This window comes from Rutidosis leptorrhynchoides, chromosome 10, assembly GCF_046630445.1.
Source record: "Rutidosis leptorrhynchoides isolate AG116_Rl617_1_P2 chromosome 10, CSIRO_AGI_Rlap_v1, whole genome shotgun sequence".
Lineage (NCBI taxonomy): Eukaryota > Viridiplantae > Streptophyta > Magnoliopsida > Asterales > Asteraceae > Rutidosis > Rutidosis leptorrhynchoides.
In genome coordinates, this window is record NC_092342.1 from 125665643 (window position 1) to 125737731 (window position 72089).

General features: G+C 35.1%; 4 protein-coding genes across 5 annotated transcripts; 2 read left to right on the top strand and 2 right to left on the bottom strand.

Moving 5' to 3' along the window:
* Positions 1-19115: 19115 nt before the first annotated feature.
* LOC139871974 (uncharacterized) lies at positions 19116-25933 on the top strand. Its single transcript, XM_071859743.1, has 10 exons — positions 19116-19403; positions 20066-20125; positions 20270-20343; positions 20452-21195; positions 21285-21450; positions 21536-22132; positions 22326-24161; positions 24253-24310; positions 24539-24687; positions 25375-25933. The coding sequence occupies exons 1-10, from the start codon at positions 19349-19351 to the stop codon at positions 25710-25712; spliced, it is 4077 nt and encodes a 1358-aa protein (XP_071715844.1). The 5' UTR covers positions 19116-19348; the 3' UTR covers positions 25713-25933.
* A 1409-nt stretch (positions 25934-27342) lies between these two features.
* Positions 27343-31318, bottom strand: LOC139872288 (uncharacterized). Of its 2 annotated transcripts, XM_071860129.1 has the most exons (10): positions 31068-31318; positions 30403-30575; positions 30077-30235; positions 29721-29870; positions 29493-29636; positions 29269-29425; positions 29005-29177; positions 28501-28556; positions 27787-27889; positions 27343-27671 (listed from the first exon to the last, which is right to left on the bottom strand). In XM_071860129.1, the coding sequence occupies exons 1-10, from the start codon at positions 31264-31266 to the stop codon at positions 27582-27584; spliced, it is 1404 nt and encodes a 467-aa protein (XP_071716230.1). In that variant the 5' UTR covers positions 31267-31318; the 3' UTR covers positions 27343-27581. The 2 variants fall into 2 exon arrangements, with proteins under 2 accessions (XP_071716230.1, XP_071716231.1); XM_071860130.1 differs by lacking the exon at positions 30403-30575 and having other exon boundaries at positions 30077-30219.
* A 782-nt stretch (positions 31319-32100) lies between these two features.
* LOC139870604 (uncharacterized) lies at positions 32101-33061 on the top strand. Its single transcript, XM_071858385.1, has 2 exons — positions 32101-32756; positions 32809-33061. The coding sequence occupies exons 1-2, from the start codon at positions 32101-32103 to the stop codon at positions 33059-33061; spliced, it is 909 nt and encodes a 302-aa protein (XP_071714486.1).
* Positions 33062-66707: 33646 nt separating this feature from the next.
* LOC139870605 (bidirectional sugar transporter SWEET15-like) lies at positions 66708-68810 on the bottom strand. Its single transcript, XM_071858387.1, has 6 exons — positions 68759-68810; positions 68349-68385; positions 68062-68275; positions 67649-67807; positions 67141-67260; positions 66708-67049 (listed from the first exon to the last, which is right to left on the bottom strand). The coding sequence occupies exons 1-6, from the start codon at positions 68808-68810 to the stop codon at positions 66708-66710; spliced, it is 924 nt and encodes a 307-aa protein (XP_071714488.1).
* Between the last annotated feature and the right edge of the window lie 3279 nt (positions 68811-72089).

Sequence of the window (72089 nt, forward strand, 5' to 3'; positions counted from 1 at the left end):
CTAACAGAAATACATATTATCCTTTAAAGACTTGATTTTCCCCACACTTAGTTAGCTGTGGTGTCGAAATTGTGATTAACTTCATTGTCGACTTCCATCGGACCATGTATGTAATGTTTAACTCTGTGAGCATTAACTTTAAATTCAATCCCATTTGAATTTATTAATTCTATCGTTCCGTATGGGAAAACTCTTTTGACTATGAATGGTCCAGACCATCTTGATTTCAATTTTCCAGGAAATAGCTTGAATCGTGAATTGAAAAGAAGAACTCTGTCTCCTTCTTTAAATTCTTTTGAACTTCTGATTCTTTTATCATGCCATTTCTTCGTTCTTTCTTTATAGATTAACGAATTTTCGTATGCTTCATGTCTTAATTCTTCTAATTCGTTTAGTTGACTTAATCGTAGACGTCCGGCTTCATGTAAATCAAGATTACATGTCTTCAAAGCCCAAAATGCTTTGTGTTCAATTTCTACTGGAAGATGACATGCTTTTCCATAAACAAGTCTAAAAGGTGTGGTTCCAATTGGAGTTTTGTAGGCTGTTCTAAAAGCCCAGAGTGCATCCTCCAATTTAATGGACCATTCCTTCGGATTTGATCCTACGATTTTCTCTAGAATACGTTTTAAAGCTCGGTTGGTATTTTCAACTTGTCCACTTGTTTGTGGATGATATGCGGTTGAGATTTTATGAGTTACTCCATAACGTTTGAGAACTTTCTCAAGTTGATTATTACAGAAATGAGTACCCCGATCACTTATTAAAGCTTTCGGTGTTCCAAACCTTGCAAAAAGACGTTTTAAAAAGTTGACTACAACTCGTGCATCGTTAGTTGGGAGAGCTTGTGCTTCCGCCCATTTAGATACATAATCAATGGCTACGAGTATATATAGATTATTATGAGATTTTGGAAATGGACCCATAAAGTCAATACCCCAAATGTCAAATACTTCGCATACTTGGATGACATTTTGTGGCATTTCATCACGTTGACTTATTTTTCCGGCCCTTTGACATGCATCACAGGATTTGCAAAGAAGGTGTGCGTCTTTGTAAATTGTAGGCCAATTGAATCTAGCTTCATAAACTTTTCTTGCTGTTAGTTGAGGCCCATAATGCCCTCCTGTTGGTCCTGTGTGACAATGGTTTAAAATTTTACTAGCTTCATCTCCAAATACACATCGGCGTATTATTCCATCGGGACAACTTTTAAACAGATGTGGATCTTCCCAGAAATAGAGTTTTATATCACTGAAGAATTTCTTTCGTCTTTGGTACGATAATCCTTTTTCAAGGAATCCACAAACTAAGTAGTTTGCATAGTCTGCAAACCATGGGATTTCATTATAATCTATCTTCAATAGATATTCATCAGGAAAGTTGTCTTGTATGGCTGATTCATTTAGAACTTCTAATTCGGGATTTTCAAGACGAGAAAGATGATCAGCGGCGAGATTTTCTGCTCCTCTTTTATCTCGGATTTCAATATCAAACTCTTGTAAGAGTAAGATCCAACGGATTAATCTTGGTTTAGCATCTTGTTTTGAAAATAGGTATCTAAGAGCAGAATGGTCGGTATAGACCACCGTTTTTGCTAGAACGAGATATGATCGAAATTTGTCAAAAGCAAAGACAATAGCAAGGAGTTCTTTTTCAGTAGTTGTATAGTTTGTTTGTGCTCCTTGTAATGTCTTACTAGCATAATATATAGGTTGAAATCGTTTTTCAATCCTTTGTCCTAAAACGGCTCCCATTGCAAAATCACTTGCATCGCACATTAGTTCAAATGGTAGATTCCAATTTGGTGTTATCATGATCGGCGCATTAGTGAGTTTTTCTTTAAGAATATTAAAAGATTTGATACACTCATCTGAAAAGATGAATGGAGCATCCTTTTCTAGGAGTTTATTCATGGGAGTGGCAATTTTAGAAAAATCTTTTATGAAACGTCGGTAAAAACCGGCATGCCCTAGAAAACTCCTAACTCCTCTAACATTGGTGGGATGTGGAAGTTTAGCAATTACATCTACTTTAGCTCTATCCACTTCAATTCCTTCTTTTGAAATTTTATGTCCAAGAACGATGCCTTCTTTAACCATGAAATGGCATTTCTCCCAATTAAGTACTAGATTTGATTGTTCGCATCTAATTAGCATTCGTTCCAGATTAACTAGACATGATTTAAATGTATCACCGAAGACTGAAAAGTCATCCATGAATACTTCCATGCATTATTCTATCATGTCATGAAAAATTGCCATCATGCATCTTTGAAAGGTTGCAGGGGCGTTACAAAGTCCAAATGGCATGCGTTTGTAAGCAAAAGTACCATAAGGGCACGTGAATGTGGTTTTCTCTTGATCTTCGGGTGCTATTGGAATTTGAAAATATCCGGAAAATCCATCTAGAAAACAATAGTAACTATTTCCGGCTAATCTTTCCAACATTTGATCTATGAAAGGTAAGGGAAAGTGATCTTTTCTGGTGGCGTCATTTAATTTTCTATAATCAATACATACACGCCATCCTGTTACAGTCCTAGTAGGAATAAGCTCATTTTTCTCATTTGTAATGACAGTCATGCCACCCTTCTTAGGTACGCATTGAACTGGGCTTACCCATGGACTATCAGAAATTGGATATATCAAACCTGCATCTAGCAGTTTAATAATCTCTTTCTTAACTACATCTTGCATATTAGGATTTAGTCTTCGTTGGCGTTGCACATACGTTTTATGACCTTCTTCCATAAGGATTTTATGTGTGCAATACGAAGGACTTATTCCTTTAATATCATGAATCTTCCATGCAATGGCTGGTTTATGAGCTTTCAACACAGAAATGAGTTGTGATTTCTCATTTTCAGTAAGAGAAGACGATATTATTACAGGTAATTCAGATTCACCATGTAAATAAGCGTATTCCAAATGGTTTGGAAGTGGCTTTAACTCTAATTTCGGAGGTTCTTCTATCGATGATTTATATCGATATCTGTCTTCTTCTTTTAGCATTTGAATTTCTTCTGTTGTTGGTTCATATCCATTAGCTATTAGTGTAGCTAACATTTCAGCTTCATCAATTGGTTCATTACCTTCTCCTAAAGAACATTCTCCTGTTCCTTGTAATTCTGGAAATTCTTCTAATAATTCTGCATGTGCATCTATAGTTTGAATATAATAACATGTATCATCTGCAGATTGTGGTTGTTGCATTGCTCTATCAACTGAAAAGGTAACACTCTCATCCTCTATACTTAGGGTCAGTTTCTTACCGAACACGTCTATCATTGCTTTAGCCGTGTTTAAGAATGGTCTTCCTAATATGAGAGGAACTTGAGAATCTTCTTCCATGTCCAGAACAACAAAATCTACTGGAAATACTAAAGTACCAACTTTAACTAGCATGTTCTCCATTATCCCTCTAGGATATTTTATTGATCTATCGGCTAGTTGTATGCTTATTCTGGTTGGTTTCAATTCTCCAAGGTCAAGTTTAGCGTATAGTGAATACGGCATTAGATTTATACTAGCACCTAAGTCTGCCAATGCTTCTATTGAACTAAGACTACCCAGAAAACATGGAATTGTGAAACTTCCTGGATCAGATAATTTTTCTGGTATCTTATTCAACAGCACTGCTGAACAATTAGCATTCATAGTAACAGCCGAGAGTTCTTCCATTTTCTTTCTATTTGAGATTAGATCTTTCAAGAATTTAGCATATCTTGGCATTCCTGAAATCACATCAATGAAAGGAAGATTTACATTTATCTGTTTAAACATATCCAAAAATTTGGATTGCTCGGCTTCAAGTTTTTCTTTCTTCATTTTACTCGGGTAAGGAAGTGGTGGTTGGTATGGTTTAACATAAGGTTTATCCTTAACTGTGTTATCTTCATTAACTTTTTCAACTACCGGTTCTTTTTCCTTATCTTGATCAGGTTGTGGTTCTTGTGGAGTAGGAATAGTTTCATCAGAAGTTACAGGTATTTCAGGTGGTTTAAGTGTTGTACCACTTCTTGTGGTAATAGCTTTAGCTGTTTCATTCCTGGGGTTAGCATTTGTATCACTAGGTAGACTTCCTGGTTTTCTTTCACCTATTAACCTTGCTAGGTTACTTCTTGTTCCAGATTTTGAATAGAAGCTTGTTGATTTCTAAATGCTTGAGCATTTTGTTCATTGGTTTGTTTCTGAGATGTGAAAAACTGCGTTTGAGTTTCAACTAGCTTCGTCATCATATCTTCTAAATTCGGCTTTTTATCATCGGTTTGTTGTGGTGGTTTGTTTTGAAAATTAGGTCTTTGCTGATTGTAAGTATTATTGGATACTTGTTGATTGCTAGGACCTTGTTGGTTGTTGTATGGAATATTTCGGTTATAATTCTGGTTTTGATTGTAAATCGGTCTTGGCGGTTGATAATTATTCTGATAATTATTTCCAGGCCTTTAGTTTATGTATGAAATATTCTCTCTTTGTTCCATTGTTAATTCAATACTGAGACAATCTTTTGTCAAATGTGGTCCTCCACACTGCTCACAACTAATTCGTATTGAGTGAATATCCTTAGTCATCTTTTCCATTCGTCTCTCCACAGCATCTATCTTTGCGGAAATGGAATCTAAGTCATGGCTAGAATCGGCTCTAGCTGCTTTAGATGATCTAACGATATCTTTTTCTTGGTGCCACTCATGTGAGTGGGAAGCAGTGTTATCAATAATTTTGTAAGCATCAGTTTCGGTTTTCTTCATAATAGAACCACCAGCTGCTATATCTATGTCTTTCCTTGTAGTGATGTCACATCCTTGGTAGAATATTTGTACTATTTGACAGGTGTCTAAACCATGTTGCGGACATCCTCTTAATAACTTTCCATATCTTGTCCACGCCTCATATAGAGTTTCATTTGGTTTCTGTGTGAACGTAACAATTTCTGCTTGAAGTCTTACGGCTTTAGATGCAGGAAAGAATTGTTTAAGAAATTTGTCAACTAAAACGTCCCATGTATCAATCGCCCCTTCAGGTAACGATTCCAACCAATCTTTGGCTTCTCCCTTTAAAGTCCAGGGAAATAACATGAGATATATCTGTTCATCCTCCACTTCTCGGATTTTAAATAGTGTGCAGATCCTATTAAAGGTACGTAGATGTTCATTTGGATCTTCCTTCGGCGCACCACTAAATTGGCATTGATTAGTCACCATGTGTAGAATTTGTCCTTTGATTTCATAATCTGGCGCATTAATGTCTGGATGAGTAATTGCGTGACCTTGGCCAGTGAGTTTAGCTCTCATTCGGTCTTCCATACTTAAAGGTTCCAGATTCTCCATAATTGAATTTGTTGAATCGGTATCACTAGATGATTCTGATTTAATGGTTCGTTCCTCAACAATCTCTGTTTGAATGATTGGTGGCTCCGGAGGAAAGTTTAATGGTTCAGGATCTACGAACCGTTCCTGAATATTTTCCGGATTCTCAATTGTGAGGTTGGGTTCAAAAAACGGATTATCGAAAATTTGAACTGAAGTACTTGGTTGACTGGATGACGATTCTAAAGAAAAATCAACGGCGGTTATATTTGCTAAATGTCTTGATCTAGTTACAGGTGGTGAACGTACAAAAGGTGGTGAACGTCTTGCTCGGTGCATTCACTGAATATCCTATTAGTTTTTAAAAAGGAAAGAAAAATTATAATAAGTTATCCAATTAATAGACTTTTTTGATTTTGCCCACGTTTCGAATAGCCAAAAGATGCAGCAGAGGGGCAGGATTCGTTTGGTCTCAATATAATTGAGGACTGTTTGGCTCCAATAACCCGGTCCACGTACAAATCCAACTATTACTACGAACCAGAAAATTTTGATGTCTATCAATTTAACCACTCAAAATAAATTTTCGTAATTTTAAGAAATTTAGATAAGAAGTAGAATAAAAATCTATGTCCTAAAACTAGAATAGCGAGAAATAAGAGAGAAAAAGAGTTCGTCGAAAAAGGTCGAAAAAGAAAAAAATGGTTGAAAAATAAAAGGTGACGAAAAAATAAAAGAAACTTATAAAAACTTAAAAATACTTGACTAACCTAACCTTATTACTACAACTAACTTAAAATTATAATCGCAAATTGAAATTACTAATTGGAATGATAATTGATACATAGTAAAAGGTGTCTAAAAAATATTAAAGCTTACAGGAAAAACTAAATACCAAATGGAAATAACTTAAAAAGAAACTAAAACTTAAAATGGCGTCGCAAAATTCTAAAGTACCTAAATCTTAGTCTAAAGAAAAAGCACTTAAGGAATTCTACGGCAAAGCCTAAAAATCTAGGAGTAAAAATAACTATAGCAAAAACTAAGTTTAAAATTAAATATGAGCTAAAAATACAAATATTACGCTAAAACGATTAAAAAAAAAAGGGACAAAATATAAAAATATACAAAAAGTTGTAAAAAGTACAATTTTTATAAAAATATTATTTTTATATTTTTTATTTAATAAACCTACTAATTTTACAATTTAATAAAACTAATTTAACTAAAGTATATAAATTAAATAAAACTTAAATAAAGTTAATTATAATAATAATAATAATTAGGGTTAATAATAATAATAATTAATAATAATCCGTAATTAATGCTGAATTAGGGCTTCCTGTTCGCGTGTCAGAAAGTCTCCGCGAGTCGCGGTATTTAATGCTTCAAACCCCGCGAGTCGCGGGGTTCAGAATTTCAGATCTGGAGCAGTTTGAAATTTTTACGCGTTTTTTTTTTTATTTTTTTATTTTCTGTTTTTAAATAAATAAAAGATATTAAAATAAAACTTATATTTTTATAAACTAAAATAAAAATAAAGAAACTTATAAAACTTAAATATTTAACAAAATCTTAAAAATACTTATATTTTTATTTTTCTTTTTATATTTTCGAATATTTAAAACGTATTTTTACAAAAGCGAATTTTAATAAAAGTAAACAAAAAATCCTTTTTTTTTTTTTTATATTAGCGTTGCGCTTCCGGCGTTTAGAAATTTCCCCGGCAGCGGCGCCAAAAATACTTGATGTTATGCGAGGTGTATATAAAATAGTTTATATTTTACTAGGAAAAACTATTAAATACGATACAATTTTACACAAGATATTTATTTATTTATAGAATGGATATACTTAAACCTTGCTACAACACTTATAGGCAGTGTACCTAATCGTACAGTAGTGTAGTTTTTAGTAAGTCCGGTTCGTTCCACAGGGAAATCTTTAAACAAAGCTCAACGCTATATTAGTTTACTTTTATAAAAATACAAACATATATATAAGTAATATTATTATTATAAAGGGGGGTTTTTACCGTTTAATGACCGGTTTGTCGATTTTAAAACTTTAGTCGCAGTTAAAACCTAATGTAAAATATTAAATAAATAAAAGACTTAATTTAAAGCGTAAAGTAAATAACGATAATGAAATTGCGAATAATAAAAGTGCGATAAAATAAACTTGCGATAATTAAAAAGTACGATAATTAAAAATGCAATTAAATATAATAACAATAAAAAATGCGATAATTAGAAGTGCAATTAAATATAAAATAAAGGAAATTAAATACGAAATAAAAGAATTATGCTTATTTAAACTTCCGTAATCATGATGTTTGACGTGTTGATTTTAGTTTTATGCCCATGGGTTAATTGTCCTTTGTCCTGGATTATTTAATATGTCCGTCTGGTTTTTGTCCATAACAGTCCATCAGTCATAAATATAAAGTGCGAGTGTCCTCGTCAAATTATTATTATACCCGAAGTTAAATATTCCAACTAATTGGGGATTCGAATTGTAACAAGGTTTTAATACTTTGTTTAATGAATACACCAGGTTATCGACTGCGTGTAAACCAAGGTTTTACTACTTTGCTAACAATTACACCAATTACCCTTGAATGTAATTTCACCCCTGTTTTAATTATTCTAGTGGCTATTAATCCATTCCCGTGTCCGGTTAAATGAACGATTATTCGTACATATAAATACCCCGCCCATCGTGTCCGATCGAGTGTATATGGTAATTTATAGGGACGCCCAATTGTAAATCTTTATATTAACATTAACAAACTATCATTTAGTTAAACAAATATAAAGCCCATTAATTGCCCATAGTCTAATTTCCACAAGTGTCGTTCTTTTGTCCAAACCCCAATTATGGTACAAAGTCCAATTACCCAATTTTAGTAATTAGCCCAACATCATGATTACTTCATTTTAAATAAGCATAATAATAACTTAGCTACGAGACATTAATATAAAAAGGTTGAACATAACTTACAATGATTAAAAATAGCGTAGCGTTACACGGACAGAATTTCGACTTACACCCTTACAACATTCGCTAACATACCCTTATTATTAGAATTATAATTAAAATTAAAATTAAAATATAAATTATATATATATATATATATATATATATATATATATATATATATATATATATATATATATATATATATATATATATATATATATATATATATATATATATCGTTTACATATGAGAGAAGAGAGAAAAAGATTATCAATTGTGATCAGAATTCGGTTGGCTTTATAGGGATTTTCGATTTTTGGGGCTCCGCGACTCGCGGTGAAATCCTCTTCAAACTCCGCGAGTCGCGGAGAATGAATTTACAGCTCACACCCTTGGAGTCTTTCTCTGCCGACGGTTTTATAATATATATATAATATATATATAATTAATTATATATTATATATTATATTATATTTATATGCCTAGTTAACTTGTAATTTTTAGTCCGTTGCGTCGAGCGTTAAGAGTTGACTCTGGTCCCGGTTCCGGATTTTCGAACGTCCTTGCGTACAATTTAATATCTTGTACTTTGCGTTGTGAATCTTGTACTCTTGTAATTTTGAGACGTTTCTTATCAATAATTGGAACCTTTTTGATTGTCTTTTGTACTTTTGAGCTTTTTGGTCGTTTGCGTCTTCAATTCGTCGAATCTGTCTTTTGTCTTCACCTTTTATTATTTAAACGAATATCACTTGTAAATAGAACAATTGCAACTAAAAGCTTGTCTTTCTTGAGGAATAATGCTATGAAATATATGTTCGTTTTTAGCATTATCAATATGCGTGTATATATATATATATATATATATATATATATATATATATATATATATATATATATATATATATATATATATATATATATATATATATATATATATATATAGAAATAGACTAAATATATACGGTGATTTAGGGATAGGAGAGGTGGCGGTTGAAGTGGTTCGATGGTTGCAGTGAAAAAAGAAAGCAAACAGAAGAATAGATTTGTTACTATGGTGGTTGGTTCATGATGTTTCTAACCAGAAAACGAAGAAGAGAGAAAATCTATGGAAGGTGGTAGCTTGGTTGTTGATCGAGCAGCTTGGGTTAGTGATGGTTTATGGGTCAATATAAGGTGATGATGGTTTAGGTTGGGTTCGTTAATAATGGAAGAACAGAAACTCAACAGAAAATAATACTTGCGAGTAATTTGGTGATGAGGTTGATCATACATTAATTTGTTCAGATGTGATGAAGTCGTGATTGATCATAGTTAGCTAAATAGAAAGAGTAAGCAGTAGTTTGGTATGGTGGTTGTGTTGTATAAGTTATAGGTACACGAATGAAAAGCAAGAACACACGGGTTTCGGTTTGTTGATAGCAAGCATGGCAACCGAGGTGATCAATTGGTGTGGGGCATAGTGTTTAAGGGTGGTGAAAGGTCATAAAGACTGAAGTCCAATTATGTTAATAGAGAAGAAAGATGTTCGATCGTTCCCTTAACAATTAAGATAAGTGATTGTTATATTGATAGGAAGAGTCAACAAGAGGAATCGAGCAGGGAAGAAGACAAGAGAAAAGTTTAAATTAGATAGTGACTTGTAACAAATTCAGATGCATGAAACAAAATAGCTTACAGTGTGATTGGGATGTAAAACTGATCCCGATTCTATATCTGTCATTAACAATTTAGTATTAATAAATGAGTATAGGTATATAAATAATAATAGTATTATTAATAATAATAATTATATAAATAATAATAATAATCTTAATAATAATGATAATAATAATTTATTACTAAATAATGATAAATTGTATTATTTTTATAATACTGTTTATTTTCTTAATAATGATTTTAATGATAATAATAATAAAAATCTTAATAATAACAAATTCATCATTTTTACTACTATATATAATAATACTAATATTAATAATGATAACAATAATAGTAGTAATTAAATGTACCCAATTTTATATATTTAATTCTTAAGTTTAAATTATATTTTTATTATTCCTCATTTATCATATATACTTTCATTTATATATATACACACACATATTTGTTCACAATTAATTGTTCGTGAATCGTCGGGAATGATCAAAGTCAAATGTATACATGAACACAGTTTAAAGTTTTTGAGACTCAACATTATAGACTTTGCTTATCGTGTCGGAAACATATAAAGTTTAAAGTTTAAATTTGGTCAGAAATTCCCGGGTCATCACAGTACCTACCCGTTAAAGAAATTTCGTCCCGAAATTTGATAGAGGTCGTCATGGCTAACTATAAAAATGTTTTCATGACGAATATGAGTTGATAATTAGAGTTTTATCATCATTTAGTAATATAGATAAACAATTTGATTTTGTGACGAGTACGAGTGAAGCTATCACCAAAGAGTGAAATGAGTAAGTATAGATTCGTCACATCTTTTGACGTAGATAGGATTGATTTCCCAAGTTCAAGAGATTTGGAGAAAATCTTCGTAATAAGATTTGATTCTTCGGTAATCAAGGGAATTAGGATTCGCTTTAAATGCGATCATCTGTTTTGATTGCTCTGTCGGATATCTTACTATAATTTCACGCACGTCGTTTCCTTACAACTCACACCTTCTATTCTTTCTCCCTTGATTCATACTTTAAAACATTCGTTAATATGCTCCATCCCATTCTGATCCTTGATATCCTCTTAACTTTCATATCTGTCATTCTTCTCTTTCATCTACCACCAGAGGATTTTATTTATTTTTACTATTACCTTGGGGTTATAGTGTTTTAAATTCTCCCGTGTCTTTATGTTGCGATAAACATTGATATACACGGTTTGTAATTTATGTGTTATTATCGGGCTTTATATCCTCCCTTATATTTCGGAGCTCTTTGCCTTTTTATTCTCTTCTCGACTCTAAGTCAAGCGAGTAATGATCCAGAATTCATAGGTATGAAGTTTTGGATGAACATAGTTAATGTTTTAAGAAGAGAATCGTAATGGCACGATATTGATTTGTCAAATTACCAGAATATCCGGAAAGATAGAACTATCAAGAAGATATGTTCTTAATATGTTTAGAGATTAAGTAGAATGCAAGAGTCGTGTAAATGGCACATGATGACGGTATGTTCTGTGAATCATTATGTTCCATTAGAAACTCAGCATGAATTACTGTAATATAATCACGTTGATCAAGTGTCATTATATTATACTAACTCATGCATCAGTTCCCAACACTACTTCAAAAACATTCATATTCGAATTTTTCAGAATTTAGAAACTAACACAGTTTCTTTTATGTTGCAGATATTACGGCGAGATAAATGATTTCAGATAAGAATAGCTATGAAAATATTTTCAGAAATATCGAAGATATTTATGATGATATTTTGGAATTTCTAAGTTCAGAGGTTGATGAAGAAAAATCTTTCCGCAAGATTTTAACATGACCTCGGAGCAAGATATTCTCTAAAGATTTCATCGGATCCAGAATTACCTGGATTCTTTGAATATAGGGTTTGGTCCTTGTATTTGTCCTTGGCCTCCTTCACGGTTAGCTAAATCCGTTTTTCAATACCAAATTTTCTATCGAGCGTTCTCAACACTCCATCTTTTATCATCAAACTCTTGGCCATTTAGGTCATCTACAATTTTATTGTTTCCTCTGCATTTAATGCAGCCATATTTGAATCGTCGGTTATCAATCCGAGGTGGTTTCAGAAGAATGGTGTTTTTTTTTAGATGATTAAATGCTGATGGTAATATGGTGGAATCTAAAAGGTCATATGGTAACGATAAAAGAGCACACATATATATCAAGGTTATAATAAGGTTGTTTCAAACGAAAAGTCAAAGTTGACTTGTTAGAGCTGTGACAAAATTGGCTAATTTGGAAAGAGATTGAAAAGTTATTTTCGGTAATAATAACGCTAAAGGAAATTAGCACAGCTACGCTTTAAACGTTTACTCAGTTTCCGAGAGTTTTCAGGTGCATAACTATACGCATCAATCTTTTCTTCCGTAGATGAAGTGCGGTTGGTTCATTCTCTCGATTGAGGTGTTTTCAAGAATCATGAAAGGTTTGAACGCAGATTGTAATTGTCAAGATATAAATGAGGTTTAAGATGAAATTAAGAGGCAACTTGAAGAATTATTTAGTTTCATATGTTATAATTAATATTTTAATTCATTTTAATTGTCTACTGTTGGTAGTACTCAGTAAATTAGTCCACAGTTAGCTAGGAACAGTTAGCTAGGAACAGTTAGATAGGATTTTGTTAGCGTGGATTCTTAACAAAATTTCTCATAGTTAATTTGTTTGTTTCTAACAAATTTTATTCCGTCAAATGTTTCTTCATTATGCCACTTGTTGGATTCTGATAGGTCAAAATCCAAATATGAAATTGAACTTGGATGAAAATAGTTGTTCTTTGGTAAACGGGTACGTATATGTGTGAATTTGAGCAGTGTTGTTAATGACTGCTGAATCTGAATTGAAGAATGTACAGTGTGACATATTAATGTGAAATCTAAATATTCCTCGGGTATTACCTACCCGTTAAAATATTTTCATCATTAACAGTTTGTACGAAAGAATTTTTAATCACAATCTTTATGAAAATATATATACATATATATTTTCTTCAGATGTAATTATGGATTTAATGAGTCAATATAATATTAGACTCATTTGATTTTCGATTTGAGCTAGAATAAGTAATCTCTAAAACTATTAGGATCCACATATTCTTCGCAGAATATTAATGAAGTTATGGATCAATACTTCATCGTTAATTGTTGTTGGTACTCCTTGGTATCCATGGTGCGTATGATATTGATGTTCGTGAAACAGATTATGATGTTGAGGTGTGGGATGCGGATGTTATTGTTGGTGGTACTGTTGGTGCCGGTAATGTTGCTGAAGTTGGTACATTTTGCACCATACTTTTCAAGGCTACAACTCGTGCGCGAAGTTCGTTAACTTCTGCTAGTACACCGGGATGATTGGCGGTTGGAGCGAGCGGATGAGTAAGGTCTAGAATATGGGATAGTATATAATAGTGACGAGATACTCTAGAAATGAGAGAGAAAATGGTGTTTCGAATGGGTTCGCTGGTAAATGCTTCATGTTCATTGCCAAGAGGTAAATTCGGCTGGTGGAAGGGATCGCCTTCTTCGCGCCTCCATTGATTAAGTCGATAACGAACCCATCAGATGAATTAGGGATGGCTGATTGGTTGATTCATTCTAGTGACGCTACTTCCGGAGTTTAGGTGAACATCCATGTCGGAATAGCTGTCGGAATAACAATCGGAATAGCTATCGACATCTGAGGGACTCGAACTGGTTGCGGAATTCATCTCGTACGATCAGATGGGGTAATTTCAATAAGAACTAGACTATAGGATGTAGATTAGTACCCTGCAATACATAATTTACATATGCATATAATACTAAAATCCCATAAATTACGGAGGAATCTACGGAAGCTGTCAGGCAAAGATAACAATAACATATATGCTAAGATACGAATTTTTGTCTATACACTATTCATGCAATCATTGCAGTAAGATGTGTCAAGACTAAGAATGATAAGCATGTAATTTTCTAAGGATGATAAACAGATGATTTCCGACAAAAATGATAAGCAAAACTTTTGACATGCAAACACGGTCAAAGTCCAGACTCACTAAAGCATCCTAACGACTTATCAGTTAGACACACTAATGCAGACCTGGTTCGCTAAGATCACCGCTCTGATACCAACTGTAGAGACCCGTCCTAATCCATCTGGATGAAGTCCATATCGATTATAAATGATTCACAACAGTTGATTACATCGCGAGGTACTTGACCTTTATATGATACATTTTACAAACATTGCATTCATTTTTGAAAAGACAATCTTTTATTACATCGAAAGTTGACAACATGCATACCATTTCGTAATATATCTTACTATAATTGACTTAATAATAATCTTGATGAACTCAACGACTCGAATGCAACGTCTTTTGAAATATGTCATGAATGACTCCAAGTAATATCTTTAAGATGAGCAAATGCACAGCGGAAAATTTCTTTCGTACCTGAGAATAAACATGCTTTAAAGTGTCAACCAAAAGGTTGGTGAGTTCATTAGTTTAACATAAATAATCATTTCATAATTTAAATAGACCACAAGATTTCATATTTCCATTTCTCATAACATACGTCCCATGCATAGAGACAAAAATATCAATCATATGGATTGAACACCTGGTAATCGACATTCACAATATGCATATAAGAATATCCCCATCATTCCGGGATCCTCCTTCGGAAATGATATAAATTTCGAAGTACTAAAGCATCCGGTACTTTGGATAGGGCTTGTTGGACCCGATAGATCTATCTTTAGGATTCGCGTCAATTAGGGTGTCTGTTCCCTAATTCTTAGATTACCAGACTAAAAATGGGCATATTCGATTTAATAATCCAGCCATAGAATGTAATTTTAGATACTTGTGTCTATTTCGTAAAACAGTTATAAAAGCAGCGCATGTATTCTCAGCCCAAAAATATAAAGGGTAAAAAGGCAAATGAAACTCACCATATTGTATTTTGTAGTAAAAATACATATTACGACATTGAAGAATTGTAAGGTTGGCCTCGGATTCACGAACCTATATTCAGTTATGTATATTAACACATGTTACGGTAATCAAACAATGTTATATATTATTAGAGATTTAATTGTATTTTAATTAGGTTTTTCATTAATAACCTTATTAATTATACTTATTAATATTTATTATAAAAATATTAATATAGTTATGTTATGTGTAATAAATATAGCTTTATATAACTAATAGTTATTTGATAAAATAATATTGATAATGATAATAAATAAAAGTTGTTTTATTTTACAATAATAATAATAATAGTTATTATGATAATGATATTGATAATATAAAAATAATAATATTGATGTCAAAATAATAATTTTGATAAAAATGATAATTCCTCTAATAATGATAATAATAATAGTAAAAAAATGATACTTTTAATATAAATGATAGTTTTCTAATAAAAATGATACTAATAATAATAATTTTAATAATACTAATAATAATAATAATAATAATAATAATAATAATAATAATAATAATAATAATAATAATAATAATAAATAGATAAGTAACTACCTTAAGGAAGTAGTCCTAAAAATAATGCCCAAGTCCGGGTTTGAACTCGCGACGTCCCGCTAACCCGATAACACTCTTAATCAATCTTCCATTAACATCATTTAATCCCCATAATCATAATCATATCATGATATCCTTAACACCATCATCATCTTAACATCATTCATGCATTTTCATAATCATCTCATATCTTAATCATCTCGTCACTCTTCATTCATCATTAGGTAATATTATCTTCGTACGTATCATTATCAACTATAATATTATCAATCACCCAATCATCAAATCGTGTAACTTAAAGAAATATAACTTCATCTCTTGTCACTCATATGGATCATACATGTAGGTCACAATCTATCATTTGTAAAACTTGTCACTAGCATCATGGACTAGTAAAAAGTTGGCCAATTGGCCCTACATCCAGCACTCCACTACCGAGAAAGAAAAAAAAGACTTCAAGTAGCAATTAGTAACATGCCATTATTTCCACCATAAACTTTATATTGTCCCACAAGCACTTGTATATTCCTAATCCAATTCCAATCCAATACCATAACAAGGAAGATAAACACAGTGTGTCACAACTAATTAATAGTTGGTTGATTTGTTTAATGTGTATGTCGGCCATCCAACATAAGGGGCTCCACAACCCAACTAATAATTCAATAACAAAGTACTAAATGTAAATCAAAGTCATGATGGCATCCCATTTAATAAATAAAAAAAATTTCCGTATCATTCTTCGGCTAGGGACAAAAAAAAAACGAAGCATGCCAACAAATAATCCACTAATGGTGGATTCCAACCTAGCCTTAATTGATTTGTATAAAGGAAAAGTGATAGTGGAAGTTGTCGGCCAATAAAGGAACCAAGAACAAGATATGTAATCGCCTTCATTTCTTATAAACCATTTCGGTTGTACTTGCTTTCACGAACAGAAAAAAATAATCACAACCTATTATACGTTTCGCTTCATCATAATTATCATGTTGTTTCAATATAAACACAAAACAGAAGGAGCACAACAGTTGCAGTCGACATCACTAGCAGAAGCAAGGAAAACGGAGACAGGAAAACATAAAAAAATAATAATAACGGGATCGTAGTAGTAACAAGGGTGATAAGTTGGTGGTGGTTCGTCTAGTTGGTTATGTATGTATATGCGTGTATATATATATATATATATATATATATATATATATATATATATATAGAAATAGACTAAATATATACGGTGATTTAGGGATAGGAGAGGTGGCGGTTGAAGTGGTTCGATGGTTGCAGCGAAAAAAGAAAGCAAACAGAAGAATAGATTTGTTACTATGGTGGTTGGTTCATGATGTTTCTAACCAGAAAACGAAGAAGAGAGAAAATCTATGGAAGATGGTAGCTTGGTTGCTGATTGAGCAGCTTGGGTTAGTGATGGTTTATGGGTCAATATAAGGTGACGATGGTTTAGGTTGGGTTCGTTAATAATGGAAGAACAGAAACTCAACAGAAAATAATACTTGCGAGTAATTTGGTGATGAGGTTGATCATACGTTAATTTGTTCAGATGTGATGAAGTCGTGATTGATCATAGTTAGCTAAATAGAAAGAGTAAGCAGTAGTTTGGTATGGTGGTTGTGTTGTATAAGTTATAGGTACACGAATGAAAAGCAAGAACACACGGGTTTCGGTTTCTTGATAGCAAGCATGGCAACCGAGGTGATCAATTGGTGTGGGGCATAGTGTTTAAGGGTGGTGAAAGGTCATAAAGACTGAAGTCCAATTATGTTAATAGAGAAGAAAGATGTTCGATCGTTCCCTTAACAATTAAGATAAGTGATTGTTATATTGATAGGAAGAGTCAACAAGAGGAATCGAGCAGGGAAGAAGACAATAGAAAAGTTTAAATTAGATAGTGACGTGTAACAAATTCAGATGCATGAAACAAAATAGCTTACAGTGTGATTGGGATGTAAAACTGATCCCGATTCTATATCTGTCATTAACAATTTAGTATTAATAAATGAGTATAGGTATATAAATAATAATAGTATTATTAATAATAATAATTATATAAATAATAATAATAATCTTAATAATAATGATAATAATAATTTATTACTAAATAATGATAAATTGTATTATTTTTATAATACTGTTTATTTTCTTAATAATGATTTTAATTTTAATGATAATAATAATAAAAATCTTAATAATAACAAAATCATCATTTTTACTACTATATATAATAATACTAATATTAATAATGATAACAATAATAGTAGTAATTAAATGTACCCAATTTTATATATTTAATTCTTAAGTTTAAATTATATTTTTATTATTCCTCATTTATCATATATACTTCATTTATATATATACACACACATATTTGTTCACAATTAATTGTTCGTGAATCGTCGGGAATGGTCAAAGTCAAATGTATACATGAACACAGTTTAAAGTTTTCGAGACTCAACATTATAGACTTTGCTTATCGTGTCGGAAACATATAAAGTTTAAAGTTTAAATTTGGTCAGAAATTCCCGGATCATCACATTATTAAGTGTAATTATTAACCCTCATATACTAAAAGTGGTGACACTTTGTGTCGTTCCCCTCATATACTAAAAGTGGTGACACTTTGTGTCGTTCCCCTAGAAAAAACTATGGTCCAACGCTTTTTGCCCAAACTATAAATTTTCAAAAAACACCCCTTAACCATAAAATTTTGTAGGGTTTAGAACTGAAAATTTTAAAGGTATAAAGCGTAACTTCAATATTAAATTCATAAATATCTCACAAAATTCACCACAATTTTTAACCGGCCGTATCTTTTTGGTCGGCGAGTGCTATTGTTCACCGACACCACCATTAAACTCAAAATAATTTTACGAACAAAATGAAACTAGATGCGTTGAAAACAGACACTTTTTAAAAAAAAATCTAACCACAACGACATACAAAACGGAACTTACAACATAACCTGTCTTTTCGTCTGTAAACACATAACGCTACGTTAAATATAAATAGTCAAGCCGAAAAACTCCGCCGCAACGCATGACCTGGTCCGGTACTAGTTTAATCTAATGGTTGAAATTGTTTGTTAGAAAAAGGATTACACAAATTTGAATTTCATGTAGATAACAAGAATACACAGTGTTATAGATTATATTTATATTTATATTCATATTATATTATTATTTAAATTTAATTTTAACTATAATATATATATATATATATATATATATATATATATATATATATATATATATATATATATATATATAAATAATATATATATATATATATATATATATATATATATATATATATATATATATATATATTATATTATATTATATATTTATATAATATACTTTAATATTATAATACTTTATTTATTGAAGGAAAACACACCAGTGACTAGTGTAATAAGTTTTATATTTGTAAATTTATTTAATCAAGAAATAAATAAATAGGAAAAAATGTATTCCAAAATTAAGACCAAACTAACCGAGTCCAATCTCATGAGTCAGGGTTTTGGTTGGGTCTGGTTAGGTTGTATTGCAGGCACATACATGGGTCGTAAACAAACAGATCAAGTCTCTCGCGCTCTTCATTTCTGGCTACCACCAACACACAAACCCTCCTGCTCTTTCAAATCTGCTCCTGCCATACAAAATCATCTATCTAACCCTAATTTCATATCCATCTATCTATCTACCCCCCTAATTTCAGATCTCTACCTCAATTGATTTCCGTTTTATTTAACTTCTCTCTCTATATATATATATCTTCTCATCAATCTCTTTCTGGATATTTTCTTCGACAAACTTCCATGGCTGACGATCTAATTTCTTCTAAACTGACTGATAACTCATGGACTCCTAAAGGTAATATCCAATTGCGTCCTGTATTCACTTTTATCCTTCTAATTGTTATTGTTATGATTTAATGACTTATTGACTATATAGGTTTGTTGTTATAAGTTAGGGTTTACTGATCTACAAATCGTTGATTACATCTGCTGATTCAAATTAGTTGCAACTGTGTTAAGTTTGGATTAATGAATTGATACATTTGAATTAATTGATTATTGATTGATTATAGAGGATGTAATTGTTTGATCTGAATAACAATCAAGTTCATGTAAGCTAATCTCCATATAGTTGCGTTGCCGATTGAGAAATTGATATTCGTGAGACATCGTTCTTCTTTAGTTTTATTGTAGCTCTATATATTATAATGTTTTATGGATTGGATACTTTGATGTGCTAAAGCATGTGATTGGAGGCTGTTTCGGCACTTGAGAAGTTTCTTTTATTTTCATTAACTTTGTGTGTGTGTGTGTGTGTGTTCACTAGAAAGCAATTGAGATTTGTAAAAAAAAAATGACAGGGGATGTAATTACGGGTCCATAGGTTACGTTTAACATTGGCAGTTATACTTTATTTAATTACCGTTTTACGGTAATCTAGTTTGTGTTTTAATGTGCTTTGCAATATCACCGATCGGTTGATCGTAATTTTAATTACATGTATTGGTTTCATGATAGTGGAAACATCAAAAGGTAATGATGAGGATAAGGTGATGGGCTTCTTTGATGATTCTAAAGGTAGGTTTCCTTGGATGGCTTGTAGTTCTATAGTATGTATAGACCTTGTTGAATTGTTAAGAAGTGATGTCTTTCTTTCTTTACTATTTTATTCTGTTAATTATTCGTTTTATGCTCTTATTGTATTTCTTTCGTTTATTAAAGATCATCCAGCTTTGGACAGCAACATTCCCTTGTCTCCTCAATGGCTTTATGCTAAACCAAATGAAAGTAAGATGGTAAGTGATTCGTGATTATTACTGCCTATAAATTTAGCATGGATTCTTTTAATCAAAAAACTAGATGGTCTGAAAGATTGTTTTTTCTTCTTCTTACTACAATGAAAGGACCGTGCACCAAGTTCTCTCTCTCTTGGAAGTTCTGATGCAACTGATGACAAAAAAGACTGGAGGAAAGTTGCAATTGAAACTGAAAGTGGTCGCCGTTGGCGTGAAGAAGAAAGAGAAACAGGCTTACTTGGTAGACGAGACCGTAAGAAAACTGATCGTCGTGCTGATGTCAGTAGAGAGACGACTGATACAAGAGCTCCACCTCCTTCTGACAGGTGGAACGATGCTGGCAACCGTAATAGCAAATGGTCATCTAGATGGGGTCCTGATGAAAAAGACAAGGAAGCCCGAACCGAGAAGAAGACAGATATTGAAAAGGGAGATGTTCATGGAGACACTCAAGCTCATTCAGTTAGCACTAGATCAACTTCTGAAGAGGCTCGTGATAAGTGGAGGCCACGTCACAGGATGGAGACAAGTTCAACCGCACCTGGTTCCTTCCGGGCTGCACCTGGTTCGAACACGGGCTTTACTATTGGGCGTGGCAGGTCTAGTGGGACAGGTGCAAGGCCTTCATCTGCGGGGTCCATTGGGAACAACAATAGTGTTCCTGGCAAGCCTGGTCTTTCTGATGGGATTTTTTTCTATCCAAGGGGAAAGCTTCTTGATATATACCGTACTCAGAAGCTGCTTGACCCGTCTGTTACTAATATGCTTGACAAAATCGTGCAAGTACCTCCTATCACACAAGTAACTTATGTTGAACCACTTGCTTTTATTGTTCCTGACAAAGAAGAAGAGGTATTTTTTTTTTTTTTTAAATATCTTTTGAGTTCGTTATGACACTATCATTGTTATCTTGATTTGAAAAGTTAATTTGTTGGTCATAGGCTATTCTTGATGATATATGGAAGGGAAAAGTTACTGATAGTGTAACGGTAAAAGATGGTAATGTTTCCATGGTGGAAGAGCTGGTTGATCCAAATAAAGAAACGTATCAAGGAGCTGCTGATAGTAATGTACAACATAATGGTCCTGATACTGACTCTACAGCCGGTGAGTTGCATTTATGTTACATCTGAAAAAACATATGTTAGCACTTAAATGATAACAAGATTATTAACTATGTACTTTGCCACAGGGCAATACTTTACTGGAGTTGAAGGCATCAATCATGAGGATACTTCTAATCTGGAAGTTACTGAAGCAACTTATGGGAAGCATCATCTGTTTGATGAAATCAATACCGAGCTTCCTAATGATCCGAACTCGTTTTTTGCCATGCCTTCTTCTGACCAACATTGGACGGATAATATGCACCCCGTAAAGAGTAGTATAAATAAACATTTGGCCAGTGGTATACCTTCTGAGGAGTTAAGTTTGTTCTATTGTGATCCACAAGGGGAGATTCAGGGACCGTTTCTTGGAGTCGACATCATATCTTGGTTTGAACAAGGGTTTTTTGGGGCAGATTTACCAGTACGCGTGGCGGATGCACCTGAAGGAACTCCTTTTGAGGAATTAGGAGATGTTTTGCCTCACTTAAAAGCTCCAAATAGTTACACCAACGTGGACCAAACTGGTAGTTTTGAAGAGAATTTGGATGCTGACATCACGGTGCCTGCTCCTGTTTCTGAAATGGGTGTTTTGACCGATGATTCGCGTTGGCAGTTGGCTGGTAATAATGGTTTGTCTACAAAACGATATTCTGAGGAGGGTCAGGGTTTTCATGATGAAGGTGAAATTTCTTTTTGAATCAAATTTGTTAAAGTTAGTATCGTATTTGATCACATCTATAGGGGGATGCTTAGTTGCAGTAATCTCTTTTCAAATTAAACTATTTAAATTCTGCTCTTGAGTATTGATTATCTTGGGATGTGATAAACTACCTCTGGAATTTATTATTATTTCTTGTTTTCCCTTTTTTACAGAGATTCTGTTCCCAGGTAGGCCTGGTAGCAGTCATGATATTATGGGGAATGCTGTAAGATCCGAAAATTATGTGAATAATCAAATGGTTCCTACCGAGTTGACCAATGCTGGTGCCCCGTGTCAGAATGAGAACAAGATGCACCCGTTTGGGTTGTTGTGGTCTGAGCTTGAGGAGTCTAGTTTAAGAAAAGAACAGCCATCTAAGACAGCTTTTAGCGGTGGTATTCACCAGCAACTTATGAGTCCTGTTGATGAAGTGGCTGACCCGTTTTTACACATGGGTCAAGAAGTTAATCAGTATGATTTAGCAGAGAAACTTAGGGCTCAACACATCCAACAGCAGCTGCTCCAACAGCATAATCTATTATCTGCTTCCCACTTGAATGAACCCATGCTTGATCAACTTTCTGGTCGAAATTTCATAAACCAACAACAATTGGCTGGTCAAAGTGGTCAAGATCTTGACCACTTTTTGGCACTTCAGTTGCAACAGCAACATCAACAGCAACAGCAACAGCAACAGCAACAACAACAACAACAGAGGCAGATTCAGCTTCAACAGCAGATGCATCTCAAGGAGCAGCAAGCTAGACAGCAAATGATGCTTGAACAATTGGTACAAAATCAGATACAAGATGGACGTATGAGGTCACGTAATGATGCTGTGAGATCCAATAACGCCCTCGATCAGCTTCTTTTAAAGCATCAGATTTTAAGTGAAATGCAACAACGTTCTCCGCATCAGCAAAGACATGTTGATCCCTCAATAGAACATTTGATTCGATCAAAGTATGGTCACCAAGAAGAACTCTTGGAGATGATGGTGCGCGCTAAGCGTGGACAGTTGTCATCTTTGGAACATCAGATTCTTCAACGTGATCAGTTTCACGGGAGGCAGTTGCCAATGGGGTTGAGGCAGAGGGTCGAAATGGAGGAAGAAAGGCAACTTAGTTCTGACTGGTTTCACCGAGTAAACTCAGCCGGACTCGATCCTTCAGATTTTTATCAGCAGCAACGAAGACAATCTTCAGAAGATTTTAGTCATTTGGAACGGAATCCGTTAGTGCAGGAACGCATTCAGCGGGGCCTCTATGACCCTAACCGTTTACAATACGAGAGATCATTGTCAATGCCAGGTGGCGGTCCAGGAATGAACCGTGATGTTGTAAATTCACTAGCCCGAGCCCAAAGCATAGAATTTCAAGATTTGAATGCTCAGTTACACCATTCTAGTCAAGTTGCTCGTTTTCCCTCAAGTGTTATCTCTCATCAATCTAACCATCCGTTATCCTCTGATAATTTCCATCCATCTCATTTGGATGCGATGGAAGGGCATAATAGTCAAATGTCAAACGAGTGGATGGAATCGAGGATTCAACAACTGCATATAAACGAGAGACAGAAATGGGAAATTGAAGCGAGAAGGATCTCAGAAGATCAAAATCATTGGATGTCTCGTGAATCTAGTGATGACACTTCAAAAAGATTGCTTATGGATCTACTACACCAGAAACCAACCAATCAGCTTACGGAGCTGTTAGATATCAATAGCGGAACACATTATGAAAGAAGGCCAGGTTCGTTTAACCCCTCCGATCAACAAATCGGACTTAACCAGAACCACCCATTTGCGGCCGGATCTTACGTTTCTAGTCCCGGTGCATCGATGGATGAGACAATAGGTGGGTATAAAGGAAATGAAGAGAACCCGTTATATGGTGTTAATGGGTCGTCTCAGGCAGTATATGCACATTCTCTGGTAAGCTCGTCACCGTTAGAAATAATGAAGGGTGCAGGTGCAGAAACTCAACAAAGTATGGCTCATCAGGGTGGTGGTAATTTCTATATATCAGCCTTGTGTGGTCATTTAAGCTTCATCTTTTGATAAAATTATTGTTTCTGATGTGGTTTCACTTGGGAACACAGGTTTATACGTTGACAAGGTTGGACCTACTGAATCCTTTTCTGTTGAGGCTATAGAACGGTAAGGAAAAGAAGTTTTAATATGATTTTATCTGACAGTGGATTCGAAAGAATTGAAACTTCGTGAAGCTTTTATTACATTACTTGCTGTTTACATTACATAGTGTCGGTCGTATGCATGTACTATAATTCTATATTTGTACTTTCTTGCATACCTGTATCACTAAATAGATAAACTTGTAATAATTTGTTATATTAGCATCAGTTTAAGCAATAACTGTGTTTACAGGGTAACAGCTACTTCGAAGAGGCCTGAAAATATTCTGTTAAAACGTCCACCGGTTGCACGTGCAGCGTCATCACATGAAGGGTTATCTGAGCTGGCTTTAAATCCAGATCTCAGAGCTAGGAGTGTCTCTACTATGATATCTCCTGAAGGTATATGTTTAAACACCATTATGCGTTTACCATTACATTAATTATCTCCTGAAGGTATATGTTTAAACACCATTATGCGTTGTACTCTAGCAAGTCTGGATTCCAAGAGGTCACTAGTTCGATCCTTGGCAATGCCCAAATCGCTAGCTTGATTCTCTGGGGATTTTTCCCAATGTGGTTCCCCCCTGACGCATGTGTGGCAAATAATCACGAAGGTGGTTAATTCCCCTCTGGGCGATGCCGATATTGCTGTTCAAAAGAAATAAGATAAGGTATCCAGTTAGTATCTAACTGGTAGGGATTTTGGCTCGTCACCTAACTTGCATATTTAGCGTCCTCTAGTACTAGCATATACAACTTACAAGTGGTACATACTATTTGGTGAACACATGCTAAAAGTAGATTAACCTTATTTAGTATTTCTAAAAAAACCCATCACAAGATGGGCTAGTGATTGGCGTCCTGATATACTCACATGAGGTTTCAGGTTCAAACCTCACCATCTTGAGGTGGTTAGGAAAATGGTCGGAAACGGTCACTTGTTAGGCAACGTATGTCTAACTTACATCTAGACGCATTAACTAACCTGATTTTGCCACCTCTGGTTAGAACAGATAACGAGTCTTCTTGAGGATTCTTGTTCCTTTGACAAAAGAATTATTCTCACCTCATGAATTTCATTATTAGGTGGGAGGCAGGACGCAGGAGACAGTCTAATATATCAAACCACTGAAAACATGACAGCTGGCAAGGACGTTCGTTTTAGGAGAACATCATCTTATAGCGATGCTGACGTGTCAGAGACAGCATCTTTTAGCGACATGCTTAAAAGCAATAATGCTAAGAAGACTGATAATCAAGCAGCAGCAGCAGCAGCTTCTACTTTAGAAAGTGGAGATGGACAAGGGGGTAAAATGGGAAAGAAGAAAGGAAAAAAGGGAAGACAAATTGATCCAGCCCTGCTGGGTTTTAAGGTTACTAGCAACCGAATAATGATGGGTGAGATTCAACGTATAGAAGATTAATTCAACCCGTGAGTCTTCTTTTTTTTTTTTTTTTTTGTTGTTGTTTATTAGCTTGTACTGGTTCCACAGTTTTGTGCAAAGTTTTTTAGATTAGAATTTTTTTACCCCTACTTTTACATCAATTATTTTTGATGTTGAGTGTGATGAGGTTAGGTTGCATAGAGTTTGCTTGTATAGCTTGTACAGACATTTTCTTTATAAATATCTAATACGTAGTTTACTTGTTAAAGCATGTACGTAGCTTTTATTTACATCAATTATTAACTTGTTGATGCTTGATGTATAGAATACCATTTCTTCAGAAAAGAAGCTTAATGTTTTAACTTGTAATTTTGTATGATCATGTACCCTTGTTTTATCGTGCTAATAACATGTTGCCAGAGGTTTGTACACTCGTAAGCAATCAAGTAAAAAGTGGGTTGCAAGTGTTAAACGAGTTGGGGTAACGAAGAGATACTATTGCGGCAAGAGACGAACAAAAATCTAGAGCTCTAATTCAAAATTCTCTCGATTCATCCCCTAATGAAGAATTGCCAAACCATTTTCGTTCTTAAAAATTCATTTTTTGATTTATTTCATCTATTCCATGACCGGAACAGGGGAGGATACACGTTACACTGCGATTTTGAATCAGAAGAGAGATTTCAAGAAATGGCAGATTTATTCACTCTATCAATAACCGAGCCGGATCTGGTGTATCATAAGAGATTTGCCTTTTCTATTGATTCCTATGGATTGGATCCAAAACAATATAGATTGATCCGAAATCTGATTCAAATCCAACATAGCACCTATAGGTATGAATTAGCCCATGCTTAACGAGCCAAGCAGACAAATTCCCCTGCATCTTTTTTTTCTCCCCCGCATTTTTTTGTATAAGTATTTCAGATTTACGATGAAATTTCTGAAGATTGAGCCGCGACTTTTTATTTTGCCCAAAGGAATCCTATTTAATTTACATCCTTTTTCTTTTTCCTTTTTTTGTTAGCGGTTCAAAACTCCTTGTCTTTCTCTTTCACTACTCTTTATTTGACTTATTATATGGCTAGATCTTGAACTATTCAATGCTTCATGTATCTCTTGTTGAATTCGTTTTCTTTTCGAAAACGTTTTCCGTTTTTATACAAGTTATCGTGATTTTGACTAAAAACTATTTACAACACACTCCAATGATATAAAAAAAAATAATACATCTATGATTTACCTTTTAGCTTCTTTCTTTTTTAAGGAACTAATGTTATACTGATATTACATTGGAATAAAATAATGATGCGACTATGCGAGTGAGCAGATTAAGTTTACACTGGACCCCGTATTGTCATAAAAGTAAACATTACGAATTAAAGACTTCTTCATCAGAAATGTACATGTTGTAAAAAAAGTCCGATTACTACCGATTATTCTTGTCTAAGAGCTGACTGTTCCGTTTTTTCAAAATTCATTTAATTAATAGGTCAACGTCGATTAATAGGTCAAAATCATATTTGTTGATCAAAGTCGGTCAAAGTCAAAATTGGTTAACATTTTAACATTAATTTAAACTAGAATTTATAGTTTTTGAACAAAATGGACGATATAAGACAATTATGTTAAACTTTAGGTTTATGTTTATGACTTTCTTCTATATTTACACATAATTTTGAAATATATTATTTAAATGTATAAAAAGTACATTCCGATTAATCACCGACTAATCCCGAATTACCGATTACTCTTTTCAAAGTCCCGACCGATTAATCCCCTAATAACGAATTTCGCAACCTTGGGTATGTAGTCTATTTTCCAAATCAGTTTTTTTTTTCAACAAATGCATACATTGGTATAATAGCCTAAGTAACGATCTTCCTAAGTACAGTACGTGTACACAACTTATATGAGGTTCATCCTGTTCGGAATCTGTATTCCAGCCCTTTTCAGAAGTTCTCCAGAAGCTTGTTTTGCCATTGAAATAATCTTGGCCTGCCATAAACAAATTTCAAGCTTTGCATTGATGAAGTTATTAAAGAAAAATTATATTATCCAGGCGAATGTTAAAACAAAGTATACATAATTGTTGTTAATGTGATTATGATACCTCATCAACATTCATGACTTTCTGATTCTTCATGATCCAACGGCCATTACACATTACAGATTCAATATTTTCACTCCGCAAGCAATACACAAGGCTAGAGATGCTGCACATTACATGGCAATTAACAAATAAAATATAATTAAATCTTATAGTCCCTCCATACATATTTTATTATCCATTATTCGTTTTTAGAATGTCATAAATTAAGTGTCTACTTTCATAAATAAATAGAAATAGAATAGATAAAGGTCATTATACTGTATGCAAATAAGGTAAAACTGTAAAGTTAACAAAAAGTCGTGATAATTTTCTTTTTCTTTGTAAACGAGAAAAGCCTCCTATGAACGAGCACATTGGCTCCCCGATAGAAGGTAAAACCTCGGGTAATCAAGCCCCCCGAGCGCGAGACCTGTTACCGGGTGAATTGCGCATTATGCGCACCCTCTAGTCACACTTCCTTTTTGAACAATTTGGCATAGCCAGGAATTGAACCCGAGTGGTGTGCTTCATTGGGCAACTCGTCGGTGACCACTCAGGCAAGCCTGGGTGGTTAAGCCGTGATAATTTTTTTAACCACAATTTTTTAAATCTATAGACTATAAAATTGGGACGAAAGGAATTTTTTAAACCACATTTCACTAGACAACAAAGAAATTCAAGTTAAAGTTTAAAAGGAATCCAAAATCCAAAAGGCATTTTAGTGTTTGGATATACCAGTCATGAATTGGCACCATAGACCAGGATGAAGGATTGATTACAATCAAGTCAGCCTGCAGGAACATGCATATAAATACAAATTAAAATCCTACGTGACATTATGACCAAACAAATACTTTTATATGTAAATGGGCTAATTTAGGTTACACTCTTTATTTATAATAGGTCAAAGAGGTAGAATGAAAATTTTAGTTAACAAGTAAAAGGGTGTGAAACATACAACCTACTAAATCTTGAAAATTAGATTAGTATATTTATAGTATATCATTGTAATCAGATGGAACACACTAACCATACAAAACTTTTATTTTTCTTTTTCTTTCTTTCTAAAAGTAGACAGAATGGTTTTTGTTCAACCTGACCCGAACCCAATTTGACCTGATACCCAACTTGACCCACCCAGTCTTCTACCTCTAGGGTATGTCATTATTCACCCTTAGCATAAGGGAGAAAAAAGGAGACCCGAAAGTATTGGCTGATTTAAGGAAAAAAAAATGCAACCTTCTTTCCGACTTCAAGTGATCCTATGTCGTTCTCCCAAAGTACCGCTTTTGCACCATTTATAGTTGCCATTTTCAGAATTGTTTCCGCAGGTAGAGCTGTAGGGTCCGTAGTTCCATTTGAATAAACTTCCCGCCCTTTGTTAATCAAAGAAGCTAAGTACATCTCATCAACTGTAGAAAAGATAATTAAAGATTCATAAACTACCATCACTAGAGGTGACAAAACGAGCGGGTCAGATCAGAAGCAATTCAAATTTCTAACCAATGCTCATTCTGTTATTTGATGGCGCTCCATCTGTACCCAACGATACACAAACATTGGCATCGAGCATTTCCTTAATCGGTGCAAATCCAAGCATACGCATGGCAGCAGCAGGACAGTGAGACACCTTAACCCCAGAATTAGAAAGATAGCCAATCTGAAGAATGCAAATTATTTGAATTCAGTTAAATCGTAAGTCGGTCAATAGTGACAAGTGAAATTACCTCATTTTCATTGACCCAAACAGAATGAGCTGCAAGCAGATTACTTGTCAAAAACTTAATCTTCTCCAGATATGTAACCGTTCCATGTTCAACTTCTCGAGTTTGCATCACAAGTTGATTTTCAAAAGGTATCTCTGCAACATGCTAGGTTTTGAAACAATTCGGTAATTAGAAATTTGATATATCTTCACCAGTAATTTTAGTTATATAAAAATAAAAGAGAGTTACCATATGGATTCCAGTTTTCAGTTCTTTTGCTGTATCTCTTGTCTCAAAAAGTAATCGGTCAGTTGAATTCATAATCTGTCGTATCCCAAGCCATATTCTAATTCGCCCGTCAGCAGTATTGTTATGCTTCTTATGCAATTCCTTTTGGAACTGCATACTTGCAAAAAAAAAGCAACAATACGTATTCGCAAATGCATAACAAAAACATAGAAGACTATTAGATTTATACACCACTAAACCTGCTTTAGAGTGTTGGACAGTACAACATCATAATTGTATGTTTAGTAGTTTATGAATCATCACCTCTTTATTCCGAATTCCACATTATCAATTGTTGACAGTAATGGAAATTATACCAGAATACATTCGTCTGCAGTCCTAATGCCCCATGAAGATGGTAACCCGTTGCCAGAATCCATAATTGACTCGGTCAAACATGCGCGTAAACCTAGTAATTCAACTGCCCTTGCCATTCCTGATACATGTTGTCCACCTGCTTCTGCAAAGCAAGTGACCTGTATGTCATTTTTGTAAAAAAAAAAATTATTATATAGTGAAAACCATAGTTTAAAGTAGTTTATTTACTTAATGATTTTACAAAATATGCTAAATAAGTGATCAACACTTCTAAATTTGAAAAAGGAACTTGTTTGGTTCATATACGAAATTAAGAAAACCTTACTCCGGAGTGAATGAGTTCAATTCCACAAAGTAAAGTGGAGATGTATGAATCGTGTTCGGTCATATTAGATTCATACGGCCAAATGCGATGATGCAACCATGTAAGCAAATCGACATCATCAGCAATTCCTCTAGCTAATTGTTGAGATGTATGGACGTGTGTATTAATCAATCCTAATAAACATAATGCATACATTGAATTAATCATGATTGCTAACAGATTACTTAAACGGCTTTTAAGAGCCGGTTACATTTATTAAAAAAAAAAAAAGAAGCACATATAATATGCAAGTACTAAATTCTTTTAACTATCATAAGTGGTTATTAAAACCAGCAAGTAAGATGTCAAAACCTATAGGTTGCAAAACTGACCCAAACTATAAAACACCGAACCAGGGTCATATGGTCTGGATATATTTTGGGACCAGGATCGGTCCAGGCCAAACACCAGGATCAGGCTTTTCTTGTTTTGCCTATCTCAACTAAAACTTGTTACTTATAATCTAATAATTTAAAAACTTAAAATCCTCAAATCATGAAGCTCAAAAGATACAAAGCACTAATTGATTAAAGTCCTTAACTGATATCTAAATCAAGCCTATATAATTACTGATTTACTTGATAGAATTATTACATATAATATATTGATTATGTATAGAAAGTAACCAGGAAGTATAAACTGGCCATGAAGATCAATGACATCATGTGAATTTGAAGAGAATTCAGTAACTATATCCAAAGATTGACCAATGGCTATAATTCTATCGTTTTCGATAACGATCCCACCGTTACGAAATACTCGAAGTTCATCGTCCATAGTGACCATCAGAGCATTGTGTAGAATTATAAATCGTGAATTGTTCATTTGTTTGTGTAGAATAATAGCAGAATTCAAAAAGTTTGTTTGTTCTGTTGTTTTCTCAGAATATCAATTTCAATGATATTTGATCGTATAACATGTTTCTGTTAAAACATGATCCAACGCCTTAAGTTTTTTCTATTGACACTTCTGATCCCTCAAGTTTTCTATTCTCTTGAATCAGTAATATAGTAGTTTTCTTGAAATTTTTATCTTCTAATCTCTACCGGACATTGCTTGCTTGTCAAAATTTTTATTTACAACTGAAGAAAGATAAACATTACATATACATAACTAATGAAATTACAAACTTTAATCTGTTACGTTAATCCCACATATCGGTAAATTTTCAATGGAATCTTGAAGGCTCTTGTACAGGGCCGGTCCTAAAAATTGAAGTTATAAAGGAAGTCAAAGTGAAAGTCAACAGAAGTCTCAAGTTAAAAACAGAAGAAAGTAAAGTACAGGGTCCTGAATTGTAAATATGCATTTATGAAGGACTTGAGTAGAACATGGTGTAACGTTTTCTGTTAGTAGTTGTTAAGTTGTTAGGGTTAGATGGTTGAGTACATATAGAAGGGGTTATCTGTATTCTAGTGAGTCAGTTAAAAATTCAATATTCAGATTGTAAATTGAGGTGATTACAAATTGTTTCAATGAATCAATGGTTCACAATTGTGTTGTTCTCATGGTATCAGAGCGTATGAACTTCACATTCAACCGTTCATTGTTCGTCATTTCAATTTACGTTTCGTAGATTGATTTCTTTTTTATTCCGGTGATTCGTTGCTGTATTTTGATCTCAAATTGATGTTTTTCGCTTCCGCAAGTCTCAATTTCATGGATCCACAGGTGTTTCAAAATCCGTTGTTCGTGCATCCTTCCGATGGACCTGGATCGTTGTCGATTCAGGAAAAGTTAATCGGAGCTCAAAACTACCGGTCATGGCGTAGGTCAGTTGAGATCGGACTGTCAACAAAGAGAAAGTTAGGGTTTGTTACTGGCAGTGTGATCAGATCTGCAACAAATGCTGTTGAAGCTGAGCAGTGGGACACGTGTAACAATATGGTGATAAGCTGGATCATGAATTCAGTTTCTGAATCGATTGTTAAATCAATAATGTTTGTAGGAACTGCATCTGAAATTTGGAAACAGCTTGAAAAGAGATTTGCACTTAGTAATGGATCGAGGAAGTACAAGTTGTACAAAGATATGTATTCTAGTGAACAACTAGGATCTACTGTTAGTGAGTACTATACAAGAATGAAGTGTATTTGGGAGGAAATTGATTCAATGAGTGAATTGCCAAGAATTGAGAATGTAATACCTGAGATTGTTGCTTTCTTGGCTGCTTTGAATTTGCAGAAAGAGGAACAACATCTTTTCCAGTTTATGAATGGATTGGATGAACATTTTGGTGCTCTCAGAAGTCAGTTGTTGCTTATGACTCCTCTTCCTAATGTTGAGATGGCGTGTTCCATGCTTCAGCAGGAAGAGTCACAGAGAGATGTTTTCACATTCAAGTGTTGAGACTACTGCACTGTATAGCAAGTCTAGTTCTGGTGAAAAGTCCAGTGATAAGTGTGCTATTTGTGGACACAAATGGCATGCACCTGATAAGTGTTGGGAAAGAATTGGCTATCCAGCGTGGCACTACAAAAGTAAACTTGCTGCAAAACAGTCTAAGGCTAAAACTACTTTTCCAAGTAAGTCAAAGAAAGTGGCTGCAAATGTTACTCAAGGAAACAATGTTGTTTTCACATCAGAACAGTTTGAACAGTTGCTGAAGTGTTTGCCTTAAATGACTCAAGGTAATGGAGGTGATTTTGATGATGAACTTGATCATCACTTTGCAGCAGGTATTACTTCTAGTAATGCTAATTGTACTCAATAGATATTAGATACAGGGGCTACTGATCATATGACCCCTAGTACTAAAGATTTAAAGAGTTTAAAAAGTCTTTTGTTGAAACCACACATAAAACTTCCAAATGGGAATACATCAGTCATCTCACATATGGGTCAGGCTAAACTTGATAATAGTATGGAATTGAATGATGTACTAGTGGTTCCTGCATTTAAGTTTAGTTTGTTGTCTGTCCCTAAGTTGACTAAGGATAAACCTTATATTGTGATATTCTTTTCACAATTCTGTGTTATCCAGGACTTGACAACAAAGAAAGTGATAGGACTGGGTGAAAGGAAAGAAGACTTGTACTACCTGGTGAACAGTCCTCTTCATCAACTGGACAAGAATCTTGTTAGCTTGTTGTATGCTTCTGTAAATAATCTCAGTTTGTTTACAATAAAGGATGGGTGTAGTGTGAATTCAAGTAAGCTTGTAATGTCCTATAGTTTGTGGCATCATAGACTAGGGCATATTTCAGATACTAAACTCAAGTATATTTCTTTTGTTCCATCAAAGTTAATTGAGAACAATGAAGAAAAGTGTTTACATTGTCCAATGGCAAAATTTACAAAATTACCATATCAGTTGAGTGATTCACAAGCTGTAGATGCATTTCATCTTGTACATATGGATATATGGGGTCCATATAAAGTACCAACTCAAGGAAAATATAGATATTTTTTGACTCTAGTTGATGATTACAGCAGAACTACTTGGATATATTTGTTAGTGCATAAGAATGATTGTTATAATGCTTTTAAGTCATTTGTGAAGTTTGTAGAAAATCAGTTTAATAGGAACATAAAGATTGTAAGATCTGATAATGCATTAGAGTTTGTGAAAGGTAAATTGGGAATTCTGTTGAGAGAAAAAGGTATAGTACAGCAAACATCTTGTGCAGATAGGCCTCAACAAAATGGGAGAGTGGAAAGGAAACATAGGCATATTCTTGAAATAGCTAGAGCCATAAGATTTCAAGCACATTTACCATTAATGTTTTGGGGTGATTGTGTTATGACTGTTGTGTAACTTATTAATAGAATCCCATCTTCAGTTTTAAAAAATAAAACTCCTTATGAAGTGTTACTTAAAAGTTCACCCACATATGATCATTTGAGAGTTTTTGGATGTCTAGTGATGGCTAGTAATCCTGAGAGAAATACAGATAAATTCAGTGAAAGAGGTGTGCCATGTATGTTTCTGGGATACCCTGCACATCAAAAGGGATACAAGTTACTGAATTTGTTAACCAAGAATACATTTGTTTCAAGAGATGTGGTATTTTATGAGCATATCTTTCCTTACTCTGCTGATTTTGTTAATAAAGTGTTGAAACCTGTACCTGCTGTGTTCTCTTCAACACCAGCTGATTATGATGTACATTTGGTTACTCCAAATGTGTCTTCAATTAACCAAGAATCACAGCTGGATAATCAACAAGCTAGTACTAGTTCCTTAAATAATCAGTCAACAGAAGTCAGAAGGTCAACTAGACAGTCAACTATTCCAGTCTGGCATAAAGATTATGTTTTTTCTCAAAATCAAACTAGGTTATCACATGTGCCTGTTGTAAATCAAGTGTCCTCACCTTGTTTTGAAAAAGAGTTCCAATCCTATGTTACTGCTCTAATGGCACATTGTGACCCAAAGTCTTTTAAACAAGCTGTGGGGTGTCTAGAATGGTGTGAGGCTATGAACTCTGAATTGAAGGCATTAGAAGATAATGGCACTTGGGAAATCACTGATCTTCCTCAAGGAAAGAAAGCAATAAATTGTCACTGGATCTATAAGACTAAGCTGAAAGCAGATGGATCTATTGATAGGAAAAAGGCTAGACTAGTGGTGAATGGGAATAGACAAAGACAAGGTATAGATTTTGAGGAAACCTTTGCTCCAGTAGCAAAGATGGTTACTGTGAGATCTTTACTTGCTGTTGCAGCCATGTTTAATTGGGAAATGTGTCAAATGGATGTTTCCAATGCTTTTTTACATGGTGATCTTTTTGAAGAAGTGTATATGACATTACCATTGGGGTATGCTGGACAGGGGGAGAAAGTTAAAGACATTCCTCAAGATAAGTCAAAGGTGTGTAAGTTGAAAAAAAATCCTTGTATGGGCTCAAGCAAGCCCCTAGGCAATGGTTTGCTAAATTGTCAGCTGCTTTAGTTGAATTTGGATTCAAACAGTCAAAAGCAGACTATTCATTGTTCACTAAAAATGATTCAGACTATTTTACAGCTGTTTTAGTGTATGTGGATGATCTGTTGATTACTGGTACTAATAAAGATCAAATAGATGTGTTAAAAGCACAACTGAGTTCTCATTTCCATATGAAAGACCTAGGTGTAGTGAGCTATTTTTTGGGATTAGAGGTTTCTAAATCTAGTCAGGGAATATTTGTATCTCAGCAAAAGTATACAATGGATTTGCTAAAGGAGTATGGTGTATTAAAGTGCAGGCCATACAAATTGCCTTTAGATCCAAATACAAAGTTACAAGCTGATTCTGGTACACCTATGACAGATCCTAAACTGTATAGAAGATTAATTGGTAAGCTCATCTATTTGACTATTACAAGACCAGATATATGTTATAGTGTGCAGTTGTTAAGTCAGGTTATGCAATCACCAACATCTGTACATTATCAAGCTGCCAAGCATCTTTTAAGGTACCTGCTGTTAGCTCCTGCACAAGGGATTTTATTGGCCAATAATTCTGCTGTGGAGTTGAAAGCATTCTGTGATTCTGATTGGGCTAGTTGTCCTATGACAAAGAGATCTACTACAGGTTATTGCATTTTGCTAGGTGATTCTCCTGTATCTTGGAAGTCAAAGAAGCAACATGTTGTGTCTAGATCCTCTGCAGAAGCAGAGTACAGGTCAATGGCTTTGACATGTTGTGAAGTTACATGGTTAGCTAGTCTTTTTAAAGATTTGGGACTGCAAGATTTAGGGCCAGTGAAACTGTATTGTGATAATCAAGCTGCCTTGTATATTGCTGCAAACCCAGTATTTCATGCTAGGACCAAGCATATTGAAGTGGATTGCCATTATGTTTGAGATCAAGTCAAAGATGGGAAAGTCAAGCCTTGTTACATGAACACAAAATCTCAGATTGCTGATATATTTACAAAGATTGTTACTACTGATCAACAAACTAGGTTACTGAGCAAGTTAGGAGTTTTGAATCCTAATAACTCCAAACTTGAGGGGGAGTATAAAGGAAGTCAAAGTGAAAGTCAACAGAAGTCTCAAGTTAAAAACAGAAGAAAGTAAAGTACAGGGTCCTGAATTGTAAATATGTATTTATGAAGGACTTGAGTAGAACATGGTGTAACATTTTATGTTAGTAGTTGTTAAGTTGTTAGGGTTAGATGGTTGAGTACATATAGAAGGGGTTATCTGTATTCTAGTGAGTCAGTTAAAAATTCAATATTCAGATTGTAAATTGAGGTGATTACAAATTGTTTCAATGAATCAATGGTTCACAATTGTGTTGTTCTCATGGTATCAGAGCGTATGAACTTCACATTCAACCGTTCATTGTTCGTCATTTCAATTTACGTTTCGTAGATTGATTTCTTTTTTATTCCGGTGATTCGTTGCTGTATTTTGATCTCAAATTGCTGTTTTTCGCTTCCGTAAGTCTCAATTTCATGGATCCACAGGTGTTTCAAAATCCGTTGTTCGTGCATCCTTCCGATGGACCTGGATCGTTGTCGATTCAGGAAAAGTTAATCGGAGCTCAAAACTACCGGTCATGGCGTAGGTCAGTTGAGATCGGACTGTCAACAAAGAGAAAGTTAGGGTTTGTTACTGGCAGTGTGATCAGATCTGCAACAAATGCTGTTGAAGCTGAGCAGTGGGACACGTGTAACAATATGGTGATAAGCTGGATCATGAATTCAGTTTCTGAATCGATTGTTAAATCAATAATGTTTGTAGGAACTGCATCTGAAATTTGGAAACAGCTTGAAAAGAGATTTGCACTTAGTAATGGATCGAGGAAGTACAAGTTGTACAAAGATATGTATTCTAGTGAACAACTAGGATCTACTGTTAGTGAGTACTATACAAGAATGAAGTGTATTTGGGAGGAAATTGATTCAATGAGTGAATTGCCAAGAATTGAGAATGTAACACCTAAGATTGTTGCTTTCTTGGCTGCTTTGAATTTGCAGAAAGAGGAACAACATCTTTTCCAGTTTCTGAATGGATTGGATGAACATTTTGGTGCTCTCAGAAGTCAGTTGTTGCTTATGACTCCTCTTCCTAATGTTGAGATGGCGTGTTCCATGCTTCAGCAGGAAGAGTCACAGAGAGATGTTTTCACATTCAAGTGTTGAGACTACTGCACTGTATAGCAAGTCTAGTTCTGGTGAAAAGTTCAGTGATAAGTGTGCTATTTGTGGACACAAATGGCATGCACCTGATAAGTGTTGGGAAAGAATTGGCTATCCAGCGTGGCACTACAAAAGTAAACTTGCTGCAAAACAGTCTAAGGCTAAAACTACTTTTTCAAGTAAGTCAAAGAAAGTGGTTGCAAATGTTACTCAAGGAAACAATGTTGTTTTCACATCAGAACAGTTTGAACAGTTGCTGAAGTGTTTGCCTCAAATGACTCAAGGTAATGGAGGTGATTTTGATGATGAACTTGATCATCACTTTGCAGCAGGTATTACTTCTAGTAATGCTAATTGTACTCAATAGATATTAGATACAGGGGCTACTGATCATATGACCCCTACTACTAAAGATTTAAAGAGTTTAAAAAGTCTTTTGTTGAAACCACACATAAAACTTCCAAATGGGAATACATCAGTCATCTCACATATGGGTCAGGCTAAACTTGATAATAGTATGGAATTGAATGATGTACTAGTGGTTCCTGCATTTTAGTTTAGTTTGTTGTCTGTCCCTAAGTTGACTAAGGATAAACCTTATATTGTGATATTCTTTTCACAATTCTGTGTTATCCAGGACTTGAAAACAAAGAAAGTGATAGGACTGGGTGAAAGGAAAGAATACTTGTACTACCTGGTGAACAGTCCTCTTCATCAACTGGACAAGAATCTTGTTAGCTTGTTGTATGCTTCTGTAAATAATCTCAGTTTGTTTACAATAAAGGATGGGTGTAGTGTGAATTCAAGTAAGCTTGTAATGTCCTATAGTTTGTGGCATCATAGACTAGGGCATATTTCAGATACTAAACTCAAGTATATTTCTTTTGTTCCATTAAAGTTAATTGAGAACAATGAAGAAAAGTGTTTACATTGTCCAATGGCAAAATTTACAAAATTACCATATCAGTTGAGTGATTCACAAGCTGTAGATGCATTTCATCTTGTACATATGGATATATGGGGTCCATATAAAGTACCAACTCAAGGAAAATATAGATATTTTTTTGACTCTAGTTGATGATTACAGCAGAACTACTTGGATATATTTGTTAGTGCATAAGAATGATTGTTATAATGCTTTTAAGTCATTTGTGAAGTTTGTAGAAAATCAGTTTAATAGGAACATAAAGATTGTAAGATCTGATAATGCATTAGAGTTTGTGAAAGGTAAATTGGGAATTCTGTTGAGAGAAAAAGGTATAGTACAGCAAACATCTTGTGCAGATAGGCCTCAACAAAATGGGAGAGTGGAAAGGAAACATAGGCATATTCTTGAAATAGCTAGAGCCTTAAGATTTCAAGCACATTTACCATTAATGTTTTGGGGTGATTGTGTTATGACTGCTGTGTACCTTATTAATAGAATCCCATCTTCAGTTTTAAAAAATAAAACTCCTTATGAAGTGTTACTTAAAAGTTCACCCATATATGATCATTTGAGAGTTTTTGGATGTCTAGTGATGGCTAGTAATCCTGAGAGAAATACAGATAAATTCAGTGAAAGAGGTGTGCCATGTGTGTTTCTGGGATACCCTGCACATCAAAAGGGATACAAGTTACTGAATTTGTTAACCAAGAATACATTTGTTTCAAGAGATGTGGTATTTTATGAGCATATCTTTCCTTACTCTGCTGATTTTGTTAATAAAGTGTTGAAACCTGTACCTGCTGTGTTCTCTTCAACACCAGCTGATTATGATGTACATTTGGTTACTCCAAATGTGTCTTCAATTAACCAAGAATCACAGCTGGATAATCAACAAGCTAGTACTAGTTCCTTAAATAATCAGTCAACAGAAGTCAGAAGGTCAACTAGACAGTCAACTATTCCAGTCTGGCATAAAGATTATGTTTTTTCTCAAAATCAAACTAGGTTATCACATGTGCCTGTTGTAAATCAAGTGTCCTCACCTTGTCTTGAAAAAGAGTTCCAATCCTATGTTACTGCTCTAATGGCACATTGTGACCCAAAGTCTTTTAAACAAGCTGTGGGGTGTCTAGAATGGTGTGAGGCTATGAACTCTGAATTGAAGGCATTAGAAGATAATGGCACTTGGGAAATCACTGATCTTCCTCAAGGAAAGAAAGCAATAAATTGTCACTGGATCTATAAGACTAAGCTGAAAGCAGATGGATCTGTTGATAGGAAAAAGGCTAGACTAGTGGTGAATGGGAATAGACAAAGACAAGGTATAGATTTTGAGGAAACCTTTGCTCCAGTAGCAAAGATGGTTACTGTGAGATCTTTACTTGCTGTTGCAGCCATGTTTAATTGGGAAATGTGTCAAATGGATGTTTCCAATGCTTTTTTACATGGTGATCTTTTTGAAGAAGTGTATATGACATTACCATTGGGGTATGCTGGACAGGGGGAGAAAGTTAAAGACATTCCTCAAGATAAGTCAAAGGTGTGTAAGTTGAAAAAAATCCTTGTATAGGCTCAAGCAAGCCCCTAGGCAATGGTTTGCTAAATTGTCAGCTGCTTTAGTTGAATTTGGATTCAAACAGTCAAAAGCAGACTATTCATTGTTCACTAAAAATGATTCAGACTATTTTACAGCTATTTTAGTGTATGTGGATGATCTGTTGATTACTGGTACTAATAAAGATCAAATAGATGTGTTAAAAGCACAACTGAGTTCTCATTTCCATATGAAAGACCTAGGTGTAGTGAGCTATTTTTTGGGATTAGAGGTTTCTAAATCTAGTCAGGGAATATTTGTATCTCAGCAAAAGTATACAATGGATTTGCTAAAGGAGTATGGTGTATTAAAGTGCAGGCCATACAAATTGCCTTTAGATCCAAATACAAAGTTACAAGCTGATTCTGGTACACCTATGACAGATCCTGAACTGTATAGAAGATTAATTGGTAAGCTCATCTATTTGACTATTACAAGACCAGATATATGTTATAGTGTGCAGTTGTTAAGTCAGTTTATGCAATCACCAACATCTGTACATTATCAAGCTGCCAAGCATCTTTTAAGGTACTTGCTGTTAGCTCCTGCACAAGGGATTTTATTGGCCAATAATTCTGCTGTGGAGTTGAAAGCATTCTGTGATTCTGATTCGGCTAGTTGTCCTATGACAAGGAGATCTACTACAGGTTATTGCATTTTGCTAGGTGATTCTCCTGTATCTTGGAAGTCAAAGAAGCAACATGTTGTGTCTAGATCCTCTGCAGAAGCAGAGTACAGGTCAATGGCTTTGACATGTTGTGAATTTACATGGTTAGTTAGTCTTCTTAAAGATTTGGGACTGCAAGATTTAGGGCCAGTGAAACTGTATTGTGATAATCAAGCTGCCTTGTATATTGCTGCAAACCCAGTATTTCATGCTAGGACCAAGCATATTGAAGTGGATTGCCATTATGTTTGAGATCAAGTCAAAGATGGGAAAGTCAAGCCTTGTTACATGAACACAAAATCTCAGATTGCTGATATTTTTACAAAGATTGTTACTACTGATCAACAAACTAGGTTACTGAGCAAGTTAGGAGTTTTGAATCCTAATAACTCCAAACTTGAGGGGGAGTATAAAGGAAGTCAAAGTGAAAGTCAACAGAAGTCTCAAGTTAAAAACAGAAGAAAGTAAAGTACAGGGTCCTGAATTGTAAATATGTATTTATGAAGGACTTGAGTAGAACATGGTGTAACATTTTCTGTTAGTAGTTGTTAAGTTGTTAGGGTTAGATGGTTGAGTACATATAGAAGGGGTTATCTGTATTCTAGTGAGTCAGTTAAAAATTCAATATTCAGATTGTAAATTGAGGTGATTACAAATTGTTTCAATGAATCAATGGTTCACAATTGTGTTGTTCTCAGAAGTACTTAAAACGAGGTGAAAAAAGGTCGTTAGATCTTAACGAATAATATAAGCTATTTAATCGCGCTCGAGGGGCTTGATTATTCGAAGTTTTACCTTATATGGGGGAGCTAATATGCTCGTTCATTGGAGGGTTTCCTCGCTTACCCAAAAAAAATAATAATATAAATATTGAAAGAAAATGCCCAAATGAATGGTAGCAAACTTTGACTTCACTTTTTTCTAAGGCCATTTATTGTTGTTTTGGGTCTATTGTGCTTCGTATTCGCTATTTCAATTATGTTTCCCCATTTCTCGGGTTTCCCATATTAGTCCATGTGCATATGTGTATATCTGGGTCAATACTTGTAACGAACTCCACTGACCTAACTCCTTAATATGTAGCTTAGTCGTTGTATCAGATAACCCATCTCTGTACTATATATGCAGTCACTTATCAATGAATGAAACACAACTTTTACACTTCAATATTATTTCCATTATTATATGGTATCAATAGCTCTACGGTTTAAACTGGCCAATACGATCCCAAAACATCATAGTACTCCATGTCTACATCAACAAGTGTTGTTCAACTTCGGGCACCAACACACCTTCCTACCAAACTCACCCAATTTAATTTTTTCGTATGGCGCCGACAGCTATTTTCAACCTTAATCGGCTACGATTTACTTGGTTTTATCGATGGCACAACCACAACCTCGCTAAAAGTTTTAGAGGGAAAACCAAACCCTGATTACTTGATCTGGTATCGTCAGGATCAGGTCATCCTGAATGCAATTCTTGGAAGCTGCTCAGCTAATATTCAGACACATATATCCTCCATGCCTTCGGCAAAAACAGCATGGGAACGATTAAATGTTCTCTATGCTAACAAATCAAGAACCCGTATCATGTCACTCAAGCAACGACTAATCAAAAATACGGCTGAAGGCAAATCTATTACTACGTATCTTCAAGAAATGCGTAGTATTGCTGATGATCTTGCTCTAGCAGACAACCCAATTGATGATGATGATCTTGTCCTACACATTCTCCATAGGTTGGGGAATGATTTCAAAGAAATATGCGCAGCAGTACGTGCTCGTGAAAAACCTATTTCATTTGACGAATTACACGATAAATTGGTTGACTTTGAGACACAACAAAAATGCACCATCACGCCTACCACTGATGTTATTCCAACAGCCAACTATACACAGCGTGGATACCGCCAAAACACAAATCGCAATCCACGATCTGCACCAACTGGTCCAGCACAGAATCGTCCTCAGTCATCTCGAAATCACTCTTCACAAGCACCTCGAAATTCAGGCTACAATAAGGACGCTTTCTGTAACTTTTGTAGTTGATATGGCCACTTCACCAAGGAATGTCGCAGCCTTGCTCGGTTCTTAAAAGAAAACGAGGTTTCCCCTATTGCAAACTACACCGGGACTCATTCCGCCTCATCTCCCTCGTGGATTCTTGACACGGGGGCATCCCACCATGTTACAACTGACACCAACAATCTACAATCCTTCTCGAATTATGGAGGACCCGAAGAGATCATCCTAGGAGATGGTACATGTTTACACATTTCCCATCTTGGCAATACAACACTTAAAACAAATTCTCATTCCTTTAAACTGTTTGATATCTTATGTGTACCTTCTTCTCATAGAAACTTGATTTCTGTTGCTAAATTCTATCGCACTAACCATGTTTCTATGGAATTTTTTCCATTTTATTATCTTGTGAAGGATCTGAAAACACGAGCACCTCTGCTTCGGGGGGAATGCATCTATGATCTCTACAACATCCGCCAACCACGTCTACCTCAAGTCAACTCTGCTACTCTGAATAATACATGGCACAACCGCTTCGGCCATCCATCCTCTCGTGTTTTGAATTTTATTCTTAAAAATGCATGTTTATCAACTACCTCTTATGTAGACACTAGTTGTCATTCATGTTTATGCAATAAAAGTACAAAGTTACCATTTGATGATTCTTCACTTGTAAGCACTTGTCCCCTTCAACTGGTTTACAATGATATGTGGGGGCCCACTGACCTGTCTCATGATAAATATAGGTACTATGTTATGTAACACCCCAAATTTCAAGATATTTTTCTAGTAATTAATAAGTAACTTTTATTAGCGTTTTATATGTATGATCTAAGAATAAATGTAAAAGAAAGGTTAGAAGTGACTTAAAATATTATTATTATTAATAATAATAAGTGTTGGTGGTTGTGGGCTAAAAAATATTAAGTCGAAATGCTTAACGGTTAACTTTTCGATAAGTTGTCATTTTGGAGCAGTTTCGTAAAACGAGCATAACTTGCTCATATTTTCTCGGATTGAGGTGATTAAAAAACCTAGACGTCCTTAATTAAATATGTGACAACTTTCGTGTTTTAAGTTTTTCAAAATTCTGCCCCGATTGACGGGAAACGGGCCAAATACGAGTTAAAGTGGGGTTTGACAGCTTTTGTATATTAAGGGACTGAAAGTGTAAAATGCCTAAAAACGTTTTTGGCCATCAAAATCAGTCTTGAGAGCTCATTTTCCAGCTCTAACAACTTCTGAAAACTTACTCTCATTTTAGAGAGAGAGTGGGGCATTTTTAGAGAGAGAAAGAGGAAGAACATGGAGAAAAAAGAGTTATCTTGACTCATTTGACTTGATTCTTGTTCTAGCTATCTAGGGCTTCAATTTTAATGCTTTGGTAAGTTCTTAATTCGAATTTTATGTTTTAATTTCGTTCTTGAGGTCGAATTAGGGTTCTTGGTGAGTTAAACATCAAGTAAGTTGTAGTGTTGCTTCTTTTGGGGCATGCATGTAAGGTGTTTGATGAAATGCCTCAAAGAAGAGTTGATGTTGATGATGATGATTTTAATTGTTAAAAATGAATCTTTGATGATGCTTATGTCTAATTATTCATGAATTTGAGTTTCATAAGTAATATTATGGATTAAAGAATTATTGTTGTGATGTTAAAGAACATGACATACTTATGCATATAAGGTGTTTGTTAAAATGCCTAAGAGAAGAACTAGTAATGTTCATGATGTTATTAGCCATGTATGATGATTAAATTGTGTTAAAAATCATTCATAATAGTGTTATTAGTATATGTAAGTTGCTTGGTTTTGTTAGAAATGTTTTTGTGTTGAATTGAGTTGAAAATAGAGTCAATGATGTCAAACCCGTCACTAAGAAAAATTGCACAAAACTTGATTTTGTAAAAATCATATAAAATCAACCGTAGCTCCGTTTAGGGCATGTGAGCACTTTCCGGAAAGGGATTTGAGTGTCCTTTCCAATGAACAAGTCTTTAAATGCTGAACAGAGACTTAAATGGGTCAGAATATGCTGTGAATGTAGGGCTATCCAAATGGTGGAATTGTGTAAAGCTTGAATAAAGTATTATTGTTTGGAATTTTGGGCATGTTGTAAGTGTCCATGTTATTAGGAGTTATTTAGACATGAGTTACCACTTGTAGTGTAGTGGTTCAAGTTCATTTCTTGAGTCAAAATCGGTCAAAAGCTTAATTGGGTTAAAATTAAGCTAGTAGCCACTTTGATGCCTAATGGCGTTATGAGCGGATTTATGTGTTAAGCAAGTTATTAATGTGATTAGCATTGTGATTAGGAGCTAATCAAGGGAAGGAAAGCGGCAAAGTGTGCAAAAGAGTCCAAGGTGAGTACATAGGTAAATGTATATTCAATTAACGATTTAATTATGCATTCGATATTATGATGTGTTTTTCGTTGTATCATGAATGTAGCGACCCCGACAAATCGTCAAATGACGGCGTCATCTACGTATGGTCCCATTACATGGTCGTAAGTCTTTATAACAAAGTTTAACCGAAAAATATGTCGCATTCATTTCATAAATGAGGATGTTTCAAAGTTTACAAAAGTAGTTTCCATAACAAGTACATAACAATGTTTAAAGTTTGTATGAAACACGTGCGACACAATTAAAAGTAGTCAAAAAGACGCTCCACGTATGCAAGTATACTCGAAATCCAATGCAAGTATCAAAAAGTATGAGCGGAAGCATGTATCACCTAAGTTCAAGGACCTGAGAAAAACATAGAGAATCTGTCAACGAAAACGTTGGTGAAATCATAGGTTTAAATAAGTAAGTGAGTAAAAGTAAGTTGAACCACAAGATTTGCAACATCGATAAAGTCATAGTACATTCTAAAAGTTAATATTCACGAGCACTCAATTATCAAAGCTTAACATTCCGTCCGTTGAACCCCGTAATAATAGTGCTAGAACATACACTGTTTCCCGAAAATATATTTCACCTGTAGACGGTAGCGAACCGTCCGAAGTGAGGGTTTGTCAAACCCATATGGCCATATAACATAAGTTCTCGCTTACACCATCTGATGTAACTAATGATAATCGAATTGAGGATTTATGTTCAAACTCGTATGTAGAATGTTTGTTTTCCCTGTACTTGTGTTCACGTAGTTTGAAAGAACGTTTATATTTTCTCATCCCAAAAGTAAGTTCAAAAAGAGTAAAAGTGGGACTATGATCTCACCTTGTATGCACGAACCAAAAAGTACTTCGACAAGTAACGTGTGCAAAGAACAATGCTAGTCTTGACCTAAACAAATAGGTTGTATCAATAACGATAGTCACGAAGGGTCAAAGATGTTCAATTAGTCCTATGGCTCAATACGACTCGATTAATATAGCATGTGAATCAAATCATCAAGTTTCATGCAAGACACAAGTATAAAAGCATGTTAGAAAGATTGCATAATTAATTGATTAAGTTTGACAAAAAGTCAAACTTGGTCGGGTCAAAGTCAACGAAAAAGTCAACATGTTCGGGTCGGGTCCCGAACTATTTTTCTGAGGTTTTTAATCATATATGAGCATGTTAGAACAAGTTTCATGTGAATCGGAGGTCCGTAGTATGCCAAACATTTTTCGTATTTTGGACATGGAGGTCAGAACCTGACCACGGCATATGCCGCGCCGCGGCCAGAGGTGTCGCGCCGCGACATTAGGCATGGCCTGGTACCTGGTCAGTTTCAAATGTTCAAGTCTTGGTCAAAACTTCAAACAACCATAAAACGCAAACCGTAAACAACTCGAAGGTGTATCTTATACCGTTGGAAAGCTCTTTTGACAAGGAACACAACTAAACATGTATCATCAATCAAAAACATCATTTTCAACAACTGATTTCTCATCAAGTGATCAATAAAAGTCTATTTTCAAATTTTCAAGTTCATCAAATGCATTTCAAGTTCCGGGAATCCAATTTACATGTATGATATGCCGTTTTGAAGGTAATGAAACATGTAATACAACTAAACACTTATAAATAACATTAACAAGCATTCAACGCATCAAAAGTTCGTTTTAAAGCTATCAAACCCTAACCAAAAGTTCACAAAATCAATAATCGCGTTTATGAAGTTTCTTTAATCAATCTATACATCAAAATGAAACTAATGATACTAGTAACACTTTTAAAACATGCACATTAACAATCTAATAACATTTGATCATCCAAAATCAAGGATTTAGCAAGTAATTTTCATAATGAACTAGTTACACCAAAAACAACAAATCGAGCATACAAATTACATACACGACATCACAATGAGCCATAGACACTAACTAACACCATTTCAAGTCAAAAACATGAATTTAGAGAAATCTAGAGTTTTAGAAATGTTACCCAAACGAGATGAAGTTGGTACCAAAATGAAGAGGATGAAGGGAGGATCACGAATATGTAATTTATTTTGTTGTAAGCCTCCTAGATTGAATTTAGATGATGATTGAATGAATTTGGAAATTGGGTGTGTGTTCTTGCTAGATAGAAAGAGAGAGAGATGGAGATGATAATGAATGGGTGAAAGGGGTTTGACCCTTTGACCTAGTCAAGGGTTTGATCCCTTGTCAAGTTTAGTCCCTCAACTTTCGTTCGGGTGCGTGAATTACCTAAACGAGATAATTTAAAACGCGTATCAACGGGAGATGTTATAAACATATAATGGAGTTTAAATTAGTATAACGTAAAAGTAAATGGAAAAATGCGGGATGTTACATTACCTACACCTTAAAAGAAATTTCGTCCCGAAATTTAAGCAGGCGTAGTAATCGTAGTTTCTTCCTCAGAATCTGACGTTTCCGGAACCGGGAATAGATGAGGGTGTTTCTTTCGCATTTGATCTTCCCTTTCCCAAGTAAACTCGGGTCCTCTTTTGGCGTTCCATCGGACCTTAACAATCGGGATCCGGCTTTGTTTTAATTCCTTCTCGACGTAGTCCACAATTTCAACCGATTCCTCTACAAAATGGAGTTTGTCATTAATAGTAAGTTCCTCAAGAGGGACGACGATATCGGGCTCGGCGAGACACTTCTTCAAGTTAGATACATGAAAAGTAGGATGGACGGAGCTTAGTTGAGGCGGAAGGTTTAAACGATAAGCAACGGTTCCAACACGCTCTAAGATTTTGAAAGGACCAACATACCGCGGATTTAGTTTCCCACGTTTCCCAAAACGGATGACACCTTTCCAAGGTGCGACTTTTAACATGACGCGGTCACCGACTTGAAATTCGAGGTCTTTGCGTCTTTTGTCGGTATAGCATTTTTGACGACTCCGGGCCGTCCGAAGCCTATCTCGGATTTGAAGAATCTTTTCGGTTGTTTCGTGAATGAGTTCGGGCCCGGAAATTTGCACGTCACCCACTTCGGCCCAACAAAGAGGAGAGCGACATTTTCGACCATATAACGCTTCAAAAGGTGCGGCCTTAATACTCGCGTGATAACTATTGTTGTAAGAGAATTCGGCGAGAGGTAAGTGATTGTCCCAAGCTTTTCCAAAATCAACAACGCAGGCTCGTAACATATCCTTTAAGGTTTGTATTGTACGTTCACTTTGCCCATCGGTTTGGGGATGATATGCGGTGCTCATGTCCAAACGCGTTCCCAACGCTTCTTGTAATGTACGCCAAAATCTAGAAACGAAACGACCATCTCGGTCGGAGATAATCGATAACGGTACTCCGTGTCGGGCTACAATCTCTTTAATGTAAAGTCGTGCAAGTTTCTCCATTTTGTCGGTTTCTTTCATGGCGAGAAAGTGCGCGGATTTGGTGAGACGGTCAACAATGACCCAAATTGTATCATAACCGCCCGACGTTTTCGGTAGTTTGGTGATAAAATCCATCGTGATCCTTTCCCACTTCCATTGCGGGATCTCGGGTTGTTGAAGTAACCCGGACGGTCTTTGGTGTTCGGCTTTGACTTTAGCGCAAGTCAAACAATTGGCGACGTATCTAGCAACCTCCTTTTTGATGTTCGGCCACCAATATTGTTCTTTAAGGTCATGTTACATCTTATTGGCTCCGGGATGAATCGAGTATTGCGATTTGTGGGCTTCGTCTAGGATGAGGTTTCGTAGATCGCCATATCTAGGCACCCAAATTTTTCCGGCGTAATATCGAAGTCCGGTCTCCCTAATTTCGAATCGAGAGACGAGAATGTTCAAGAGCTCGTGTGAAAGGTTTTCATCCTTGAGAGCCTCATCTTGGGCTACCCGAATTTGGCTATTAAGGTTCGTGTGAATGGTGATGTTTAAAGCTCGGACACGAAGAGGCACCGCTCTTTCTTTTCGACTTAAGGCATCGGCCACTACGTTTGCCTTCCCGGGATGGTAACGAAGCTCGCAATCGTAATCGTTCAAAGTTTCAATCCACCGTCGTTGTCTCATGTTTAGTTGCTTTTGATCGAAAATGTGTTGGAGACTTTTGTGGTCGGTAAAGATAGTACTCTTGGTTCCATAAAGATAGTGTCTCCACATTTTAAGTGCAAAGACAACGGCTCCGAGTTCGAGATCATGCGTCGTGTAGTTTCGTTCATGAATTTTGAGTTGTCGGGAGGCATAAGCAATGACTTTCTTTCGTTGCATCAATACACACCCAAAACCATGTTTCGAGGCATCGCAATATACAACAAAATCATCATTGCCTTCGGGAAGTGACAAGATAGGAGCGGTGGTTAGCTTTGTCTTCAAGATTTGGAACGCGGATTCTTGCTCGGTCGCCCAAATGAATTTCTTTCCCTTGTGAGTTAATGCGGTTAGAGGACGTGCAACCAAAGAGAAGTTTTCGATGAATCTACGATAGTACCCGGCGAGACCCAAGAATTGACGAATGTGAGTAGGAGTAGCAGGAGTCTCCCATTTACTAATGGCTTCGATCTTCGTGGGATCGACTTTAATACCTTGATCACTTACAACATGACCAAGAAATTGAACTTCCTTTAACCAAAATTCACACTTGGAGAATTTGGCGTAGAGTTGTTCTTGTCTTAAAAGTTCAAGCACAAGTCGGAGGTGTTCCTCGTGTTCTTCCTCGCTTTTTGAATAGACTAAAATATCATCGATGAACACGATAACGAATTTGTCAAGATACGGTTTGCACACGTGGTTCATAAGATCCATGAACACCGCCGGTGCGTTAGTGAGACCAAATGGCATTACAAGAAATTCATAACTACCATAACGAGTTCGGAAAGCGATTTTGGAGACATCTTCCCCCTTAACCCTTAATTAATGATAACCCGAGCGGAGATCGATTTTCGAATATACACAAGACCCTTGTAGTTGATCAAAGAGGTCATCGATGCGAGGAAGGGGATATCGGTTCTTAACCATCAATTTATTTAGTTCACGATAATCAATGCACATTCGTAGGGATCCGTCTTTCTTTTTAACAAACAAAATCGGAGCGCCCCAAGGTGAATGGCTAGGTTGGATAAAACCACGGTCAAGTAGTTCTTGTATTTGACTTTGAAATTCTTGCATTTCGGATGGAGCAAGTCTATATGGTGCACGTGCTACGGGTGCGGCTCCTGGAATAAGATCGATTTGAAATTCAACCGGTCGATGAGGTGGAAGATCCGGTAATTCGTCGGGAAATACATCGGAAAAGTCACTAACAATTGGCACATCTTCGACGCGCTTTTCGTCGGCCTCGACTTTCTTAACGTGAGCAAGAATCGCGAAACAACCCTTGCGAAGTAGCTTTCGAACTTTAAGGCACAAAATGAGATTGAGTCCGGTGCAATTTTTGTCGCCATAGACAATCAATGGTTCACCATTCTCGATAGGAATTCGGATTGCGTGAAGATCGCAAAGATTGTGAGATTTATTTTTGACCATCCAATTCATACCGATTATTACATCAAAACTCCCTAATTCCATGGGTATCAAGTTAATTTCAAATTCCTTACCCAAAATGTTCAAAGTACACCCCCGGTAATATGTGTTGGCACTTAAGAGTTTTCCGTCGGCCACTTCGATGGAATAAGTAGTATCTAAAGGGTGTGGTGGAGTGCAAAGGGTAGGAGCCAAAGTCTTAGACACAAAACATTTATCGGCACCCGAATCGAATAAGCAAGTAACATAAGAGTTGTTGAGAAGAAACGTACCCGTGACTAGTTCATTGTCATCTCGGGCTTCCTCGGTGTTGATGTTAAAGGCTCGGCCTCGGTTGTTGGGGTTGGCTTTCTTTTTTGGGCATTCGTTCTTATAATGGCCCGTTTGGCCACATTCGTAACAAGTGACCGTTTTTGGAGGATTGGGCCCCTTTCGAGCAACGGGGGCGGCGCTTGTGCAATTGTTGGCCCTATGACCAACACCTTGGCAACGGTGAAAAACTAGCTTGTTACATTCGCCGTGATGATGCTTGTGGCATTTGTTGCAAAAAGGTAAGTTTCCGACATAACCCTTCTTGCCGTCGTTGTTGAAAGGCTTTTTGGTGAAGGTGTTGTTGTTGTAGTTGGTTGATGGAGTGGCTTCCCATTTCCTTTTGTTGCCACCCGACTTGTCCTCGGCCTTAGGAGCCGGCACTACGATTTCGTCAACCGTTTCGATTAATTGGTGGGCCATGTTCATAGCGGCTTGATGAGTAGCGGGTTTGGATGACATCACCCCTTGTTTGATGCTTTTTGGAAGACCGAGCATGTAGAGCTCAATCCTTTGAGATTCGGGGTTAACAAGATTAGGACACATCAAGGATAGTTCGGCGAAGCGTTGATTATAAGCTTTAAGATCGTTTCCGACCGCTTTCAAAGCTCTTAGTTCTTCCTCAAGCTTTCAGGTTTCTTCGCGCGGAAAATATTCAACAATCATCTTTTCCCTTAGATCGGCCCAAGAGAGGGCATGAGCTTCATCGGTACCCACCGATTGAACATAGGTGTTCCACCATGTTAGAGCAATTCCGGAGAAAGTGTGGGTGGAGTATTTGACCTTGTCTTGATCCCGACAACCGCTTATGCTAAAGACGGCCTCGGTTTGTTCAAACCAACGAGTAAGCACAACCGGTCCCCCGGTTCCATCATAAGTGTGAGGTTTGCACCCCATGAAAGCTTTGTAGGAGCACCCTTCGCTAGAGTTATCGGCTCCTTGGTTATTGTTGTTATGGTTGTTGTTATTGTTGTTGTTAGACGAGTGACCGGCCATGGCCGCATCCACGGCGGTGGCTATCATGCGTTGTAAGGCTTGTTCGGGAGTTTCATTGTGTCGTACACGGCGAGGAGGCATTGTTCCTTCAAAACAAAAGAATACCGTTGGTTAGTATTCTAAATAATACTAACCGTGATATGGAATAAAGATAGAGAGAAAATTATCCTTGACTCGCCTTAAATTCTTTATGTCATGATGTCGGTATGTTCATATGAGTCACCGTAATATAATCCCAGAAATTATATTACCCTAACTCATATGTGCATTCGAGATTACCACATATAGTCAAGGTGGCGTGTCAATTAAATTATACAACGCAAGAGTAAGATAGAATAAGAGTAGATATGAGTAAGAGGGTTCGAGTATAAATGCACAAATAGTCAAGTAATCCCTATGTCAAGTCTATATGCCGGTTGTAGTCTAGACTCACCAATGTACCCTATGACTCGGGGTTGACACCAATGAACTCTAAATCCCTACAACCAAAGCTCTGATACCACTTGTAGCGACCCCGACAAATCGTCAAATGACGGCATCATCTACGTATGGTCCCATTACATGGTCGTAAGTCTTTATAACAAAGTTTGACCGAAAAATATGTCGCATTCATTTCATAAATGAGGATGTTTCAAAGTTTACAAAAGTAGTTTCCATAACAAGTACATAACAATGTTTAAAGTTTGTATGAAACACGTGCGACACAATTAAAAGTAGTCAAAAAGACGCTCCACATATGCAAGTATACTCGAAATCCAATGCAAGTATCAAAAAGTATGAGCGGAAGCATGTATCACCTAAGTTCAAGGACCTGAGAAAAACATAGAGAATCTGTCAACGAAAACGTTGGTGAAATCATAGGTTTAAATAAGTAAGTGAGTAAAAGTAAGTTGAACCACAAGATTTGCAACATCGATAAAGTCATAGTACATTCTAAAAGTTAATATTCACGAGCACTCAATTATCAAAGCTTAACATTCCGTCCGTTGAACCCCGTAATAATAGTGTTAGAACATACACTGTTTCCCGAAAATATATTTCACCTGTAGACGGTAGCGAACCGTCCGAAGTGAGGGTTTGTCAAACCCATATGGCCATATAACATAAGTTCTCGCTTACACCATCTGATGTAACTAATGATAATCGAATTGAGGATTTGTGTTCAAACTCGTATGTAGAATGTTTGTTTTCCCTGTACTTGTGTTCACGTAGTTTGAAAGAACGTTTATGTTTTCTCATCCCAAAAGTAAGTTCAAAAAGAGTAAAAGTGGGACTATGATCTCACCTTGTATGCACGAACCAAAAAGTACTTCGACAAGTAACGTGTGCAAAGAACAATGCTAGTCTTGACCTAAACAAATAGGTTGTATCAATAACGATAGTCACGAAGGGTCAAAGATGTTCAATTAGTCCTATGGCTCAATACGACTCGATTAATATAGCATGTGAATCAAATCATCAAGTTTCATGCAAGACACAAGTATAAAAGCATGTTAGAAAGATTGCATAATTAATTGATTAAGTTTGACAAAAAGTCAAACTTGGTCGGGTCAAAGTCAACGAAAAAGTCAACATGTTCGGGTCGGGTCCCGAACTATTTTTCTGAGGTTTTTAATCATATATGAGCATGTTAGAACAAGTTTCATGTGAATCGGAGGTCCGTAGTATGCCAAACATTTTTCGTATTTTGGACATGGAGGTCAGAACCTGATCACGGCATATGCCGCGCCGCGGCCAGAGGTGTCGCGCCGCGACATTAGGCGTGGCCTGGTACCTGGTCAGTTTCAAATGTTCAAGTCTTGGTCAAAACTTCAAACAACCATAAAACGCAAACCGTAAACAACTCGAAGGTGTATCTTATACCGTTGGAAAGCTCTTTTGACAAGGAACACAACTAAACATGTATCATCAATCAAAAACATCATTTTCAACAACCGATTTCTCGTCAAGTGATCAATAAAAGTCTATTTTCAAATTTTCAAGTTCATCAAATGCATTTCAAGTTCCGGGAATCCAATTTACATGTATGATATGCCGTTTTGAAGGTAATGAAACATGTAATACAACTAAACACTTATCAATAACATTAACAAGCATTCAACGCATCAAAAGTTCGTTTTAAAGCTATCAAACCCTAACCAAAAGTTCACAAAATCAATAATCGCGTTTATGAAGTTTCTTTAATCAATCTATACATCAAAATGAAACTAATGATACTAGTAACACTTTTAAAACATGCACATTAACAATCTAATAACATTTGATCATCCAAAATCAAGGATTTAGCAAGTAATTTTCATAATGAACTAGTTACACCAAAAACAACAAATCGAGCATACAAATTACATACACGACATCACAATGAGCCATAGACACTAACTAACACCATTTCAAGTCAAAAACACGAATTTAGAGAAATCTAGAGTTTTAGAAATGTTACCCAAACGAGATGAAGTTGGTACCAAAATGAAGAGGATGAAGGGAGGATCACGAATATGTAATTTATTTTGTTGTAAGCCTCCTAGATTGAATTTAGATGATGATTGAATGAATTTGGAAATTGGGTGTGTGTTCTTGCTAGAGAGAAAGAGAGAGAGATGGAGATGATAATGAATGGGTGAAAGGGGTTTGACCCTTTGACCTAGTCAAGGGTTTGATCCCTTGTCAAGTTTAGTCCCTCAACTTTCGTTCGGGTGCGTGAATTACCTAAACGAGATAATTTAAAATGCGTATCAACGGGAGATGTTATAAACATATAACGGAGTTTAAATTAGAATAACGTAAAAGTAAATGGAAAAAGGCGGGATGTTACAATGAATATTATGATCGAGTAGAACAAGTATTTTGTTTACGGTAAGTTATCAAGTTAAAGATTTTGATGAAGTCAATTTTATTAGTTTATGTTACGGTTGTTAATGGGTACTTAATGATGAATGCGGTAGATGATATTATGATGTGTTAAGTTTGCTAATACAATTTCAAGATGTTAAAGAAGTCTTTCAAGAATTTTTAATAGCAAAGGAATTCGAGTAGAGTGACGAGATATGAGTCTATGATAAACCAATGAAGAAGGAATTACACCGGGACAAGCCGATCATGAGGGCCACGACAGGTAAGTGGGGATACACTTGTACATACACGGGTTCTCAAGGTAAGTATTATGTGATTGATGATTTATGATTGTTGTTGAGTTCTTTTATGAATGTAATATGTTGTAGATATGTATTGTTATGATGTATTAGTGATGAAGTGTATGATGTGTTCGTGAAGCAAGGACATACAAACTCTCCTAAAAGAGAATAGTTACCAAGAAGACGGGTTACATAGGATAATTATTGTTATTTATAGTGTGCCAAGTTTATGAACAGTTATTATTAATTCTCTATGTTACTCACTAAGCATTGAGCTTACCCATATTCATTGTTGTCATGTATGTAGGTTCTTGAAAAGCGGCGAGAGATCATAAAGTAGACTTTCACGAATGTATTGGGACAAGTGAAGGAAACAAATCTTGCAAGTTCCTAAAGGGTATATAGCAAGCGTCGAAGAAGTAGCGGGTTTACAAGAAATTTAAGTAAGAAGTTAGCTCAAGTAAGTAAAAGCAACTTTCTAAATCTTGCTTTTATTATTATGATGATCTATGTTATTGAATGCGGATGATCATGTGTTCAAACGTTCGCAATTTAAGGTTGTTTTGCTTTAGAGTTTTCAAGTATGATCAAATTGGTTTTGTAAGTGGAATTGTGAGTCTCGAAAATTGGATCATGATTCAGGTAATTACATGTGTTGACGTTTTTAGTTGTGTTCGTTAAACATTTTTGAATAAACAAGTAGTCAAAGATTTTTTTAATAAGGTTAGTGAAAGGCTTAAGTATGTTCAAATGAAGCGTGATAGATAATGGAATGAGTCGAAATGGATCAAGTTTGACATATAAGCCGATATGGGTCAAAACGATATGTTGATTGGTGTAATGGGTCGTGCGCGACCGAGTGACTTTAGTGTCTCGTTATGATGTTAGAAAAGTTAAATTCATGTAGATAAAAGATATATGATGTATCATGTTTGGAAAGTGTGATTTTTAAAGCAAGTTAAGTTTAGTACCAGCGACAACACAGGGCCGTGCCGCGACCCCATTCACCGTGCCGCGCCCTTAGGCGTATTTTGAAAACAGGAAAAATGTATAACTGGTCTGAAATTCTTTGTCTGGCCACGCCGCGCCCAGATTTGCCGCGCCGCGGCATTTCGCTGGGATGGGTGGTCACTCTGATTTAAAAAAAAAAAAACTATTGTTCTAGGGCGTTAAAAGTTGGTATCAGAGCGGTGGTTTAAGGGAATTAGATAACCCACCTTAGGATTATTTAGACTTAAACCGAGGTATATCTATGCTTAGACATGTATGGTTGCATGATTATTATGAGTTGCTTACGCTAAATGAATGATATGTGACTATATGATTATTAAATGAAATGAATTTTTGACGCATGAAGTTTAATTCGATAATGGTATGCATCATATGGAATAAGTTAACAAGGAGCTAGTTTCGAGAAGACTATCCACTTGTGATGTGATGTATGAAAGTGGTTTGATGCACCCGGATTGCATCCGTGCAAGAGGGTGATGATCAAACCCACTAAGTGATGAAGCTTGGATCCATGTCAATGACGATTAGCTTGGACTTGTGTCCATGTCAATGACGATTAGCTTGGACTTGTGTCCATGTCAATGACGATTAGCTTGGACTTGTGTCCATGTCAATGACGATTAGCTTGGACTTGTGTTCATGTCAATGATGATTAGCTTGGAATTGTGTCCATGTCAATGATGATGAGCTTGGACTTGTGTCCATGTCGATAATGATTAGCTTGGATCCATGGAAAAGTTAATGAGCTTGGGCTTGCATCCATGGCAAAGTTAATGAGCTTGGGCTTGCGTCCATGGTAAAGTTAATGAGCTTGGACTTGAGTCCATGGTAAAGTTAATGAGCTTGGACTTGCGTCCATGGTAATGTTAGTGAGCCTGGACTTACGTCCATATTAATGATGATGAGCTTAGACTTACGTTCATGTAAATTGTGATAAGAGTAGGCCATATGTCTATGGATGATATGATTGAATCAGATTTTAGAAGGAAACTTACGAGTCGAAAGGTTATGATTATGTATGAAAGAATGTTCATAATTTTATCATGAACACGAATTATGATGTCATGAATGACTTGATGCTCCCGGATTGCACCCGTGCAAGAGGGTGGCGATCAAGATCACTAGGTGAAAAGCTTAGACTTATGTCTATGTTAATGTAACGAGCTTAGACTCGACATCCATGTTAATTTTGATGAGTTTAGACCTTATGTCTATGGGTATATATGTTTAGCTTAGGCACAATCCTTGGTCATCCCTAGTTAGTTGCGTCTATGGTGTGGTATGACCGGATTCGATACAAGAAAGAAACTTGCGGGTTGACAGGTTATGTTTTTGGTTATGATTATGCTAATGCTAAGAGTGCTCTTAGGTTTTCGTGACCACGAATTCTATATAGGATGATGTAAGTTGCAAGTTTAGGACAAACACATGAATAGGTGTAAGACTTAGCGTGAGGCTAAGCAAAAAAAAAAAAATGAATAGAAACTGTCATGTAAAGTAGTTGTCAAAAGTATAATGAATGTACCCTTAAGTGATGATGACTAATAACGATGTAACGATAATGTGCTAAACAAGTTTTGACTTAGTTGAATGGTGTTTGAGAACGAGTCGATAAGAAATGTTAAATGAGTTAAAGTTGTATGCTTAATAAAAAGTTAAAATTGTGAAAGGTAGACTTAAGTCTCTGGATGGCACCGAGCAAGGGATTCTTTATGGTTATACGAAAAGTCAGAGTTGCAAAGATATAAATGTTAATGTGGTCGTTAAATGATATTTATGTAAATGATGAAATCTAAGTTTTATATCAAAGAATATGTAATGTGTAAGGATCATAAGGTGCAGGAACTATGAAATGCATAATTGATGGAGACAACTGAACGGACTCTATCGATCAGAGTATCAATGTTTGAAAGAGCTTTACTTTAAGTGTGGAAGGACATGTAATAAAAGACTACCAAATTCATGTCGTGCACACATTAAGCAAGGTTTGATTTATTGTAAGTTATGTTAATGATTCATATGAATGATGATACGATTAAGAAGTATAGATAATGGTCATTAAAGCGCAAAGACAGGAACCTGCAACGACTAAGTGAATGTGAATTCGTACGTTTGGAACACTCAGCTCGACGACAAGATAAGTAAATTTTATACTATACATGATGTTGATTATATGTATAATTTGATTTAAGAAAACCTGAGGTTATATTTATGATGAATATTATCACACAAGTGTTGTGGGATTACAAGTGTTAAGAAAGTTTAGCATGATTAACTGTAATTATGAGATGAAAGAACTGATCACCAGACGATGTATATAGATAGACTTATAACTAAAGGGAATACTGAGATAGAAAGGAAGTATGGCCTTAAGGTAGAATGGACTTAGAAATGTAATAGATTATGCCAGAGAAGAATGAATATTATCCTTAAAATAAACACGTGAGTTAACACGCCAAAATGCCATAATGGGTGCCCTTATTCTATGCTTACGCGTTTAATTTTAGGTAAATGAAGATAGCTAGCAAGATTTTCCTTAATAAATAAGAATGTTTACATTGTCACGAAAGTTACATGATGAAGCTAAAAAGAAAATGGTGATTCCATAATTGAATATGATTAGTTGTAATTAATTGAAAACGAGTAAGAGTAGACGGGAAGTCACTTTAATGTTTCTGTTTTGATAGAACAGATTCAAAGAGGATATACCACACGGGTGTAAATAAATTTTATACAAGTAATTGGGAAGAAATAGAGTGAGATAAATGTACGCTTCCACAAATAAGAAGATAATTAAGTTATGTAGAGTCGTTGAACTAAAGTCATATTGTTGTAAATTGAAAGAAGTAAGGCAATACCAAGGAACTTGACGTATTTTTATGACATCTTTCGTGTATTTTCATAAGAAAATGCATTTGATAGAAATATCTCTTAAAATATGGTTATTGATTGAGATGTTGATTTAAGAGAAACCGTTTAAAAGAAGAGAAACCATGATTAGCACAGTAAAAGTTATGTTAGAGACTAGTGAACAGTGTAGTGGTATAAAGGAAAGTGATGTAAATTCACTTCGTTTATGTGTAATAAATGATGGTTAGCTATGATCGGTATTATAGAATCAGTTCGTGAGGACACGAACAATCCAACAGGGGGAGAGTTGTAACACCCCAAATTTCAAGATATTTTTCTAGTAATTAATAAGTAACTTTTATTAACGTTTTATATGTATGATCTAAGAATAAATGTAAAAGAAAGGTTAGAAGTGACTTGAAATATTATTATTATTAATAATAATAAGTGTTGGTGGTCGTGGGCTAAAAAATATTAAGTCGAAATGCTTAACGGTTAACTTTTCGATAAGTTGTCATTTTGGAGCTGTTTCGTAAAACGAGCATAACTTGCTCATATTTTCTCGGATTGAGGTAATTCAAAAACTCAGGCGTCCTTAATTAAATATGTGACAACTTTCGTGTTTTAAGTTTTTCAAAATTCTGCCCTGATTGACGGGAAACGGGCCAAATACGAGTTAAAGTGGGGTTTAACAGCTTTTGTATATTGAGGGACTGAAAGTGTAAAATGCCTAAAAATGTTTTTGGCCATCAAAATCAATCTTGAGAGCTCATTTTCCAGCTCTAACAACTTCTGGAAATTTACTCTCATTTTAGAGAGAGAGTGGGGCGTTTTTAGAGAGAGAAAGAGGAAGAACATGGAGAAAAAAGAGTGGTCTTGACTCATTTGACTTGATTCTTGTTCTAGCTATCTAGGGCTTCAATTTTAATGCTTTGGTAAGTTCTTAATCTAAATTTTATGTTTTAATTTCGTTCTTGATGTTGAATTAGGGTTCTTGGTGAGTTAAACATCAAGTAAGTTGTAGTGTTGCTTCTTTTGGGGCATGCATGTAAGGTGTTTGATGAAATGCCTCAAAGAAGAGTTGATGTTGATGATGATGATTTTAATTCTTAAAAATGAATCTTTGATGATGCTTATGTCTAATTATTCATGAATTTGAGTTTCATAAGTGATATTATGGATTAAAGAATTATTGTTGTGATGTTAAAGAACATGACATACTTATGCATATAAGGTGTTTGTTAAAATGCCTAAGAGAAGAACTAGTAATGTTCATAATGTTATTAGCCATGTATGATGATTAAATTGTGTTAAAAATCATTCATAATAGTGTTATTAGTATATGTAAGTAGCTTTGTTTTGTTGGAAATGTTTTTGTGTTGAATTGAGTTGAAAATGGAGTCAATGATGTCAAACCCGTCACTAAAAAAAACTGCACAAAACTTGATTTTGTAAAAATCATATAAAATCAACCGTAGCTCCGTTTAGGGCGTGTGAGCACTTTTCGGAAAGGGCTTTGAGTGTCCTTTCCAATGAACAAGTCTTTAAATGCTGAACATAGACTTAAATGGATCAGAATATGCTGTGAATGTAGGGATATCCAAATGGTGAAATTGTGTAAAGCTTGTATAAAGTATTATTGTTTGGAATTTTGGGCATGTTGTAAGTGTCCATGTTATTAGGAGTTATTTGGACATGATTTACCACTTGTAGTGTAGTGGTTCAAGTTCCTTTCTTGAGTCAAAATCGGTCAAAAGCTTAATTGGGTTAAAATTAAGCTAGTAGCCACTTTGATGCCTAATGGCGTTATGAGCGGATTTATGTGTTAAGCAAGTTATTAATGTGATTAGCATTGTGATTAGGAGCTAATCAAGGGAAGGAAAGCGGCTAAGTGTGCAAAAGAGTCCAAGGTGAGTACATAGGTAAATGTATATTCAATTAACGATTTAATTATGCATTCGATATTATGATGTGTTTTTCGTTGTATCATGAATATTATGATCGAGTAGAACAAGTATTTTGTTTACGGTAAGTTATCAAGTTAAAGATTTTGATGAAGTCAATTTTATTAGTTTATGTTACGGTTGTTAATGGGTACTTAATGATGAATGCGGTAGATGATATTATGATGTGTTAAGTTTGCTAATACAATTTCAAGATGTTAAATAAGTCTTTCAAGAATTTTTAATAGCAAAGGAATTCGAGTAGAGTGACGAGATATGAGTCTATGATAAACCAATGAAGAAGGAATTACACCGGGACAAGCCGATCATGAGGGCCACGACAGGTAAGTGGGGATACACTTGTACATACACGGGTGCGCAAGGTAAGTATTATGTGATTGATGATTTATGATTATTGTTGAGTTCTTTTATGAATGTAATATGTTGTAGATATGTATTGTTATGATGTATTAGTGATGAAGTGTATGATGTGTTCGTGAAGCAAGGACATACAAACTCTCCTAAAAGAGAATAGTTACCAAGAAGATGGGTTACGAAGGATAATTATTGTTATTTATAGTGTGCCAAGTTTATGAACACTTATTCTTAATTCTCTATGTTCTCACTAAGCATTGAGCTTACCCATATTCATTGTTGTCATGTATGTAGGTTCTTGAAAAGCGGCAAGAGATCATAAAGCAGACTTTCACGAATGTATTGGGACAAGTGAAGGAAACGGATCTTGCAAGCTCCTAAAGGATATATAGCAAGTGTCGAAGAAGTAGCGGTTTTACAAGAAATTTAAGTAAGAAGTTAGCTCAAGTAAGTAAAAGCAACTTTCTAAATCTTGCTTTTATTATTATGATGATCTATGTTATTGAATGCGGATGATCATGTGTTCAAACGTTCGCAATTCAAGGTTGTTTTGCTTTAGAGTTTTCAAGTATGATCAAATTGGTTTTGTAAGTGGAATTGTGAGTCTCGAAAATTGGATCATGCTTTAGGTAATTACATGTGTTGACTTTTTTAGTTATGTTCGTTAAACGTTTTGGAATAAACAAGTAGTCAAAGATTTTGTAATAAGGTTAATGAAAGGCTTAAGTATGTTCAAATGAAGCGTGATAGATAATGGAATGAGTCGAAATGGATCAAGTTTGACATATAAGACGATATGGGTCAAAACGATATGTTGATTGGTGTAATGGGTAGTGCGCGACCAAGTGACTTTAGTGTCTCGTTATGATGTTAGAAAAGTTAAATTCATGTAGATAAAAGATAGATGATGTATCATGTTTGGAAAGTGTGATTTTTAAAGCAAGTTAAGTTTAGTACCAGCGACAACACAGGGCCGCGCCGCGACCCCATTCGCCGCGCCGCGCCCTTAGGCGTATTTTGAAAACAGGAAAAATGTATAACTGGTCTGAAATTCTTTGTCTGGCCGCGCCGTGCCCATATTTGCCGCGCCGCGGCATTTCGCTGGGATGGGTGGTCACTCTGATTTAAAAAAAAAAAAAACTATCGTTCTAGGGCGTTAAATGTTACCTTTGTGGATCATTTTTCCAAATACATGTGGTTATACCCTTTACGAAATAAGTAAAATGTTTCTATCATTTTCCTCCAATTCAAGCGACTTGTCGAAAATTTATGTCAACAGTCATTAACATCATTTTATTCAAACAATGGCGGTGAATACATGGCCCTTGCATCATTCTCATTTCTAAACGCGCATGGCATCTAACATTACACCACCCAACCGCATACCCCCGAACACAATGGGTTTGCGGAAAGACGCCATCGCTCCATCATTACACGGCCCGTGCATTACTGCAACAAGCTGGTCTTCCAACAAAATTTTGGTCATACGCAGTAGAAACAGCAGTGTACTTGATTAATCGACTTCCAACACCCACTCTCAAAAACAAAACACCTCTAGAAATACTCTTCAAACGTCGTCCCAACTACACGCGTCTCAAAGTATTTGGTTGTTTATGTTATCCTTGGCTTAAACCGTACACTACATCCAAACTCGAACCACGTTCCATTGCTTGTGTGTTTCTTGGATACTCACTTTCTCAATCCGCTTACAAGTGCTACGACCCTATCTCGCACAAAATATATATATCTTGCCACGTACAGTTTAGAGAAACCGAATTTCCTCTAAAACAACCACATGCCAATTATAGTTCACTTACTTCCCTCACTGACCTACAACTACAACCATCACAACCTTCTATTCCTGCTCAGTCATATTCACCTACTGTTGTACCTGTTCCAAATTCACCTTTCCAAATTCAACTAGTGATCCAACATTTACTTCTGATCAACCAAATCCATGTACCACACCTACTGCTCCTATACATTCATCTCCTACCATTCCACCACCTGATCCCAGTCCAATACCATCTCCATCACGGCCTTCTCCACAGGCTCCTACCCCTCCACCACCTGATCCCAGTCCAATACCATCTCCACCACAGCCTTCTCCACAGGCTCCTACCCCTCCACCTACTCGACCTACTCGTGCCAGAAAGCCAAATTCAAAATACTTTAATCCCATGTTTATTAACCATGTCACCGCTAATCCTCTTCCCACGATAGTTGAACCAACTTGTGTCACACAAGCTCTGAAACATAAGGAGTGGCGTGATGCTATGTCTACCGAGTTCAATGTTCTCCTTCAAAACAATACATGAGAACTTGTCCCCAAAACCAACCAGATTCTGCTAGGAAATAAGTGGGTATTTCGAGTTAAAAGAAACACTGATGGTTCAATTCAAAAATTTAAAGCCCGGATCTTTGCAAAAGGTTTTCACCAACGAGCAGGTGTTGACTACCATGATACCTTCAGCCCGGTCACCAAACCAGTCACTATTTGGGTCATCATGCATCTAGCATTGTCGAATGGTTGGTCACTTCGTCAACTCGATATTAACAATGCTTTCCTTAATGGTACCATAACGGAAGATGTTTATATGATGCAACCGACTAGTTTTATACACCCACAATATCCTACACATGTTTGCAAACTTCGCAAGGCACTCTACGGGTTAAAACAAGCCCCGAGAGCCTGGTACATGGAGCTAAAACAATTTCTACTCACTCTCGGATTCAAAAATTCCATTGCTGATATTCCTTATTCATTTACAAGTCGGCAGGAACCACGGTCTACTTCCTCATTTATGTCGATGACATTATCCTAACGGGTAACAACACTATTTTTATTGACTCATTTGTAAAAAAACTTCATGACAAATTCGCATTAAAAGATCTCGGTGACTTTTATCATTTTTTTGGAGTTGAGGTTATATCTACCACGAATGGAAATTTTCTGTCTCAACAAAGTCACATTCGTGATATATTACTCGACCACAACATGGATAAAGCTAAGCTTGTCACCTCTCCAATGAGCACATCATCTACACTTACACCAAATGAGTCAGACACACCTGTTGATCCTCACAGCTTCCGAAGAACAGTGGGTTAACTCCAGTATCTTGCAATGACCAGACCGGATATCTCTTATGTCATAAACAAGTTGTCTCAATACATGCATAATCCTTCTGACAGTCATTGGCAAGCCCTTAAACGACTTCTTCGATACCTTAAAGGCACAATTCAATATGGGTTGTTCTTAAAACGGGGGAAATCTCATCTTTTAAGTGCATTTAGTGATTCGTATTTGGGTGGCACCAAGGAAAACGGGCGCTCGACCACTGGTTATATTTTATACCTTGGTGGTAATATTGTGTCGTGGAGATCAGCAAGGCAGAAGTCTGTTTCGAGGTCGTCTACTGAAGTGGAATATAAGGCTATGGCAAATGCGACTTCTAAACTAATCTGGATGCGTAACCTGTTATCAGAACTCGGGATTGCAACTATTAAGCCACCTATTCTATATTGTGACAATATCGGTGCTGCATATCTTTGCGCCAACCCTGCTTTTCACAGCAAGATGAAGCATATCTCTTTAGACTACCACTTTGTCCGGGAAAAAATTCAAGATGGTACCCTCACGGTTCAACACATTAGCACAAAAGATCAACTTGCTGACATGCTTACAAAACCACTGTCCCGGTAATCGTTCACTACTTTTCGCTCCAAGATTGGAATTACAAATGGTAGCTCCATCTTGCGGGGGCATATTAGTCCATGTGCATAATGTGTATATCTGGGTCAATACTTGTAACGAACTCCACTGACCTAACTCCCTAATATGTAGCTTAGTTGTTATATCAGATAACCCATCTCTGTACTATATATGCAGTCACTTATCAATGAATGAAATACAACTTTTACACTTCAATATTATTTCCATTATATCCCAAATCTTCGATTGTATCTGTATATATAAAAAACTTGGACTCTTGAAAACTTTTGGCCTGGAGCGGTTGATCACTTTGTTCCCTTCCGGACCTCCCATACTCTTGTAATTTATTTCACAGTTGATATAGCTTGTATACCATTCTATTGAGCCCTGACCGAAAATTATATTAGTACATATACATATCCAAGTCCCAAACGATGCTTCTCAACGGATTTCATGCCAAAAGTATCGACATTTGGTCAACGATTTTTCCCGCAAAACAATAAAATTAACTGTTTTTCCACATAAACAGTTTCGTGCTTTCATACGTAAGACGGAAACACGCACAAATCTTGATATTCTGATTTGTAATTTTATTGCCAAAACACAAATTGTTGTTCTTATGTTATCCATGTAAAGATTTCGCGAGGCTTGACAATAATTGAGTTGAAATAGTGTATAGAGAAAGTGTTTACACGATTAAAGAACCAAAGTTTTTAGAGCCTAGAAGGAGGGGAAGCTCTTCTTAGACTAGGAGGGGAAGGGATTTGTGAACCTGCCACCACATATGTTGAGAAAGAGGGAGTGGGGAAAAAAGAAAAATCATTTTACTTTAGCATATGAGGTGGCATATTTGGCTAACAAAGATTATCCGTTTCATGCCCAATTACTAACATATCGTGTACTATAACCCTGACACGATTAGTAATGGTACCTACCATTGATCATTATTGCATCAATTTTTTCTTTTAAGTAACCGAGAAAATCATCTATGTTATTCGATTCTACTGCAACCTCTTTTGCTATTGGCTTGGAGGAGCATTTTGAATCTAATGGAAGAGCTCGAAACTCTTATTCCATTAACATTATCGCTTGTTGCAAGACCTTACTAATATTATCAAAGACGATGTATTTTAAAAATCACTTAAAACAAATTTAAGTTTGGATATACGACGAATAGACTCTACAAAGTACTCATCATAACCACTCATGCTTGCCTGAGTGGCCACCGAGTTATCCAATGAAGCACATCATCCGGATTCAATTTCTGACTATGCCAAATTGTTCAAAAAGAGAGTATGACTAGAGGGTGCGCATTATGCGCAATTCACTCAGTACCAGGTCTCGCGCTCGGAGGGCTTGATTACCCGAGGTTTTATGGGGGAGCCAATGTGCTCGTTCATACGAGGGTTTCCTCGCTTACCAAAAAAAAAAAATACTCGTCATCTTCCATCATGTTAACAGATTTTTATCCCGATTTTAAGGCATAATATGGTTTATTCTTTGATTAGATTAAATTCGTCCAATGTGAAAAAAAGTAAGGCACGTATAAAACAATAAATAAATAAATAAATAAACTTACTGAAATGTCACTAGTGAACAATAACCTCCAAAATAATAGTTTGATAATAACGACACTTTAAGCCGAGCTATGAAACGGCGATCGTCCCAGCCATATTTAGAGTAATGAGCAGTTTGATACCATAAAATTGTACATATGGCCGGGTTTATAGCATTAATAAACCAATTGAAATTAAGTTTCACATAGAACCAGTAACAAATGAAATTAAGCTGCACACACAACCAGTGTAGGCTTCACATTCACTATTTCCACCTTATAAGGTTCATCATCGTCCACCATCATCGACACCGCTCGTTTTTTTTGCTCCATAGTCTCTAAACCACCATCATTGCCACCTTCTTCGTCCTTCTTTTCCACTACTTCAACATCACTACCACTGCTTCGACTAGAATCAACTGGCACTACTTCTGTGTTCGATAGATTTATGTTTATTATCTGTTCCGGTAGCTTGATTATTGGGATACTTGGTACCTTGCTTTTAGATTTGTAATATTGATATAATGCCATTTGAAATATGCCCAATACGATCCCTAATACATTTGGCACCTACATATAATTTAACTCATTAATAGTTACATTTAAGTTAAACATAAAAGAGCTTTGTTTAAGAAAAGAAAATGATAAAAATGTGACATACCGTCACACATATGTCCTTAGTGAGCATCCCATACGAGAACCACATGATCGCGCTCAGTGTGAGGAAGAATGACAAAATGAGTGGCATGAATTCGACGCTTTTAGTCTTTACAACTTTAAACTGTTATATTCAACAAAAGAAAAAAAAATAAAGAAGAAAAATTGGAATTTAATAATCTGTATGAATCACGATTTTGCATAAGTGACATATTACGATATCACTCTTGAAAAATCGTGAAAACTAGGTGTGTTCGGCAAACTAGAGTTGAAAACTTTTAACTGGAGTTGATAGTTGTAACTTATATTTCTAAGTAAAATATGTTTTATGAGTGTTTAGTAAACTAGTCTAGAGTTTACAAATATAATGAAATGACGTATAAAGACAAGTAATATACGGAAATATAAGGGTAATTACGTAATTTTTCATTCCACAAGATCCTAGTTTGAATTTTAAAGGTACTTTAAGTACGGATTTAATAGAATATGGTAATTAATCGTTAAATGCTAACCACGATGGTAAGGGGTGATGCAAAAACACACACGGAAATTGCAACACAAAACCATCCCACGACTAGAGCCCGAATGGATCCATCCAAGAAGATAAACGATCCGAGAGAAATCAAAATGCATAACACCATAGCTGCATCCAAAATCTTAAATGTCTGCTTCTGTACGTGAATAACAGCAATGAATTAGCTAGTCACATATTTTGGCAATAAAAACAAAATAAACTACTATGTATGACAGTTAATCAAAAAAGTTTGTGAGAAAAAAAAAACTGTGACATGGATTCAACCTGTTAGTTATAGTGCTTATAATTGGGAGCGGTTTTATGACCAATACCCGAACTTACATGTGTTAACTTGTTACCCAACCTCCCACACCCACCTATTTTTCACCTACAATTTTTTTAGTAGCTTACCTTGCCACAGGGTGTAGCGTATACAATGAAAATGATGACGTACACCACTTCAATAAGTGAACCGAGAGCGTTGATTGTGATGAGTAGAAATGTGTCTCCTTGCTTGATCAATGCATAATACAACCATAACATTGCGCTAAATAATGTCACCACATACGGCAGTGCTTGGAATCCCATAGTTGATTTTTTCTTGCATATTTCAATAAACGTAGGCCTGTGAAAATCGTTCACCGAAGGTTAGGTTAATCAATCCAAATTTGGCTAGTGACCGTAAAAAGAAGACTTACAATGGAGCAAAGTAAACACCAGTAGAGACAACGTTACCTGTAACATTACATACAACAACAATAAGTCATAAATTTGTGATGATCATCAATCAAACAGTAAAATCCTATTTAATTTTCTGATCATTTTCATTTTAAGGCTAAAAAAATTATTTAGTAATGTGTACTCATACATATTGTTTTCAAGAGGAAGGTTGATCATGCATTTTGAAACCTAATATAATTAATCATTTAAAATTTCATTGTCTACAAAATAACCAAACAAATTATCATTTATTTAAATGTGAACTTATAACATTGATACGCAATAAAATACCATTAGATTTATACTTATGATAGATCATTATTTGTATCAAACTACAAACAAGAAGCAAATCAAGAATCAAGAATGAGTATAGAAGATAGTATATTACCTAGGATGCCAAAAACCAGAATCAACGGATGGTGAAGATCGAAAATCGCCATTTTTATGAGTATATAAGATAGTATAATGAGATAAATATATAATATATAATGTAAGATAACTGTTTAAGGTGGAATGGAGATAGCTTTATATGAACAGGTTACTGAAAAACCCGAAAGCTTGTCTCCAAACCAATGCCACAAAATGTGAAGTTATAAGATGGATTTCATGAACAATGAGCGAACCTTGACATATTTATAGTAAGGTTAATGTATGCAAGGTATGTGCATATAACCATCCTTGTTGCGTGACGAATGAAGGAGTGATAGTAGGTGGCGTTCGATAAAATCATTTTTTCCCTTCTTTTTTCCGGTTTATGTGTTTGTTTTGCTTATCGTATCACATGATCCTTTAGGTCCCGTAAATGATGTTCTTTTCCCTTTAGTTACAAATGATTAACCGTAAGCGTTGTTTTTACCTTAAATGGGGGTGTAAGAATGTACTACTACTTGATTAACTTTAATAGAATGTTTTCAAGTTTACCAAGTTTCTTCTTATAACAATTGAGTTTGAAGATTTACTATAATCATTAAATTGATGATTATCTTAGGTGTTACTTGTTCTAAAGATTATGTACTACATTTATTCCATTATAAGTACTTGTTAACTAGAATTAGTCCTTTGACTTTTGCTATAATTGGTTATATTTTATTTGAATTTGAATGAATTGAATATATATGAAGATAGAACTATAGAAGCTATGTATAAAAATGTTTCATTCCAGTGACAGGTATACCGTGTATATTACATACAGAATATACATATTGTAAATAGAAACTAACTTTGTTTCTGATATAAGACATACCAAGTATAATTTTAAACGACAAAAGCATGTATTTTCGTTACGATTAAAATGAATGTATGTTCGACCACATTTTTTCCCTTTACAGATTGTTATTCAAGCACAAAAAAAGTATGTTCAATCACATTTTTCTCGGTATTATAAAACATAAAAGGAGTTTGAAACGGGATGATGTACACAACATAATCGTATTTGTCATATGACTCTTCATGCTATTAGTAAGCTGTTCGCAGCGTGCATGTCACACTTTGAGCTCACGCGATACTAGTCTTCTTGAAACGTTTGTCACGATTTTGTTCTAACTATAACCCATAACCAACATGCACATTGCATTTCAATTCATAAACCATCCCTAATTTTTCTCTTTCTCAAAGAAATGCTAAAATAATTACGAATTAAAAGTAAAATATTAGCTAGGATTATCTTTATAATCTCATGATTACAGGATATAAACTCATGATTCAAAAGAAATGTTTTTCATATGATTGTACATAACTGGCAGTTTTAAGGGTTAGATTTAACTCCAAATCCAATAATTGATTGATAGCCTAAAGATAAATTTGATAGTTACTAACTTACTATTATAGAATTGTTATGTAAATTACGGCATGAGTAGAGATTTAATATTTGTTGGGTGTAGATTATGATCCAAAGTATGTTATGGTTCATAGATTTGTTTGTTAGTTTTTAAGTACTAATAGTGAAAGTTTTGACTAATATTCTTCATATATATATATATATATATATATATATATATATATATATATATATATATATATATATAGGGATTGGTTCTAATACATAGATCCTTATAATACATTAAGGTAGGATGCCATATTTTATTGACATGTGTCCTTTTAATTTGCTTGATCAATTTTAAGGTTTAAGGACATTATAGTCAATTACTAATTCATAATATTAATAAAAAATTCATTAATTACTACTACTCAAACTGCATTCGACATTGTACCATTCTCTCACAATACGATAATACAGAATTAAAGGATGTTTCGTAACTACCTCCATAACTAAAGGTAGCTTTTACATTCTTTTTTTTCCCCGAACTGAGGAATAAAAAAGTAATATGCACTATATTAGATATACTACAGTTAGTGTATCATATATTCAAAAAATAATATAAAATGTTGACTACATGTGTTTATTTGTAACTCATATTAAAAAAACACTAATAGTTCATTATATCTCTTCATGCAATTTACGTAGTAAGAATAGAGTATGTATCATTGTACGTAATGTATTAAATTAGTACCGTTTTATGTATCAATTTCACTACGGGTTACAAATACATAAAATGTATATGTATCGAATACATAACAATTATTGTTCATCATCATTTATAACAACATAAAGTGTCGGTGTGAAATTAATTGATACATAAAGATCAATATATATATTATAATCGTTATATTCAGTGCATCACTTCTATAAGAACTGTGCATCAGCAATTATATAGGAAAAATTTCGATGTGTATCATTTTTAATCGTCTCTGTAAATTTTACACTACTATTATTTTTTGTTTAAACATTAATGATGCAGATGTTGTAGAAGATATAGTTAGCATGATTTTCTCACTTCAGTAGTTATATACAAGATTAATTCAATTGTTTTTCAAATGTTTCCCTATAATAGTGGATGTTATACATCAAAAATTAATTAAACAATTTTTTTTTGCTAATTACACCCTAATCTAGTTGCCATTTACTTTTAAAAATATAACAAGAATGCCACTAATTTTTATAGGATTAAATTGGCTAGGATTTCATCTTACCCTATGTATTTTAAGGTACCATGTATCCTAACCTCACCCTATATATATATATATATATATATATATATATATATATATATATATATATATATATATATATATATATATATATATATATATATATATATATATATATATATATATATATAGTCAAAAGCTTAAATGAGAATCACAAAAAGGGTGAGAACTGCGAGAACTTTTAATTTACAAAGATTTTTACATGTGAGTAGACTGAATCACCGATAAATGTTGATGAAGAGTAAGAATAAACATAAAATAGTTTGAAAAAACTTATATTTTACCTATATAATCAAATATATAATTTTTCGTTCACATGTGCATATCTGTTTGTGAACATGTGAATACATTCGTATAATTAACAATTTAACATGTAATTTATGGTAATGAACATATGTTTGTTAATGATATGAACATTAATTAACATTTTCATATAATTTTTTGCATTTAAATGCATAAAAACTATGAAATCAAAAGTTTCTCGCAGTTCTCGCCATTTTTGTGGTTCTCGTTTGAACCTGCTCATATATATATATATATATATATATATATATATATATATATATATATATATATATGTGTGTGTGTGTGTGTGTATATATATATATATGTGTGTGTATATATATATATATATATATATATATATATATATATATATATATATACACATA

Coding starts and splice junctions, on each gene's coding strand:
- LOC139871974 (XM_071859743.1), top strand. CDS start 19,349: ATGGCTGACGATCTAATTTCTTCTAAACTGACTGATAACTCATGGACT. Junction 19,404..20,065: donor TAACTCATGGACTCCTAAAG/GTAATATCCAAT, acceptor GTTTCATGATAG/TGGAAACATCAAAAGGTAAT. Junction 24,688..25,374: donor TACTATGATATCTCCTGAAG/GTATATGTTTAA, acceptor TTTCATTATTAG/GTGGGAGGCAGGACGCAGGA.
- LOC139872288 (XM_071860129.1), bottom strand. CDS start 31,266: ATGAACAATTCACGATTTATAATTCTACACAATGCTCTGATGGTCACT. Junction 30,236..30,402: donor TTGAACTCATTCACTCCGGA/GTAAGGTTTTCT, acceptor AATGACATACAG/GTCACTTGCTTTGCAGAAGC. Junction 28,557..29,004: donor CACTTGAAGTCGGAAAGAAG/GTTGCATTTTTT, acceptor ATGTTCCTGCAG/GCTGACTTGATTGTAATCAA.
- LOC139870604 (XM_071858385.1), top strand. CDS start 32,101: ATGGATCCACAGGTGTTTCAAAATCCGTTGTTCGTGCATCCTTCCGAT. Junction 32,757..32,808: donor TCCATGCTTCAGCAGGAAGA/GTCACAGAGAGA, acceptor TGCACTGTATAG/CAAGTCTAGTTCTGGTGAAA.
- LOC139870605 (XM_071858387.1), bottom strand. CDS start 68,810: ATGGCGATTTTCGATCTTCACCATCCGTTGATTCTGGTTTTTGGCATC. Junction 68,386..68,758: donor TCTGGTTTTTGGCATCCTAG/GTAATATACTAT, acceptor GTAATGTTACAG/GTAACGTTGTCTCTACTGGT. Junction 67,808..68,061: donor ACGCTACACCCTGTGGCAAG/GTAAGCTACTAA, acceptor ATTCACGTACAG/AAGCAGACATTTAAGATTTT.